The following is a 72,089-nucleotide window of genomic DNA, read 5'->3' on the forward strand; positions in this document are numbered from 1 at the left end:
CATATATCCATAGAATGATACAACAAGAACATTCACAGCACCTTTATTTACAATAACACCAAACAAGAAATACTAATACCCATTAACAAAAGAATAGATGTACAGTTTGCATTGTTTTTATGTAAAGAAATAATACCTGTTAATAAAAAGTAACAAACTAGTAAATTCCCAACAATAAGGATTAAACTTACAGGCAAACCAAACACAAAAGCCTACACTATGTATGATTGCATTAATGGGAAGACTAAACAGTTAGTACCTACACATTTCATTGTATTGAAAGTTTACTTCAAAAACCCTATATGTGCACAATAGTGTAGAATTACATTTCAATAACCAATACAAACACCTTGCTAAGAAAATATCAACATTACCCAATTCCAATTGTAACACTTGAATATGATAAGAAAAACAAAGACTTTAAAATTTTGTCAATTATTAATCCCCAAAAGGTGCCAAGCCCAAACTGATTCATAAGCAATTTCTATCCGTTGTTAAAAATATTTTGTTATCCCATATTGCATAGACTTTACTAGAACAGGGAAAATGATTAAAAAGTTCGCATACACATTTTACAAGACCTGTAAAACTTCGATGCCAAAACTGAAATGAAATAGAAGAAATATAAGCTAAAGTCACATACACTGAAATTCATAAATTTAAAAAAAAATCAGAGGCCTTCATGATCTGAGTCTAAATGAGGAAATGCTATTAATTTGCAATGCTTTTAAAACAAAATGGCCAACATTTTAGAGAAGATTGTAAAGAAAGGTTTATTTAGGTTTAAATTTGACAAAACACAATTAAACTTATGAACATAATTTAATGTCATAGTTAACAAAATTCAGTTTATGATTGCTCTGTTGCCATTGTTAAGCATATTAAACATTAGCACTCCAAGACATTCATTATTGCTGTTATTATTGTTGTTTTCCTGAAGCCATGACATGCCAGAATTCCACTGCTTTCTCTTTACTCAACATTTGCACGCTGCAAATTATCATGTGGGCAGAGCATTTTTACAAAACAGTTTTGAGAGTTTCATCACTTTCTTCAATAACCTTTTAATCTTTTCACATTTAAGTACACATCTTACCTTAGTTATTTTTTGTCTTCGATTTTCTTATCTGGTTGAAATATGAAACTGTTTTTTAAATTTTTTTGTGATATGCCTGAACATCCTGTCTAAATTCACTCCTCTTCCTACCTTCATGCTCTGTTCTCCTACTCTGCTTTGTATTTGGCCTTGTAGTTTCTTGTCATATTTGTCACTAACCGGCACTTTATTTTTGTATAATTTGTTTATCTGTGTCTTCTAATAGAACATAATATCTATAACATGTAGAGACTTTATTCATTTGGTTTCACAGTTATATCCCCAACAAAGAAAATCATTCCTGACACACAGTAGTTGATTCATTAATATTTATTGAATGAATTACTTGTACTTTCAACAGTGAATTTTACTAACTCCTAAATTTCTACATCTTCTGTGATATCTATGATTTTATTGTGCAATCTGTTTATATCATATTTGTCAAATAACTAGAATTTCTGACAATCAGAGATAGACTTAAGGTTTATAGCATGAGCTGTGATAGACACCCAGTGTTAAACAGGGAGGGACATTTGAGTGGAGATCAATATAATTTACCAGATAAATAAAATTGCATTTTGGTCCTTTCTAGGAAACTTGCAATGCCAACTCACATTATGAATACTTAGATACTGGGTATCCGTGCATTAATAATACAATCTAGCAATATATCAAAAATATTAAGCCCAAACTAAAAGACTTTAATTGTAAAAATTCAAAGATAATTCAATATTATAAAATGTATCAATGTGTTTTATCTTTTTAAATATTATAGAAGAAAAACAAAGTAAGCTTATCTAACGGGACATTCAAAAAAGTATGTCCAAGTAAATGAATAAATCTTCTTAGTTCAAGGACAACAAAAATCAATATTGTAAAGACCTACTTCCTCCCCAAGGGGTTGTATACATTCAAGGCAATGCTACTCAAATCCCTACAGGAGTTTTTATAGAGTTTGACCAAGTATTTCTAAAATTTGAGGAAGAGAAAATTAGTATTGAAAGGAAGATGATATTGATATAAATTACAAACTAGCCGTTAGAACAGAAGAGAGTCTATGTGCATTTGAAAATTTGGTTAATGATAAAGTTGACTTTTCAGAGGGAGACAATGGCTATACAGCCCTGAGCTGTGCAGTCCATATTAAGGTCCCTGTGAATAGTGACCCTTAGTGAGGTGGGCCATACATGACCTGCAAGGTCACGCAGGGAAGCTGGCTTTTATGTCCTTAGTAAAACAGTAAGCCAACCAATAAATAATTTGTGAACATTAAGCCATATCTTTGGAGAACAAATGAAATTGATTGAAACTTTATACGTTTGCCCAAATCAATAAAAGATGGATCAAAGCACTCAGTCTTAAATAAGGACTTCAAAAAATGTTTAAAAATACATAAGAATATGGTTATAATGTTACTGTAAGGAAGCTGTCTTCAAAAAGACACCAAAATCAAAATCAATAAAGAAAAGATTTGAAAAATTCAACTGAATCACCCTTACCTTCATTAATTGAGAAAATATTATAAACACATATTAGAAGACACACAAAATGCTGAGAAAAATATATGTTGGGATATATTAAATTGTCCAAAATATGTACAGAACGTCTTCAAATATGTTTGAAAAACATACAACTTTAAAAAGTCCCACAATTTAAACATGCTTTAAAGAAGGGAAAATATGACTTGTAAAGCAAAAAAAAAAAAAAAAAAAAAAAAAAGAAAAGAAAATTTAAAAAAGATACTTAACAAAACTACTAATCAAGAACCTTTAAATTATAAATTAATTTTTAAACATAAAATAGATTGGTATTTTTAAAAAAATTAATGATGTCAGTTCTGGACAAGTTGATAAAACATCTACATATCTATACTTGCTTATAAAATAATAGTGGATTTGAAATCTGATAAAGCATCATTTTATATTTTTACTAAAAGTGCAAGATTTAAATTAGCTCTCATGAATCCATATTGAAAACAAAAACAAAACTGTAGAATGTGAATTATAGCTCTGAGTGCTACCCAGAAAAAAATTCAAATCTTAATGTACTTCAAAGCAAATATTATACAATTAAAATGAAATACATTGATCCATAATTATTTTATGTATATTCATTCTTTAGTTTGGTAGGTGAAGGTATACAAGATATACAAGAGAGGAATTTATATCTATACCATTAAAGTGCTTTATATGAAAATGTATTCTCAAGCAACTTATGTAATTTAAAATAGACAGTCCTCTGCTTAACAATGGTTCTGCTTATGATGTTTTTGTATTTTCCGATGGTGCAAAAGTGATATGCATTCAATAGAAATGGTACTTTGAATACCCATACAGCTGTTGTTTTTCACTTTCAGTAAAGTATTCAATAAATTATTTAAAATATTCAACACTTTATTATAACATAGGCTTTCTGTTAGATGATTTTTCCCCAACTATAGGCTAATGTAAGTGTTCTGAACATGTTTATGGTACACTAGGCTAAGCTACGATGTTTGGTAGGTTAGATGTGTTACATGGATTTTCAAATTAGGATATTTTCAATTTTCAATGGTTTAATGGATCATAACCCCATCATAAGTCCAGGACCATCTACATATAAAACTGTAAAATTAAATTATGTAATTACTGTGTGGAATACCTTTTAAATCAATTTAATTTATTTAACTTAGAGTTTTATTTTATTTTTTGTTTTCTCCAATAAATTACCTTTTAAATACATTTAATTCTTCACTAATATTTTTTCTGCCTTTCAATAGGCAAAGTCTGTGCAGTCAGGCCACCAGCACTGCCTTGGAGCTGGTGTTTCCATTTAATCTGGAATGAAGAGGCCTGGGCTAGTCTCCTCTTCCTGCCAGTGTCCTAACAATGGTGCTCCTGCCCTCATGGCTTTGCACAGTGCACTGTGCCATCTAGTTCTAAGAAGAAGGCTTGTGAATTAACTATCTATTATAAGAACCGTACTTCGAATCATTTTGAAAAATTGCTTTTGTAAGATTGATTCGAGCGCTTCTAAATTGTGCATATTTTGTGTTTAAAAGAAACTGCACACTTGCCATTTTGCACTTTCTCACATGTTACCTTCGAGTACCTATGAAACTCATTTTAGAATCTGCCTTTTACATTGCCATGTGGTTCCTGACATGAAATAAAATATTAATGCCTTATATCTTATGCTGTAAATAATTGATGTTGTTGTCCCATGCGCTCTAAGTGATATAAGCCTTCAACTATGGCTGTTCTTTAATTCAAGCCATGTCTCTTCTCCTTGCATTTGAGAATACTTCAACGGACAGGAAAGCAAAAGAGAAAGTGTGATAAAAGCTATGTGTTTATCTGAATATTCATATTCTGCTGCAGATGTTGTGTACCTGGCTGCTGAGTTGCTTGAAACTTAACCATAGTTAGTGTACCCTGTCTAAAACTTGCCACAATTTAATATCAATTTTTTTTTCTCAAGTCTCTTGTCCTCAGTAGCATAACTTCAGACAAAATGTACCTATTTTCCAGAATGAGGATCCTGGCTAAACCAATTCTTTTCTCTCTGGTTAAATATACGATCTCTCAACAGTGCCTTATTTTGCTTGTTTTCATACATTTAATGTCTGGCCTGCAGTATGAGAAATAGAAGAAGAGAAAAGAGGCCAGAGCAGCAAAGACCAGAGAGGGGAGAGAGAGAAACCACAAAACATATTTTTGCAACAAAATTCTAAATAAATGTTAACTGTCAAGAAAACTTAACTGTGAAGATTTTAGCCATTTTTTAAAGAATTTCAAAAGATCAATGAAAAGTTAACACTATTGCATTGCTTGCTCCACAGCCATCTACTCACTGCATACATCCTCATGTCTCTACCCAGCACTGCACGCTCAGACACAGGTACCAGCTCCCACTGACACAACATTGCACACTTACATGCCACAAACACTCTCAGCACAGACACATTTGTCTTTACTCATCATCAACGCATATGTATGTATCTGCAGACTCACTGACCCTCATTTATATTCCTGCAAACACTCACATACACACACACCCCATACCGCCTATTGTTTTGAATCAACTGTGACTCCAATAGTCCTGCAGAATTTTATCAGGCAAAGGCCAAAGGAAAGACTGCAGTATGAACTTGACAAAGGATGACAGAATGAAGAGAATAAGTAGAAGCTTTTCTTGCTTTCAGTTTTTCTCATCTCCCGATCATTCCCCAGCCTGTTATCTAGATGTAATGGCAGTGCAGAGAGCGTTTCCATCAGGTTTAATTGTGTGGCCATCTATGTCTTCTCAACCCTTGTGAGAAAAGGAAGCATTCTTAGCTCTGAGCTGTTGCTGTTCACATTCTTGAGTCTGTAATGTCAGATGCCAATTAAGAAGCTACAGGCTCTGGAAGCCAAGTTGGCACTCTTAATCACAGCACTGCACTGTTTTTCAAGCAAAACTACTTCTACCACATACTTCTTTCTCAAAGCTTACCTTGACTCACAATTTAGTTTCCTGGGACTCAATAACATTTATTGTTTCTGTGGCAGTCCTAAAATTTACCACTGTTTTTTCCCCCCTTTTGCAGAGGAATCTTCAGCTTTGATTTGAATTACCAGATAAAATATAACACACATCTAAATTTGAATTCTAAATAAATAATAATATTTATGTAGTATAAGTATAGCTCCCAAAATAAGTGGAACAAGCTTATTCTAAACATAGTTATTTATTTTAAATTCAAATTTAATTGAGCAGAGTGCATTTTTATTTGCTAAGTCTCACAACCTTAACTCTGAATAAGAAATGAGATAATTTAATAATAAAATAATAATTAAAATTGACACTAATTTGAAAAGGCAAAAAGGAGTCAAAAACAAAAAGATTAATCTACAATTAGTATTAAAATGGGAAGCATATCTAGCTCCCAGATCTTGGTTTCTAATACCATTCTCCAATCAAAGGAAACAGAGCTCCTTGGAGAAATGACTTACTCTATGACAGGGGCATAAAAAAATACAAGATAAGCCAGTAACATCTTGTAGTACTCAAGAGTAAAAAGTGTTAAAACAAAAAACAAATAGAAAATAAAACCCACGATGAAGAGAAATTTCAAAAGGACACAAAATGCAATTAAAGAGCTCCCAGTGGTCAAATCCGGAACAATTTGAGCTACAAGGTAAATGAATTAGTTTTATATTATAATGTGAGGTATAAAATAAATAGCCATAAATACTGATATAAATATATGAATGAATGGATGAATGAATGAATACATAATAAAAGACAAATTGTACATGTAGAAGTCCAAATAATTTATATAGATGCTACACCCACAAAGGGATAGAAAATAACTCCACATGCCTTAAGCATAGGTGGCACATAGTGACTTCCTTCCAAATAATATAGTATTATTACAAGGTAGAAATAAACAGTAACTTTGCAGTGAAGGAGCCTGTAAACTTATTCAGCCAGGTGATCAAGGTCAACAATAGTGATAAACTATGTTCATAGCACGCACACTTGACATGATCTGAAGAGAATGGCATTATCTTAATAGAGGGTTATTCTACAAAATACTGACTGGTCCTCCTCAAAGCTCATAAGGTCATTTAAAACAAGAAAAATATGGGAAGCTGTAATAATAGCCCAGAGGAGCCTAAGGAGGTATGAAAACTAAATGTAATGTGACATTATGGTTGGGATCCTAAAACAGGAAAAGAACATTAGAGGGGAAAAATGCCAAGGAACTCTGAATATACTATGGACCTAATATAAAAATAAGATATCAATATTGGTGATTGTAACACTATCATTGATTATAGCTAGCATACCAAATATAGTAAATATGTCATACATAGAGGAAACTGGGTGTAGGGTTTATGGGTACTCTCTGTATAATCTTCATAATTTTTGTGTAAACTACTTTAAAAATTAAAGTTTACTAAAACGTTAAATTGCTACTAGGCAGTCAAGAAAGACCTAACAACAAATCTCTTCCACCCAAAAAAGGCTTTTTAGAATAACTGAAAAAGTCACCCTAACAACACTCAATCTGTTTGAGAGGGAGCTTTGCATGGGATTCTGTCAATGACAAGGAAGGAAGGAAATCGCTGATCTGCACTTACTAACACTAGGGCTTTGACCCGTCCAAATGGGAAGAGGAATGAGCGATATCCTCCATGCTCTGCCTCTGCCCTATGTCTTGAACAAATATGGTATGGATCATGGATGAGTTTCAGTAATTGTGATATAATTATGGCCAGGGAACAGGAAATGCCAAAACAATAGCCTCCTTTTAATGGAGTTTCAGTAAAGGTTAAACATAGAAAGACCAACAAAGAAGAATCAAAGTGCTTCTTTCTTGAAAGATGCACAAATCCTCAAATCATGATGTAGAGCTTTCATAAAGCCTGATTTGTGTGATACGTTGTATGCTTCTGATCTGACCACCCGTTTCTCCTATCAGTCTAAGGCATGTGAATTTTCTCATCCTCTTGGTCATCAGATGAAGAAAGGAAGTAGAGAAGGAAATGAACGCAAAATCATTATGCTTCAGAGACACTGAAGTCTTAGCTCAACCAGCTATGTGGCTGCTGAGAACTAGGAAGGTCCTGAGAAGTGGTGGAGACAGAGGCAGAGTGTCTACACTTGCTCTTTAAGACCCAGTAGCCCAACCTACCACTAAATACAATCCAGTGAGTGTTTCAGACTTAGACTAATCCAATCAGAAACTTCTCCCCTGGAAGTGACCTATGAAGAAGTGGGCAGAAGTTGGCCTAAGATGGAGAGAGCTTAGAAATTCTCTTCCTATCATTAATGCAGGGAAAAGACTGTACTCACAAAGAGTTTACACATTTCTCCGAGGCTAGATCATTTATTTTTAGTTGAAAGAACCCCTTGTTTCTATATTAGATAACTCTAGGGTCTCAGAAATAGAAAGAATTCTGAGTACCTCCACTGAGTGAGGCAATGAACTATATCTGGGTCATAGATTTTTGAAATGGGAAGAGTCACAAGTCAGTACATGGAGAGAGGTGGAATCAATCAAAACAGACATTGCACTTTCAATGACGTATCTGTTTCATAGTGCAAACGTATCTGATAGATTCAATCAAAACAAACATTTTGGCAATGCGTCCACTTATGAGAAGGCACAGAGTAAATAACAATAATGCTGTGTTACAACAAGTCTTATTATTTATGGAACATTGGGTGAATATGTTCTAACCTTGTTGTTCCCATATATCAGGCATACAATCATTTTACTCTTTTGATCCTTATTTACATAAGGAGCAGGCCATATTTGTTGACACCTTTTAGCTCTAAATAAAGTATTCCATGAGACACTTAAACTTGACAATTGTATGGATCAAAGTACCAAATGTTTTTTAGAGTGAGTATTAGATCCAATATAAATGGAAACAGAAAGGATTGCTGGATCACTTAATGTAACTCAAGTACAAAATAGAGTACACTGTGGAACATCACATAATACTCATTGAGGGATGGATATTAGTATACCAGCTCACCAGAGGTCCATAAGAATATAACCAGCCTGCCTCTGAGATCATGTTACTCAGTATGCTTCTGGCTGCAAGTAAGATAATAACTGAATAAATGTGGCTTAAGCAACACAGGTTAACATTATTATTTTTTTTGTCAGACAGAGAGATGTCCAGATACTTGGCTCACAACTCAAAAGTGTCACGAAGTTCCCAGTCATTCCAATTCTTTTTTTTTTTTTTTAATTACCTCCTTTGTCTCTCAGCAATGTCTCACCACATGATTGTAAGATGGCTGTGGCAGTTCCACAAATTAGGTCCTCATACAATAATGCCTGTAAGAGGAAGATAGGAACACACTCTCCTCTGGCACCTCTTTTAATTGGGAAGAAACATATTGCCCAGAAGCCCCCACCCTGTTCTAGGAGACTTCTCATGTGTCTCTAATTGGTCAGTAGCTAGTACCCAATAAACGAAGAGGGAATAACAAAATTAGACTATGACTACTTTGCAAAGGAATTAATGGACCTAGCTAACAATCATTAATATCTGTGTGAACATCACTGAAAGACAAGCAGTTAGATATCCTATACCTCCTGCCAGATGAAGGGGTCTTGCTAAAGAGATTACAATTGATCATGCGTCTAGATTTAATTACCAATTTTTATAGAATGCATAGAACAGTGAAACATGATAAACTACACAACAAGAATGCAATCAGTAAAATCTGTATTCTGGAAAAGCTCATCACAGAAATAATCAAATGTCTTTGGTAAAAAACATACAAAAATCAAAATTAAAGAGACAGGAGAAGAAATCTATAGACTAAAATATACCTATGTGATACAACAACAACAACAAAAATGTGTGAAATTTATTTGAATTCTGATTAAAACAATCAGCCCTTGAGATTTTTTTAAAAAGCATTTATGTCAATTTTAGACTTTCTTTTAGGGATCATTTCTGCAAGCAAGAAAAGTGGGGCAAGAATAAATGTTTGCCCGGAGTCTAATGATCCATCTTACTGAAATGGCCTAGAAAATGTCTATGTTGCCATACAATAAGAAAAGTTATTTCCAAACAGACATATTTTAAGGTTAAATGATATTTTCACAGACGCTGTTTATTTGCTTCCTGTGTTCCATTTCCCACTGGGATTCATTTCAGCAAAGACAACTGTTATAGAAGTATTTTTGGTCCAGAGCTATTCAAGGAAGTGTTCAGCATCTCTTGAGAGAGTTCGTTCTCAAGAGGCAGGCAGCACAAACTTTATGAGTCTCACAGGCACAAAATGGAATAATGCACCTTCATCTTTGGAATTTACTCAGACCCTTCTATGTTGGCTGAGTTGAGCTATTTCACTAATTAATAATGGATGATCTAGATAGTATTTCATATGTTATAAAGCCTTTTACAAGCTTTTTTTTTTTCCAATCTGAACTCCTCAAACACTATATAAAGGAGGTGATTGAGAAGACTAGAGCATTATAACCAACTGAACACTTTCTAGATTCTAGGCAATTTGTTAATATTTATTTTCTCAATTTGTAAACAACCCTTGCTAATAGCTTTCCCTTCATTTTACCAATTGGGAAAATTGAAATTCTAAGCGATAATGAGAATAGACCAAAGCCTTGCTGTAATTAAGTGCTCAGTCTCAAAAGATAAAATGTGATGCACAGATGCTGAGTTAGGTGCCTTATATATTATGTGAATATGAATCAAGTGATATAGGGCTCAGTACTGTATCAAGATAACAATACATGGAATTGTAGGAGTGAACTTCATTTATAGTGAAACAAAGGAGCAAAATAAAGTACATGATCTTTTTAATAATCAGAAGTGAATTCACCTTCCACTGCCAGGTAGCTGTGCACAGTGAGCAAGTCATCTTTGTTAAGACCTAATTTCCCTATTGTAAAATGTGCGTATTTATATCTTCCAAGTGTGGCTAGATATACACTCTGCCCTTTGGCCTCTATACTTTGTGCTGCCTAACATCTACCTTACTGACTTATTTCTTTTTGTAAACTGGGAGCTGCGTGAGGGCAAGCACTACATCATAACAAATATTGGATTTTTGTTCCTTGTGCAACTCAGACACATGCTTAACAACTGTCCAAAAATATTTAGGTAATGTAAGACATAATTTCTATCTAATTTTTCACAAATCAAAATCTCCCTTACCTTTAGATTTTTTGTATAGAGATAACAGTAATAAAATGTATACAAAAATATGTTAGCGACAAATAACAGCAATATTAGGTAATAATTACAAAATAATTTTTGTACGTAAAGCTAGTCCTTGAAAGTGCAACTAGAAGACTCCAATAGCAGCAGGCCTTTTCTAGAATATTCCCTTAGTATACCCATTACATCCACTAAATTATATTCAATTCAACCCTGACATACATGTTTAGTCTCTCAACATTATGCATGATGTTAGCTGTGTGTTTGCCGTAGGTACTCTTCTTCGGATTGAAGAAGAACTCTTTTATTTTTACTTTCAAGAGTTTTTACTGGGAATTGACATTAGATTGTATCCAATGTGTTTTCTACTTTCCTGAAATGATTACATGTTATTTTTTTTTCTTAGTTTGCTAAGTATCATATGTTCAATTATAATAATTAGATTTGGAATGTTTAATGTACCTAGCACACATGTTTGGGATCAAATGCACTTGGGGTTATGAGGCATTATATTGTCTATATATTGGTGAATTCTATTTCCTAAAATTTAGTTTTAAACTTTCATCAATATTCATGAAAAATATTTGCATATTCTCTTTTTATTCACAGTATCTTTTTCTGCTTTTGTTTTAGAATAATTCTGATTTCATAGAGTGAGTTTGGAAATATTCCCTTCTCTTCAATTTTCTGAAAGAGTTTGTGTAGAATTAGTATTTTTTTAATGTTTAGTAGGACACAACAATGATATCCTGTGAGCTAGGAATTTTTTCTGTGGGAAGGATTGTGACTTTAGGGTCAGTCATATTATCATTTGTTCTTCAATGAGTTTTTATAGTTTGTGTCTCTCAAAAATATGTCTATATCCTCTAATCATTTATTGACAGAAAATTGTTGGTAATATTACTATACCAGTCTTATGATATATGTGGACTGTGTAGTTACATTGCCTCTCTGGTCTCTAACATTGGTCATTTACGGTCTTCCTTTATTTTTTCCTGATCATTGCAGTTAAAGTTATATCATTTATATTTATTTACTTATATACAAAATTACCTTTTGACTTGCTTTTATTTATTCACTTTGTATTTTATGTTTTATTGATTTCTGATCTGCTATTTAGTATTCCTTCTCTTCTTTTAACTTTCATATTCATTTATGCTTATTTTATTAGTTTATGAGGAAGCTGAGAACATTAATTAGGTATTTCTTCCTTTCTAGCATAGCTATAATTCTTTCTCTATATACTCTTTCAGCCGCATCTCACAAATTTTATTTTTTTTAAATTTTTGATTCAATTAAAAATACTTTCTATTTTTTCTTTTAATTTTCCATTGACCCATGGATATTTTTAAAAATTAATTTAAATTTCAGATGTTTAGAATATTTACAGGAATATTTTCAGCTTATTGATTTCCAGTTTAGTTCTGTTGTGGCCAGAAAACATATTTCATTTAATTTGAATCATTTTACATTTATAAATATATTTTATAACTGATAAAACAGCATTTCTTGGTGTATATATATATACATAAACACATAGTTTTTTATGTTTATTTTAGGTTCAGGGGTACATATGCAGGTCTATTATATCAGTCAATTGCATGTCACAGGGGATTGGTGTACAGATTATTTCATCACCCAGGTAATAAGCCTAATATTTGATAGGCAGCTTTTTAATCCTCACCCTCCTCCCACCTCCCACCCTCCTCCCACCTCCCACCCTCAAGTAGGCCCTTATGTGTGTTCCCTTCTTTGTGTCCATATGTATTCAGTGTTTAGTTCCCATTTATAAATAAGAACATGTGGTATTTAGTTTTCTGTTCCTGAGTTAGTTGGCTTAGGATAATGGCCTCGAGCTCCATCCATGTTGCTGCAAATGACATGCTTTCATGATTTTTATGGCTGCATAGTATTCCATAGGTGTATATCACATTTTCTTTACCTAGTCTGCCTTTGATGGGCATTTAGGTTGATTCCATGTCTTTTCTTTTGTGAATAGTGCTGTGACAAACATAGATGTGCATGTGTCTTTGTGGTAGAATGATTTATATTCCTTTGGGTATATATCCAACGATGGTATTGCTGTGTCAAATGGTAGTTCTCTTTTAAGTTATTTGAGAAATCACCAAATTCCTTTCCACAAGACTGAAATAATTTACATTTCTACTAGCAGTGCACAAGCATTCCCTTTTCTCCACAATCTCACCAGCATCTATGTTTTTGTTTTTGTTTTTGTTTGACTTTTGAATCAGTCATTCTGACTGGTGTGAGATGGTATCTCATTGTGGTTTTGGTTTGCACTTCTCTAATGATTGGTGGCATTGAGCATTTTTTCATATGTTGGTTGGCCACATATATATCTTCTTTTGAAAAATATCTGTTCATGTCCTTTGCTTACTTTTTGATGGGGTTGTTTGTTTTTTGCTTTCAAACTTGTTTAAGCTCGTTATAGATTCTGGGTATTAGACCTTTGTCAGCTGAAGAGTTTGCAAGTATTTTCTCCCATTCTGTAGTTTGCCTGTTTACTCTGTTGATAGCTTCTTTTGCTGTTCAGAAGCTCTTTGGTTTAATTAGGTTCCATTTGTCAATTTTTGTTTTTATTGAAATCACTTTTTGCATCTTTGTCATAAAGTTTTTCCCATGTCTCATGTCCAGAATGATACTTCCTAGGTTACACTTCAGGGTTTTTATAGCTGTTGGTTTTAGATTTAAGTCATTAAACTATCTTGAATTGATTTTTATATATGGTGTAAGGAAGGGGTCCAGTTTTAGTCTTCTGCATATGGCTAGACAACTATCCCAACACCATTTATTAATAGGGAGTCCTTTCCCTATCACTTGTTGCTGTTGATTTTGTCAAAGATCAGATGGTTGTAGGTAGGCAACATTATCCCTGGGATCTATGTTCTGTTCCATTCTATCTGTGTCTGCTTTTATACCAATACCACTCTGTTTTGGTTACTGTAGACTTGCAGTATGATTTAAACTCAGGTAATGTGATGCCTCTAGGTTTGTTCTTTTTGCTTAGGAATACCTTGGTTATTCAGGCTTCCTTTGTGGGGGAGGGGTTCATATGAATTTTAAAATAGTTTTTCTTCTAATTCTGTGAAGAATGTCATTGGTAGTTTGATAGGAATAGCATGAAACCTGTAAATTTCTTTGGGCAGTACAACCATTTTGGCAATACTGATTCTTCCCAAACATGAACATGAAATGCTTGTCCATTTGTTTGTGTCGTCTCTGTTCTCATTGAGCAGCTTTTTGTAATTTTCATAGAGGTCTTTCACCCCTGTGATTAGCTGTATTGCTAGGTATTTTTTGGTGTTGCTATTGTGAATGAGATTGTGTTCTTGATTTGGTTCTCAGCTTGAATATTGTTGGTGTATATAAACGCTACTGAGTTTTGTAGATTGATTTTCTATCCTGAAACTTTGCTGAAGTGGTGTACAAGGAGCTTTTGGACAGAGACTATGTGGTTTTGTAGTTACAGAATTATATTATCTGTAAATAGACATAGTGTACTTTCTTCCTATTTGGATGCCTTTTATTTATTTATCTTGCCTGATTGCTGTGGCTAGGACCTCCAGTACTGTTTAATAGGAGTGTGAAAGAGGGCATCCTTATCTTGTTCTGGTTTTATACTTGCAAAGCATTTTTACTCTACTATCTTTCTTTGGAGTGTCTTATAAATTAAATCATATTGATATACATAGTATTGTTCTAGTGTTCTATATCATTAATGAGTTTCTCACACTTGCTATATCAATTATTGAGAAAGGACCATGAAAATTTCTAACTGTAATTGTGGCTTGGTTATATTTTCTTGCAGTTCTAACAGTTTTTGCTTTATGTATTTTGTTTTGAGTAATACAACCATTTAAATTTGTTGCAGTCACTGGATGTATTGACCCTTTTAATACCATAAAATTATTGCCTTTTTCTTTGGTAGGATTTACTTCTCTGCAAACTAGTTTTTATGATATTAATATCACCTCAACAATTTTCTTTTGATCGTCACTTGTTTTTTTTTTTTGTATTTTTATTTTTGTATTTTTAACATTTTTATATATTTACACTGAAAATGTGTTTCTCATAGGTGGTGAATGGCTTGGCCTTGCTTTTTAAAAATTCAATCTGACAATCTCTGCCTTTTCACTAAGTGTTTAGATAATTTACATTTTCTGTGATTATCGGTATGGACAAGTTTAAGTCAGTATTCTTGTTATTTATTTTCCATCTTGTCCCATATATCCTTTGTTAATCAAATGAAAAAACTGGGGTCTTTTAAAATATATTTTCTGCCCCTCAATTTCTTCAGGAAATCCAGTTTCATGTCTGTTAAGTTTTCTTGAAGTTTTACTATAACTCACTGCTCTTATTGTCATTTTTAAAATTGATTATTCCTTCTAGCCTGCCTTTTAGATAGTCTGAATTTCTGTGCCTTCAAGTTCACTAATCTTTTCTCCTACAATGTCTAGTCTGCTGTTAATCCTATGCAGTGTGTATTTCATCTCAGACATTGTAGTCACCTTATATAGAAGTTTGATAATTGATTTAAAAATTTTTAAAAAAAAGTTTGATTTGGATCATATATATGTGTACACACACAGACACGCACACACATACAGACACACACAACACTCCTTAATTCTACTTAACTGAACATAAGGAATATAGATCTAATTATTTTAATGTCTTTATCTGATAATTCTAACATTCGTGTCATGATTAAGTATGTTTTAACTGAGTTTATCTTCTTCTTATAGGTTGAACTTTCTAACTTGATTTTGAGGGAAGCCTGGTAATATTTTATTAGGTTCCAGATATTCTGGGCATTATCTTGACAGGTGATAGATACTTTTGTATGTCTACAGATATTCTTGATCTTGGATCTTGGACGTAGTCAGTTACCAGAAAGTAGTTTGATTCTGTTTGATCTTAATCACAATATTTCTTATACAATACTACAGCTGTGTTTACTCTAAAGTTAATATCCCACTTTGGTAAGACTCTACTGAGTATTCTGCCCAATATCCATAAATTATGAGATTTTCCTTTCTGTCCTACGGGATCAAGTACTATTCCCAGTCTGGAATTCCCATAGCACCACTCCCATGAATTCTTTCTGTGGTGTTTCCGACAGCATTAGGCTGTGGGATGTTCTGATCAGTGTTGAGCTGAATACATTGAGGAGGATGTTCTTCATATTTCTCAGCTATCCTTCCTTCCAGTACACCGTCCTGTAAATGTCAGTCACCTTGATCTCCAACACAAGTCATTGTACTTTCATAGCCCTGCTTGTTTGTAGGTGGCTAGAGACAGAGACAGGGGTCTGGCAAGTTCCAGTTTGTCTTCAAATGCTTCTACTCTAAGTCCAGGGTTCCTTCTCAAATACCAGGCCTACTGACTGAGAGGAAACAACCAAATGTGTTTTTCTAAGCTCAGAGAAGCAATAGCAATGTAAATTTCTACCTTAACCCATGGAAGTTCCACTCCAGAAACTGGATATGTGTAGCTTCCTGCAGCCTTCAATTTGTTCATCCATTCCTGGGCTGCTCAGTAATATTTGAAACTATTTTATGACCTTTAATTTCCCAAGTATTTCCAACAATTGTATATTTAATTTGTATATTAACAATTTGTTTTATGTAACTAAACAGTTTATTATTCAGCTGCTCTGAGTGGGCCCTAAATGATTGTTATTATTAATAGCTCAGAACTGTTTCCAGTGCAACATAATTTAAATATGAGAATCTGGAATTAGCTCTCCAATTTTATTATCTTTAGAGGCCCTGATGTCCATGTTGCCAGTGATAAAGGGACATTGATAGTTCATAGCATATAAAATTCAGTAGAGACTTTGGAATTATGGTCAGAATATTATGCTTCACTGTTTAGATATGTGAAGTATAAGAGAATGGTTACATAAATTATCTCCTCTGAAATGACCAAGTGCTTGTAGAAGGCAAGCTTTTGGTTGGCCAAGGATTTGCCACCATAGAATATTTTAGGCAGAATAAGTTGACAATAATGGAGTTATTAATGGCTTCTTGGTTGCAGAATACCTTGGAGTAAGTAAGTGTTTAGCTCAGCTATTTAAATTTCAACTTCAGCACCTGATTTAGAGACCAAAGAGTTTCTTGGGCTTCCCTGAAGGAAACTTTGTCTCTTATAACCACAGGAATCAGATTTTCTGAACCCAAAACCCAAAGTCCTATCTTTTGGATGAGTGGCAGCTGAATTACAACAGATTGAATTCACAACATCATATATCAAAGTGAGGGAATCGTTTGCAAAAAAAAAAGTACAAAACCCTGTAAGTCAACATGGACAGATTCTGAAGACATTTTAACCCTAAATTTTACTGAACCTCTTTACCAATGGAAATAAGCACTTTTTCTTGTTTTATGAGTTTAATCTCTTCTTGCCTAAAAAAACCTGTAATAGCTTCTTCCGAGATAGAATTCTGGCAGGGTATTGCTAATTCTCCACAGCACCTGCTCCTGTCACTCCTCACTTCTCATTTCTCAATTCTAGATCTACCCCAGAGGATGAGGTACAAAATCTGAGAGACACTCACACCAAAAGCAGTACATGATCTTATTAGTATATATTGAAAGACAAGAAGGATCATATAGGAGAATGAATTCTAAATGTGTTGTGTCAGGAGCAAGGAGTAGAATATTGATCTGGCTAATTGATTGATACAGGCGCACTGAGCAGGATTACTGGATCCCAGGTGTTCATTTGAGTACTGGGGGTGACTCTTAGAGTTGGCTTATTTCCTTTCTGGACTGAAACCTAAACCCTAAGTTGGTCCACACAAAATAAAATTCAAATGTCAGCACTTTCTTGATCGCTGTATAGAAAGGTATCTAAAGGTTTGGGAAATTAGAAGCAAGAATAGATTTATTATAATTGGGCTGTTTACCCCTACTTTGGCTATAAAGCCTAGAAGGACACAGCCAGCTTACTTCATTAGTATGCCTTTCAAACTCTTCACAAGGATTGTAGAAAGACATCATTATAAGATTTTAAAAATGTATCTCCATTAATTTATAAACAGGAAGTTTCTAAACCAGATTCAGTCCATTATTTAATTATGGAATGTTTACCTTGTGTTGGTTTTCCATGCCCAAGTTCTTTCTTGAGGTAATGCTAGGAAGGGGGATATCACATTGCATGTATAGATTGGTTCTATAGGAAAGAAACCTTGAAATTATGAAACTTGGAGTTTACATAGGAACTGCTGCACATCTACCCCACCTCACCTCCAGAGAGAGGAAGAAAGACCTTTGTTCTTTAATGTACTCAAGTCCTTTCTGGAGAGTAGAAGACGGTCCATACCTCAGAATGTAAGTGTTTAGCTCTGGAGATTATAAGAAAGTCTTTGTTACTTTTGAATGAGAGCATATGGCTATACCAAAAAGGAGACAGATGTCTTCATATCTATTACCCTTACAATCAGAAGAGCAAATGGTTCTGGGGAAATAAGGAAGAATTCTCTATCTTCATAGCATCCCAACTTTTTTTGTTCAGAAAAACATGACATGCAAAAATATAAAAATATTCGTATTGTTTTTGACACATTGATGAGGGAAGCACACATTTTTTAACAGCTTTGTAGTTATTCTCAGCAGGCTAGTTATAACAGCAGGGAATGTTTTCTTTAACCCAGGCACTCTAGATTCAATGGAAATGGTAAGATTCAACAAGGGTCAAATGGTGCTCTTAATAGCCAGAGAAGCGTGGACATGGTTACTGCAATAGGCAGAAGAGATGATATGATAAGGTAATTAGAACGGCTTGACTAGTAGAGCTCTTTAATATTGACTAAGTTGATCATTGCATCCTTAGGTAAAATTTAGTAGGCAGCCAATTAAAGTTTCCTTTAATTTGGGTAAGGGGAACAGCTCTAGGTCCAGTGAACAAGTTGCTCATTTTTGCCTCAGGAGAAATGGTTAGAGGTGTGGATCTACACTGATTTGTAATCAGTAGCTAATAGTTGGGCTGAATCTCATGGACTTAGAAAGAATATAATTGGAAAACTGATTATATGAAGCTATGAGAAAGAAATATTTATGTAAACTTTTCTGAATATGAACAAAATGTAAAGATATTTGTGTGCCAGTGAATGACCTCAGAATTTTAGTCATCAGTGGACAAGTTGACCCATCTGTGGATATCAGTCAACTTTTCTCCAGCTACACCTGTCCTTACACTTGTCTACAATGGGTTTATGGACAAAATGAAAATGGCAACAGGAGTGGAGGTTATGCATGAGCTCAGCAGCATAGTTTTCTACTCATCAAGGCTGATCTGGCTACAGCCACTAGTGAGTCGCCAACCTGCTAATGACATAGACCAATACTATTCCCCAAAGGGATCAGTCAGTGTGAGGGTAGGTTGTTTATATTCTACCATGTCCATCCTGGATGAAGCAGTAGATTATTCTCACTGGAATGGGCACTTACTCTGCTCAAAATGCTTTGCCCAAACCATGATCTTTTGACTTAGAGAATGTCCTATTTATTATCATGGTGTTCCACTTAGAATTCTTTATGGCCAAGAAATTCATTTTACAGAATATGAAGTGCAATGATGGACTTTTGCTCATAAAATTCACATGTTTTTTAATGTCACCCATCACATGAAAGCTGAGAGAAAAATTGAATGTTCTTTCTGGAGTTTCAATTGCAGTGCCAGCTGAGTGACCATGATTTAGGGGCAATGCAATATTCTATAGGATGCATATGTGCTCCAAACTAGCTAGAATAATATGGAATTATAGCTCCTCTAGCCAGAACCTATGGGTCTAAAATCAAGGAGAGAAATGGGAGTGACTTCTTTCACTATTAACTCTAATGATGAATTAGTAAAATTTTTGCCTCTTATCCCCACAACTTTGGTTTCTGGTTTGAAGATCTTTGTTTCTTGAAAGGAAAGTTCTTAGCAGGAAACATGTTAATAGTATGTTAAACTGGAAAGTAAAGGTGTCATTTGACCACTTTCTACTTCTCGGGTCCATGAATCAAACAGGAAAGAATGACATTATTACCTTGGCTGGGGTAATTGATTTTCAGTTTTGTTGTTATGCTCAAGAAGAATAAGGAAGATTATGTCTTGAATGCAGGAAATCTCCTTGGATGTATCTTAATATTTTCAAATCCAGAGATAAAAGTGAATGAAAACTCACAGCACAATACACATAGGACTGCTAATAGTCTAGACTCTTCAGAAACAAAGGTTTCAATAACCCCACTAGTTGAGAAACTAAAAACAACTAAGGTGTTTGCTAAGAGAAAAGGAAATATGTAATAGTGGAGGTAGAGAGAAGTTTTAACTATTAATACTGCAAACATATGACCAGATACAGAAAGAAACACTATATTGAGTATTTATTTTTAATTTTAATATGAATATAGTTGTTAATATTTTGAAAATTTTTCATTTTTCCATCTGCTAATTGTATATATATTCATAGGAATTAATGTTATATCTCAGTGCTTATGTTACTAGACATAAAATGGTGTGTGATCAAGTACAAAAAGCAATAAGTACATCACTGAAAGATGAATAAGATGACACATGAGACTTGATATTCTCTTTGGGGAAATGGTTAGCACAGTTTTGTTTACAGGAGGAATATTTGCATCTCGTTGGGTAGAAGCAAAATTTTATTAGTATTTTCATTTGAAAGTTACATCAGTTAACAGAGATATTTAAGGACGGAAAGTGGACAAGAGTGGGTTGTGGTGTTGTGTGTTGTGTTAACTTGTCTAAGTTATAATTAACTTCCTTAGGATTTCTCTGGCCAGAAGAAAAAAAAAAATCTGTGGGATTTGGGTGGCAGAAATGAAACGCTCAGCCTTTGAAATCTGGAGGTTGTCTTTATAGTTGTTGAAACCCGGAAGCAACAAAGATGCGCTTTCGTAGTTGAATGAATAAACAAACTATGGTACATCCACACAATGTGATATTATCCAGCAAGAAAAGAAAATGAGATATTATATCATAAAAAGATATGAAGGAAACTTAAGTTCATTCTGTTAAGTGAAAGAAACCAGTTTGGAAGACTTTGTAATTCCAACTACAAGACATTCTGGAAAAGGTAAATCTATAGAGATGGATGAAAATAAAAAAAGGCTAGTGGTTGCCAGGAAGTTGGGAGAGGGAGGGAAGAGTAGGTGGAACATGGAAGCGTTTGAGGGCAGTGAAGCTGTTCTGCATGACATTGTGATATTGGATACAGTGCATTATGCCTTCATCAAATCCACACAGCTCTACAGCATAAGGAGTGATTCCCATTGTAAACTAGGGAATTTAGTTAATAAAATAATCAATACTGGTTCATTAATTACAGCACTTCTGCCACACTAAGCAAGATGTTAGTAAAAACTGGGGGCAGGAAATGAATATATGGAAAATGTACTTTCTGCTCAATTTTTCTCTAAACCTAAAACTGTTGTAAAAATAATCTATTAATTAAAAATAAATCTGAAGGTTGTAGTTATTTAGAAAAGGTGAGGGGCAGAATGGTCTCCTTCCTTACTTTAGCTCTGCTGGTCAAAGCCTCTCCAGGACCGCCGCTGTGTGCTTTACTCTGCACTCACTGAGGTCAGAACCATGAAGACCAGGACCCGCACATCCACTTCTATACCTGCCCATCATGGTTACAATCCAGCAGCTGCATTCAGAAATGCATGACTTGCTCATCCATGCCAGGGCTGGCTGGGACTCTTTTCTGATCCTTTCTATAATTTTACCTCCCCAACTTCACCATCAATTGTATGAGATTTAATTCCTGATATAAAGTCTGTATCTCATAATACTTACACTGCCTCTGCTTCCCTAATTGAACCTTAACTGAATCACAAATTTTAGAATATCCTCTCTATTCTATTCTAAAGATTATTTAGTGAAAGCAGGGCTATCGTGTTTGTGATCATAAAGTGAAATTAAAAGACCATTAGGAAAAAAAAGGAGGACATTTCTATTGCTTCATTCTCTGGTCATAGGCCTTCAATATTTGTTTCTCATTTGTGGGTCTATGAATATAGACTTTATCTGAAATTGCAATGTATATTTAAAGTGACTTGCTATTAACTTCTTGCAGAATTGGTAACATGCTCCTCTACAAGCTACTTAATTTGTGTACCTTATCCAAGCACATGTTTTGCATAATAAATAAACAGTAACTCACTGTCCTGCTTGATAAGTGACTACACATTGTATATTTTAAGCAAGTAGACCACATCTAATTCAAACTGCTTTTAATGGCTTATATTTTTCTCCCAACAGCTGCTCCATGCAGTAGAGATAACTCTGAACTAAACCACAAGTGTTTATGTAAAAACTCTAGCACAGGGTATATTATCTGACATAATTACACCTTTGAAAGATGCAAATGTGCAACCTGAAACCCTGAACAATCCGTGAGATGTATTCTAATGTACTAATTCTCTGTGTTTCTTGGCCATTGTTACAGATACCATTTTATGCTTAATCAGCCTGTAGGAAGTGTGTGTGTGTGTGTGTGTGTGTGCGTGTGTTCACGTTGTGATGTTTTGGCTATGGCACTATTTCTGTTAGCTGCTCTTATGAGTATCTCCTAGGAGACAGGCAAAAATACAATTTTATGTCTTCCACTCTTCCTGTCCATTCCATTTGAATGAGAAGCTTGTAGTCACTCTAAGAAAAAACTAACAATAGAATTCTCAAGGGGATGTTTTTGTACTGTTTGACCTAATAGGATTCTCAGCATAACGCACAAGAATCCTCATTATTTAACTCCAGTCAGCCTCACTAGCATCATCTTTGTCTATTCTCTTTCTTTGTACCACAACCTCAGGGCATTCCACACTACTTTTGGTTCTCTGAAACTATCATGTTTTGCTCACCTTCTGGGCTTTGGTTTGTGCAGTTGTATATCTCTAAAATGATTTCTCAAATGCCTAATTTTTTTTATCCATTTAATTTCTATTTATTCCCAATGATGTGCACCCAGCTTCTTTTGGGGCTTTTCACATTGAGGTGGCACATGGTAAATATTGGTTACTGATGGACATCTTGGGGTTCCGTTTAGAGATATTTGAATTTTTAATTTGTGTTCTGTTAACACTTCTATTTTCATGTAGTACCATGCCTTGATTAGTGATCCTCCAGCAATGTGTGTGTGATTTTTCAAGCCTACTGAGGGCAGACTCTTCTGGCTTATTCTACTCTTATTTCCTGAACACAGTCTATTGTTATTCTGTGGTTATCAGTTGTTACCAGTTCTATCAGTGCATTCTGGTTCAGTGAAAATGACTGACCAGGCTTCTCTTTAAACCTTCCCAACTCATGGTTTGAGCCTTTGGGATAGAGAAGTCAGGCAACACCATCGGAAAAGAAATGGCCCAATGGGGCATCACAAGCATAAGTTAACTCACTGATGTCTTGTTACTCATCTGGGAGAGATACTATGTCCTTATTTAGAATATACATTTGATTAATGTACAAAGATGGTAGGAATTTGTATTTACTAATTAAATAGCAATATCAAGAACTTCTAGAATGTATTGAACACTTAAAGTAATGTTGACACAGTCTTAAGCACTTGATGTGTAGTAACTCATAATCCTCATTAAAAATCTAAGAATTAGTTACTATGACTAATCCCACTTCATGGGGTAGGAAATCAAGGCATAGAATCAGAGTGTGTTTTATTTTAGCAATCAAAAGCATAAAACTAAGGCTTTACTTAAGTAAAAATAAAAAAAAGTGATAGAATTGAATTTATATATTTTATGAGCTCCAAGATAAGACCTTTATGTGAGTGACCTCACAATGCAGTTCATTAAGTAAATAGCTAATTCTTACTGATCTTTCTACCAAGTGTAGTTTATATGAGACTACCTGAGAGATTCTTCTCTAGTCATTCTCCATTCTTTGTATATCATACCTTTTTATATATGCCTCTTATTTTTCTTGACAACACTTACCAAAATCTGTTCTAAGGTACTTACTTCCATGATTTATTCCATGATTTAGCCAGTAAACAGGAATGGAAGCTCTCTCTTTGGGCCATGGTTTCAGATTTTTCTAGTTGAAGGTGAGGTTTCACTGGGGACCTGCACCATCTGCCTCCTGCCTCTATCACTTGTATTCCCCATAACCTAACAGATCACCATGGATCAGATTGGAGAAATCAGTTGGTTTGCTAAGAGGAAGATGCAGAAATAATAAGAGAGATTGAGATGTTGGCAATATCAAATCCTGAGATTTCCATAAATTCTGTGAGACTTTTGTACTTTCACAAAGGAACTTCTCAGAGAAGAAATAGATGCAGACATTAAGGCTACAACTCAACAAGCAGATGTATCCTCATGATACATTCTACACAAGAAGAGACATAACTTCCTTAGAGAACATCATCCTTTTACAAAATCTCAAAAGATGATCTTCTGTGGCACAGAAGCAATCTCATAGAAAATACATATTCAGGACTTCTCATTTATTAAGCCATTTAAAGGCCTGAAAATTTCCCTCATTTTAACTCAAAATTCAACAATTCAGGCATTTTCTGTCAGAGCCCTCACTTAATCTGTTTACTTATTCTTCTATCCATCCATTATCTTTTGTTCATTTAAGATTATTTATTAAGTATTTTCTCTGTGTTAGACACTGGTTAAGGTACTGGGAATACAGAAGTGAATAAAACAGACAACAAACAAAATAAAATGAAAATACCTTGCTTCATGGAGCTTACATTCCAGTGGAAATACTTGAGTCCCAGAGTACTAATGACAGAGTTATCTGTAATATACAAGTGAGACATTTGTACCAAGCACCTCATTGACTTTTGAAAGGCTGAAACAGGAGCATCCAAATGAAAATATCTATATAAAATAGTATTTCCTATGCAGCTGAGCTATTAGCAGTAGTCTTATATAAAATTAAATCATGCCCTTTCACATTTCATGGGAATCTCCACTACCATTCCAATATCTAACTTTTTTGATTTATTGTAAAATGAAGGAATCTTTACTCCTGGATTTATTCAGCACTGATTTTCAGCTTCTACTGAATTCTGTCACACAGCTCACTTCAGGCGACTGCTCCTCTTTCTTGGTCACTGTGTGTTGACCTAAATGTGGAACATAACCCCTTTACCTTCAATTCTACAAAGCACTACTCATTACAACCCACTATGTATAGTGGATTTTTACAAAAATTCAGGGTAATGACCGGTGTTTATGGTGCACAAACCCAACAAAGCACAAGAAGGGGAAAATTTTACAATTAAATTTTAGCTAGACCGAATAGTTTTTGTTTGTTTTGTTTGGAGACAAGGTCCTGCTTTGTCCTCCAGCCTCCACAGGCTAGAGTGCAGAAGCATAATCACAGCTCACTGCACCTCAACTTCCCAGGCTCAAGTCATCCTCCCACCTCAGCCTCCTGAGTAGGTGGGACCACAGGTGCCCACCACCACACCCGTGGTTAGTTCTATTCTTAAAGCTTCCAATAACCTTGCTATCCTACCAGTATCTCCCCTAGAAATGAGTAGACCCACGCAGACACGTGCTAATACACTCCCTGAGGCATCTGCACACTCACTATTTTCTTCTTAAGTTCTAACTTGTTTCTATTTTGCTGAACGTTTTCTTTTATGTTGGACTTTTTTCTTTTCAACCTCACTTACTCTCAGTAGAATGTAAGCTCCAAATGTTCCAGGGGTTTTCAGTCTGATGCATTCTCTGTTAAAGCTCTAAGATTTAGATCAGAGGTCAGCAAAGTGCAGCCTACAGGTAGTATTTGGCCTGTTACCTGTTTTTGCATGAGCTTTCAGCTAAGAGGAGTTTTTATATTTCACATGGCTAAAAACTTATTTCAAAAGAATAACGTTGTAAGGCACGTGGAAAGTACATAAAGGTAAAAATGTTAACCTTCATGAGTACAGCATGTTTGTTCGTGTTACATTCCATTTGTATGGAATTCTGTGGCTGCTTTTGTGCTATAATGGCAGAATAATAGCAACAGAGAGCTTGTATTTACTGTTTATCCCTTTACAGAAAACATTGCCAACTCCCAAATTAGAGGGTTTCCTGTTATATAGGCATTAAAACAACATTTTTAACATTATATCCAAAAAGGACTTACCACTACTAAATTGAAGATTTCATCCTATGTCCATGAATAATCATTTAATACTCACTGAATGTCAGTATCACTGAATGTCAGCATCTTCAGCTAAAACCTAGAGGAAGAGTTCTATCTGTCTTGTCAAAATAAAAAAGCCGTGAGACTCAAATGAGATGTAAATAAAGTTCTTTGAAATCTGACAAACTTGTAAATTTACATGTTAACTGAGAGTGGCAGGAAAAGGGGTAAATTGAGATGTTAGACAACATCTGAAGTGTTACATAGTTGCAGATCCCTTTATAACTCATTGAAAATGGCAAGGAATGAATCCCCACAAGTCAACTCCTCTCTGACCTCCAACTTTACAAGCATCATATGATTATATCGATATAATAATATAAATAGGCCGGACATGGTGGCTCATGCCTGTAATCCCAGCACTTTGGGAGGCCGAGGCAGGCAGATCATGAGGTCAGGAGATCGAGACCATCCTGGCTAACAGGGTGAAACTCCGTCTCTACTAAATAATACAAAAAATTAGCTGGGCATGGTGGTGGGCTCCTGTAGTCCCAGCCACCTGGGAGGCTAAGGCAGGAAAATAGTGTGAACCCGGGGGTTCACGCCAATGGTGGAACTTGCAGTGAGCCGAGATTGCGGCACTGCACTCCAGCCTGGGCAACAGAGCGAGACTCCATCTCAAAAATAAATAATATAATATAATATAATATAATATAATTAATATAAATAAAAGCAAAGAACAAAGCCCAAGTTTTTATGGAAAAGTGATCCCTAGTCATCCAACGGACTGTCTAAGTATCAAGACAGTGAAGAAGAAAGAAAGAAGACTCATGTGCAATGCACTTGAGCTCACCAATAAATCTTAAACCTCAGTTTTCTCATCTGCTAAATGATACATTTTTTCTTTCCCTCATCATATTGTTTTGAAACTTTGGAGAGAGATTGCAAGCAGTCACATTCTACATATTTTCCCCATTAACCAGCACACAGTAGGTGTATGCTGATTAAATAAAGTTTTATGGTTCTGAAAGGAGTTTTGGAATGGAAACTTTTATCTGCCAAAATATGTATGCCAAAGACATGTGTTGTTTGAAGCCAGTCCCAAATGTCCTAGACTCTTCTAAAAGGTAAAGTTCAAAAAGAATATTATTAAATTCTACAAAAACAATTAAAAACCCCCAAAACAGATGAAAGTGTCATTGTGATTAACCAACAGTACACATTTTAATGCTTTTATAATAAACCAGGGTGAGTACCTTGCATTCCCATCAGCAGAGTGAGTGGTCGGGAATATTGCTCATTAATGTGAGTTACAGTGTCTGGGAGTCGTTCTTTCCAAAGACGTATTAACAATTCTCACTCCATCTCCAGGGAGATTGCCATGGAACTCTTTCAGGGTGTTTATTTCAGAAACCTGAAGCCTAGATCAGGTCCATATGATTAAAGTAAAGTGGACGAGGAAGGCAAGATTTCAAATCATAAACCCAGCCACCTCCTAAAATGTCGCAAAGATGATCTAAGTTAGTCATGTCCTCTCAGACTTTGGAATGTTTCCGAACAAGCTGGGAGAAGTTGTCAACAATAAGGATGAATACAGCTCATTGGGGACACAGACTATCTACTGCTGCCTTTCCAAAAATCTTCCTACCTCTCTGATTCTCTTTGCATTTTTCTTTGACTTCATTTGTTAATTCATTCATTTATTTATGCAAAAACGTCATTTTCTATGACTTATATTCGATTCTGAATATTTATGTATAAACAAAATAAACATGGTCATTGTCTTCGAGTTGTACATAGCACATAGGGCCCTACCTCTTTGATTTTGAGTTTCTACTAATGACTACCCTTTATTCTGATGTCCACTCTTAGCTTTCTGAGGCCTATGTCCGCAAGAGGCCAGATGAATTCAAAGAAGGATTCATAGTTCCCTTGGGACTTTTTGAACATTTTTCCATTTGTTTCACTGCAAATTATTTTATTTTTTACTGGTTTAGTCCAGAACTATTCATGACAAACTCTTCTGTGTACTTGCACCATTTTAGGTACTGAAGATAACATATCCTGAAAGAATTACAAAAATGATGAGGGAGACTGAAAATAAATAATACTGATATATAATACAGTCTAAAATGATTCACACAAAATACAATTATCTAGATGTAATTAAATGTTTATTTTATGAGTAGGGTGATTCATCGACTGTCATGTACTGAAGATGAAGTCACAGAAAATCTCTTTAAAAAAGAGAAATAATAGAAATACTACATCTTCTTCCACATAGAAAAAGAGGGTCATTGCTGCACTGGGTTCCTTCAAAATTCATATATTAATCTTTTTTTCAATTTTTGTTTAATTGTTATTAAAAGTAAGTATTTCTTTTCTGTTTGAAAAGGGGCTTTTTGCATATTTATTTATTTATTTATTTAATCTTTTATTTCCATAGGTTTTTGGGGAACGGGTGGTGTTTGGTTACATGATTAAGTTGTTTAGTGGTGATTTGTGAGATTTTGGTGCACCCATCACCAGAGTAATATATACTGTACCCAATCTGTAGTCTTTTATCCCTCACCTCCCTCCAGCTATGAAGATGCAAAGCCATATATTAAATTTTTAACCTCTAGCACCTCAAAATGCAACTGTATTTGGAAATATGTTCCTTAAAGATGTACTTATGTTAACAAGAAGTCACTATGAGGTGGATTAGATAGGATGGGCATAACCTCCCTTAAAGGGGAACAAACTTGCCAAATAGATGCAGAGGAAAAACTGCCCAACAGTGCACAAACCACATCGTGGGCTTATGGTTAGAGTATCCTGCAGCAAGGAGGTAGAAGAAGAGAAGGGGAAATCTCCAAATTCATGAAAGTACAGAAACCCATGATTAATGTCCTTGGGTTGACCTGTTGCTCATTATAATAGTAAAACACACACCCCTGGATGGAGACTTAAGATGCCAATGTGACATGCGATGTATGTACTGGCATGTACATCAATAGCACATGTGCATCCGGAGGACCACCCAGAACATGCTTAATAGCAACAACCCTTCCCACCCACTTTATAAATAATCTCGTAAGCGTCCCATAAAGGGACACTCCCCAGTGTCAGTCAGTGCCATCTTACCTTTCAGCAGCCCGCTCTGACCAGCTCTCAGAGTACACTTTCCCTTTGCAGTAAATTCTCTTGTTTACTTTTATTTTGGATTCACTCTCAAATTCTTTTGTGCAGTGAAGTCAAGAACCTGAACCAGCCCACTGGCTACAACTAGGGTTGTCCCTAATCCAATATGCCTCAGAAGAAGAGAAAATTTAAACTGATACACAGGAAAGCAATCCCACGTGGAGCCACAGGCAGCAGACAGCCAGCTGTAAGCCAAGGAGAGAGGCCTCGGAAGAAACTGAATCCCAAAAATTTGAGACAGGTCTCAGTTAATTTAGAAAGTTTATTTTGCTGAGATTGAGGACATGTGCTCGTGACACAGCCTCAGGAGGTACTGATGATATGTGACCAAGGTGGCCAGAGCACAGCTTGGTTTTATACATTTTAGGGAGACATGAGACATCAATCAAGACATGTAAAATGAACATCGGTTTGGTCAAAAAATGTGGGACCACCCAAAGCAAAAGCGGGATAACTGAAGCAGGAGGAGGCTTCCAGATCACAGGTAGGTGAGAGACACATGGTTGTATTCTTATTTATTTATTTATTTATTTATTATTATACTTTAAGTTCTAGGGTACATGTGCACAACTTGCAGGTTTCTTACATACGTATACATGTGCCATGTTGGTGTGCTGCACCCATTAACTCGTCCTTTACATTAGGTATATCTCCTAATGCTATCCCTCCTCACTCCTCCCAACCCATGACAGGTCCTGGTATGTGATGTTCCCCTTCCTGTGTCCAAGTGTTCTCATTGTTCAATTCCCACCTATGAGTAAGAACATGCGATGTTTGGTTGTCTACTCTTGGCAATAGTTTGCTGAGAATGATGGTTTCCAGCTGCATCCATGTCCCTACAAATGACATGAACTCATCCTTTTTTATGGCTGCTTAGTATTCCATGGTGTATATGTGCCACATTTTCTTAATCCAATCTGTCATTGATGGACATTTGAGTTGGTTCCAAGTCTTTGTTATTGTGAATAGTGCCGCAGTAAACATACGTGTGCATGTGTCTTTATAGCAGCATGATTTATAATCCTTTGGGTATATACCTAGTAATGAGACAGCTGGGTCAAATTGTATTTCTAGTTCTAGATCCTTGAGGAATCGCCACACTGTCTTCCACAATGGTTGAACTAGTTTACAATGCCACCAACAGTGTAAAAGTATTCCTATTTCTCCACATTCTCTCCAGCACCTGTTGTTTCTTGACTTTTTAATGATCACCATTGTAACTGGTGTGAGATGGTATCTCATTGTGGTTTTGATTTGCATTTCTTTGATGACTAGTGATGATGAGCATTTTTTCACGTGTCTGTTGGCTGCATAAATGTCTTCTTTTGAGAAGTGTCTGTTCATATCTTTTGCCAAAGTTTTGATGGGGTTGTTTGTTTTTTTCTTGTAAATTTGTTTGAGCTCTTTGTAGGTTCTGGTTGTATTCTTTTGAGTTTCTGATTAACCTTTCCAAAGAAGGCAATAAGATGCATTTATCTCAGTGTGCAGAGGGATATCTTTGAATAGAATGGGAGGCAGGTTTGCCCTAAACAGTTCCCAACTTGAATTTTCCTGTTAGCTCAGTGATTTTCAGAGCCCAAGATATTTTCCTTTCACAAAACCAACCCTCATGACAGCTTGATCTTGGACGCCTAAACTTCGGAATTGTGAGACAATAAACTTATATTGTGAAAGCCACCCAGTCTGTGATAATTTGTTACAGTGACTCTAGCAAAATACAGAGAAGAATGGAACAGGGTCTCATCCCCTCCTCTGTGAAGCCTTGTCCTGTGAGGCCCATCTTCATTGCTTTTGCTGTAAGACTCCTGAGCTGCTGCTGTTTCTCCCTTATTTTTATTCTATTAGTGCTGACACTTTTTTTTCCTGCCATATAAGCCTTACGTTTACCATGTTGACACTGAACTCTATTCTGAAATTATTTGTGGAGCAGGGAAAAGAAACAGTGTCTCAAGACCCCCCAGAATTCTGATTTTGCCACTTACTCAGTGACAGTAATTGAATCTCTTCACAATTTTGAGCTTCCCTGGCTGTACTAGCCCACAGAGATACTGCCCAACTTACTAGATGGTTGTCAGGAATAAATACAAGACTACAAGCCCAAGTGTCCAATAGAGTAAGCACTTAACATATTTATACTCTCGAATATGTTGATTCTAAATATCCTGGGGCAGCTTGTTCCAATTTAATGAAACTGAGTTGTGGAAAAAATATCTATATTGAGTCCCAAGATTACACAGGTACCTTTTACTCTTGAATGTAAGTTCTGCTGAACGAGCCAAGGCACAATATTTCTCTGTGGAGTCAGAAAGTAAATTAAGTAACTGTTTTCTCCTTGGTGCTTTGTTTTCATGTTTTTCTTCCAGTTGTTGAGTGTGATGCTCCACTGATTTTAGAGCGACCAAGGCAATTTAGGGGATCAACACTGAGAAATATGGGAGAGCAGAGACAGCCTAGATTGTTCACAGGGTCGATGCTGAGTCTATGTTTTTGAAAATCTGGAAGGATCTGGGTAGAAAATCCAAGGCCTTGTACAGAACCAGACGAAAAGTGGAAGGTCAGACAGAGGAAGGTGAGAGATGGCCAGTGAGACCACAGTGAAGCAAAACCAGACACAGTTCTAGAGATGTTTGTATATTAGTCTGTTTTCACGCTGCTGATAAAGACATATCCAAGACTGGGTAATTTATAAAGAAAAGGAGGTTTAATGAACTCACAGTTCCACCTGGCTGGGAGGCTTCACAATCATGATGGAAGGCAAAAGTCACATCTTACATGGGGCAGGCAAAAAGGAAAATGAGAGTCAAACAAAAGGGGTTTTCCCTTGTGTAACCATCAGATCTCCTGAGACTTATTCACTAGCATGAGAACAGTATGGGGGAAACCACCTCCATGATTCAATTATCTCCTACTGGGTTTCTCCCACAACCTATAGAAACTATGGGAGCTACAGTTCAAGATGAGATTTGGGTGGGGACATAGAGTCAAACCATATCAGTTTGTCAACATTAACACTGGCTTTTTCTTCACATCCTCTAATAAAAAAGCATAACTTTTCATATTCTCAAGGTAATATTTACCCATTTAAAATATTAGATTCAATTAAATAGAATAAATTTTAAAATACCTATAATTTCATCATAGAGAAAGTAGCACTATCAGCTCTTTGCAGTCTCTTTAGCCTATATATATAAATTATTGGTTTAATTCCTGAAATGTTATCATGTTGTGTACAGTCATTTGTAGCATACTATTTGGTACTTGAAAATTGAAAAAAATATTAAACATCTCCACATGTCCATACATACTTAACCTTATGTGGGAAACTGAAATTTATTTATATTTTTGGTTGCTCTGCAAATTGGTAGAATCTTTGTACCAGGTTACTTGTTAATGCAGGAAAAGCTTAAAGTGACTTGGCCCTTTGACACAGTATGGTCTTACTGATGCTTTAATTTGGACTTCTTTGATAAGAATTTAAAAGGATATATTTTATATATTTCATGGCTATTTCCATTTATTATTAATCAAGTGAAATATTAATATACATTTTCTCATTTTTTCTATTATGTATTTAAAATTCCTCACTGATTTTTTTTACATATTAAAAATATTGATCCATTATCTGTAATATATTTTGACAATTTATTCTTTACCTTTTTATATTGTAATGTTGGATGATAACACATTCAAGTCCTTTCATAGATTGATGAAAGAATCTAGACCCTTCTTATTAGGAAAAAAATGTGGGTTTGCAGGATATTGAAAATTAAACAAGAGGGAAAAATTGAAAGAAAAAAATAAAGGAAGGAACGAAATACAAGAAGGAATAAATCCCAGTATAGATCAGGACCAACCTTATTTTATGCTAATTTTTCTTGAAGTTTGGACATAAATGTAGACAGTATTTATCAAAAGACAAGAAAAAGATAAATTTCAAGTCAATTTCTTCTTGAAGCTCAATATGCATTTAAATGGTTTGACTAACCTTTGAATTCACTAAATGAGTTAATTGAATTATGTGGTTTCAACCAATGGAGCTTCTAGTCATTTGTCTCCAGAAGAGTTTGAAAGTATTGAGCCCTTTTACCAGAGGTCAAATGGTGATAGCCTCTGGGATCAATTAGTAGGCCAGCTAATTAGGTGTGATTAATCAGCTCTGAACCATGAATTGTTCTTGTGTAAGTGTTGTCTCTTTAGCATATGAGCTTTGCTGACTAGCTGGGCTACTTCTGATGGACTGGATACAAAGATAGGCTTTGCCCATATATAGAAATTATGTCCCATGAAGGAGATGGAAGAAAATAGCTAGTCTGGAAGCAGCATGTCATATCTGTCATTTTCACTTTTTTTGCAACATGCCTAACTCCTAGAAATATATTTGGGCCGTCTTGTGTTGAGCATGATAATAATGTTAGTGCTAAAAATAGGAACTTAGTCTATGATTCTGTTTTCACTTAAGAGAAAGTAAGTGTAGATGAAAGATAATGAGCATGGAATCTGAACAGTCTCGGTCCAACTCCTGACTCTATCATTTACCCTGACTCTTAGCTAATAATTTTTATAATACTTTTTCTGAGGCTTATCACTTGTACACAAGTTCTAGATATTCCACTAAGCCTTCTTCTAACTCCATTTCCCTAAATAGGGCTAATTTTCAGGTAGTCAAAAATAACCAACTAAAAAATAATTGCCATGGTTTAGGAGTGACTTTGTTTCCCCTGGGGCTTACTAAGGTATTTTTGCCCTCGGTGATTTAAAATGATGTCGAGGAGACACCACTCAGTCTCAGGAAGAACAATAGAAAATCACCAATCACTGACACTTGATCTTTGAGATGTCAGTTCAAAGTCATCTCCAGTAAGTTCCATCTATTTATCTTTGTTTTGTTGCATTTGTTTTGGGTTTTTTGTCATGAACTCTTTACCTATGCCAATGCCTAGAAGAGTGATTTTTTGATATTATCTTCTAAATTTGTTATGGTTTCAGGTCTTAAATTTAAGGCTTTGATAAATCTTGAGTTGATTTTTATATAAGATGAGAGATGGGGATCCAGTTTCATTCTTCTACATGTGGAGTGTCAATTATCCTATGCATCCAACAAAGGACTAATATTCAGAATCTATGAGAAACTCAAACAAATCAGCAAGACACAAACAAATAATCCCATCAAAAAGTAGGCTAAGGACATGAATAGACAATTCTCAAGATACGCAACAACAAACGTTTAAAAATAACATCACTAATTATCAGGGAAATGCAAATCGAAAGGACAGTGCAATACCACCTTACTCCTGCAAGAATGGCCATACTTTAAAAATACAACAATAATATGTGTTGGCATAGATGTGGTGAAAAGGGGAACACTTTTACACTGCTGGTGGGAATGTAAACTAGTAAAACTACTATGGAAAACACTGTGGAGATTCCTTAAAGAACTAAAAGTAGAACTACCATTTGATCCAGAAATCCCACTACTGAGCATCTACCCAGAGGAAAAAAGGTCATTATATTAAAAAGACACTTGCATGCACATGTTTATAGCAGCACAATTTGCAATTACAAAAATATGGACCCAGGCTAAATTCTCATCAACCAAAAAGTGGACAACAAAAATGTGGTAGGTCCAGGTCCGGTGGCTCATGCCTGTAATCCCAGCACTTTGGGAGGCCAAGGCAGGTGGATCACCTGAGGCCAGGAGTTTGAGACCAGTCTGGACAACATGGCAAAACCTTTTCTTTACTAAAAACACAAAAATTAGCCAGGCGTGGTGGTGCATGCCTGTAGTCCCTGCTACTCAGGGGGCTGAGGCAGGAGAATTGTTTGAACTTGGGAGATGGAAGTTGCAGTGTGCCAAGATCATGCCACTGTACTCCAGCCTGGGAGCTTGGGTGACAGAGTGAGACTCCACCTCAAAAAGAAAAAAAAATAAAAATCATGTGGTACATATATACCATGGAATACTACTCAGCCATAAAAAGAAATAAGGATGAAGTTGGGGACAACTATTCTAACTGAAGTAACTCAGGTATTAAAAAGCAAACATTGTATGCTCTCATTTACCAGTGAGACCTAAGCTATGAAGACACAAAGGCATAAGAATGATACAATGGACTTTGGGGATTCAGGAGGGAGGGCAGGAGGGGGTTAAGGGATAAAGGACTACACGTTGGGTGCAGTATACACTGCTCGGGTTATGTGGGTGGACCAAAATCTCAGAAATCACTACTAAAGAACTTATCCATGTGACCAAATACCACCTGTTCCCCAAAAGCTATTGAAATAAAAATAAAAAATAAATGAAAAACAAACTCATCACCAATGCAGGAGCTTTTCTGATGATCCCCATTACCTTGCTTCTTCCAAGCAGTAAATTTACAGACCTGCCTTTATCTGGTATTTGTCCCTGGCTGTGATACTCTTTCATCACGCCCTATATGCACAATCAGTTGCCAAGTTCTGTTGACTCAACCTTCTAAAATCTCTGGAATCCACTTGTCTCATGTTTCTCAGGACCCCACCACCACCACCCCTGTACCTTACAGGTAATATTACACTCATTATACTCACTTACATTATTGCAACAGCCTGTTTTCTCTGCCCCGATATTTGTGCCCTCACATCTATTTTCACCATTTCCCAACTAGGGAGATTTCTACTAAAATAAATACCAGATGATGTCACTTTTTCCTAAAATCTTTTAGAAGTTACCCATTACACAAAGAGTAGAATCCCATCACCCCAGCAAATCTTCAGTCCTGTAGTGTGATTCAACCAACTTACATTTTCTGCAAATTGACCTTCATAATACATCATATGTGAAATCACGTGTCTTGCAGTTCTCCAGTCCATCAGTTCTATGTCCTTATAAAGAATGGCTGCCAGCTTGTGTACTGGTCTTTTAGGACCTTCTTCTATGAAGTTTCCACCAGTCACATTAGGTGTTATTTCTCCCAGCTCCAATGACGTTCAATCATACCTCTATTTTTAGGGCTTATGCTGGAATGTGGTTGTCAAATGATTTAAAAAAAATCTTCAGAAAAGGGATCACGTTTTTATTCCTGTGTCTCCAACTGAGCACACTGTCTGCTTATATTAAGTTTTCAGAACAGGTGTATTGAACATGTGAATCAATCCACGAATGAATTTTTTTTTCCTCCTTTGATTCTCAATTGCCTTTGACTTACTCTTGTCTCACCATGGGATGTTGCTTAGGATGCTGATCTCTACATATGCCTATCTCTCTGGTAGCATGGCAAAAGTCTAAGGACTTTTGTTTCAATTATTTTTGTATTCTTTATAATATATTCACAATATATGACACATAGTAGGAACTCTAAAAATTTGTTGAGTAATCCATAGATCCATTGATTTATTTATTTACTTGTTTACTAATGGAATATTTTGAATACCCATGGCCCACTGTATTAACCCATGTTTCCTAGAAATGGAGCCCATGGCAAAAACTTGCATGTTCACTCTGTATTTGTGAATACAACCCCAGGAAAGTGAGCGAGTCAGGGAGGAATGGAGAATAAATAAAATCATGTACATTTCTGAGATGCTCACAGATTCCACACAAGCACAACTGATGGCAAAGCCTCACAGAACATCTTCAGAGATTATTATATATGTATGTATATAATGTTTGTATTATATATTTGTGTATGTGTGTTTGTGTGTGTGTATTTACCCCAATGTAAATGTAGAAATTAGGTGTGAGTATAGATTACAAGTGTGTCACACCAAAGAGAATGGGGCACAATATTAGTCCGGGACACATCCATTGATATGGAGTCACTTAGTAGAGATTCTGGATTTCATATGTTAATTTATGTGGCAGTAAGTGGCTTGAAAATTCACTTGTTCAAAGAAGCAAAAGCTTCCTTGGCATGATGTGAAAGAAGGAATCTGTTATCTGCAAAAGATAAAAATGTTCTAGTTGATTTACCATATGCAATCTGAACCCTCACCTCTTCACTATATTCTTCCAGACAACCCAGGAGACATTCTTTTTACTGAGACGTAGAAAAACACATTAGAGTGTAGAGCACCTTCATTTTTGAAATGTTCTGCTATGATTTGAATGTTTTTGTCTCCTCCAAAATTCATGTTGAAACTTAATCCTCAATCGAACAATCCTCCGGTATTGGGAGGTGCGGACTTTGGAATGTGATTGAGCCACGAGCGCTCCACCCTCATGAATGGTATTAGGTGTCCTTACAGGTGAGCTTGACAGAGGGAATTCATCTTTTTTTTTTCTCTCTGCCCATTCAGCCTCTTTTGAGGTGTAAGAACACAACATTCTTCCCTTCTGACATGCCATCTTGGACACAGACCCAGCTCTCACCCAATACCAAACCTGCTTGTGCCTTGATCTTGGACTTACAACCTCCAGAACTGTGAGAAATACATTTCTGTTTGCCCCGTCTTAGGCATTCTGTTATTGCTCCACAAATGGACTAAGGTGCTTCCCTTTATTGGGTCACATTTACCAGACAAGATGGTTCCATTAAGATAGATTCATCTAATTTCAATGGGGATGATGGGATACCAGGCTGGGAAAGATGAGGTGGCAGCACTAAACCCCTAAAACCAAGGTAGGCACAGTTAATGTAAAACCAGCAGGAAAACACTGGTGACTCACTGTGTCTTTGATCAGTTTCCCTATAAATGAAATAGGTAGCCTACTGGAGTATCAATTTATAGTTATAGCACAAGGCTTTCTAGGTCTGGAAGCCAAAAACCTGACTCAAAGTTGCAACAGTGTAGACTCATAGTCCTTTGGGAGTTTTTAATCTAAGCTGGTTCAAAGACTTGATCATATTAAGAAAATATCCCCTAGCAGTTTCACAGTGTGTAATGTTAACTAATCTTGCAAGCCTTTCCTGCAGGGACCTGAAGCCATTTTCTAGAGTGGCTACAATGGGGAAACAACCAAACATGGGTTGAAAATTGACCCTAATTCCTGGAAACCCAAATGCTAATTTAACTGATCAAAGAGGATACTTATTGCAATCATATGATAAATGAAATATTAGCTTAAGTTAAAATTGCAGGATGTTAGTGACTTTATTATATCAATATATGGTTATATTCCTAATTCCTAAATTAATAATTGGCACAGAAATACCTGGAAATCTGTAGAATCCCCATTTTGGCTTTCTCACCTATTGGGTAGTGGCCATTACTGTAGGAAGGGGTAAGAAAAAGATTCTGTAGCTTTCTCTTTATAGTAATGTTAATTATGGTAATGCATGTTAATCTAGGAGCAATATTTTATTTTCATGGAAATTGCAGAGGATCAAATACTTGAAATATGCAAGGTTATAAAAACATATGATATTCACACTTAATTTGCATCTTTTGCCTGTGCAAAAGTTGAATGTGTCTTGAAAGAGACTTAGCACCAATATACCCAAGTTATGAATCCAATCGCTGCTGATATTACATATGTATTATAATTGGGAAGCAAATCAAAACAGTCTCTTTCAAAATGCAGCTGTTGGCCGAATGGTTTTTCTCCCTTTGCAATTTTCAAGGAGCATCAGAAGCAGTCTCATAGTATATACCAGATCTAACAGTATACATTTTAGAATCTTGTTACAGGACTGGACCAACTCTTCTTTTCTCTGCCTAACATAGTCTGCGGAGTTATTGATCATTCTGACATTCCAAGATCATCATACCCATCCTCCACATCTATGCTACTATGGATCCAATGAGCAGAATTATACTAAATGCCTAGGAAGTACTTACAAGAACCAGAGAAACAGAGAATTTGAACAAAATTTCAAGGGTCCACTACTTCAGTGAAATTCCTAGAAGTCGAATAGTCAAGAGCATGTAAAGATAGCTCTTCAAAGGTAATAGGCAAGTTGCTGCCTTTTGTACCATCTACCTCAAAAATGAAAACCAAAAGGATGCACAAGTCTTATTACGCCTTTTTTTCTGGATTTTAGAGGCAGCACATAACATATTTAAGTATGTTTCTGTGGCCAATCTTTAGAGTCACCCATAAACTTACCAGACATCAGTTATAAACAGAATAAGAGAAGGCTCTGTACCAAGTCCAAGCTTCAATGCAAGCTTTTCTCCTAACTGGTCCTTAAGATCCAGCAAAGCGAATGTGTTTATGGTTTGGTAGAGGTGGTATGTTTAATCTCTCAAAAGAACCAATAGGAAAATCACACAGCAAGCCTCCCTCTAATAAATCCATGCCATCTTCTATGGATAACTATTTACATTTTATACATAGCCCTTGGCTTGCTACTGGGTCATAGTAGAGGCTGAATACTTAATATGGGACATCAGATAGCCATATAAGCAGAGTTTCCTATCATGCTCTGGTTGTTATTTGACTCACCAAACCATAAAGTTGAGTGTATGAAAAAAAAAACTGTCAAGGGGAAAATAGTGCACAGGAAATTAGACTTGAGCTGGTCTAAAGGGTACAAGAAAATTATTTGCACAGATAAAGTCAGCTCCTTCAAAACAGATTACCACAACATTACGTGTTCTCATTTAATTTATGCTTATGTGACCTGGTGTGGACAAACTCAGGCTTGTTTTACTGATGGTTCAGCCCAATATTCTAGCACAAACATGAATAACTGCAGACCAACAACCCTACTTCAGAGTTTCCCAGTTTTGACAACCTCCCCAGGAGACAGAATTTCAAGTGATACATTAGATTATCTATTTTGTCTAGACAGAGATATAACCATAAATATAAATTTGCATGGATTCTTAAGCAGTCGATAACTTGAAATTGCTTGAACACATTGGATCCTATTCATTACAGAGGAACAGAGACAAATCCTATTTCCTACAGAAGTCTGGGTAAGCTATGTTACTCAGGCCTAGTATTGATGGGAATAATTAGAATCCTAGTTGTTATCTCAGAGCTGTGCCTTTGTATCGGCTGGGATAAGTCACGTTTACATTGGGTTGCCTCAATGTTGACTAATCTAGTCCCTGCAGAATTGGTCACCATGGTAGTGGTGGGGGCTTAACAAGAGTCCAAAGAGGACCTTGGGCAGGAGAAGCCAAGGAGATAAACTCTGATTTGGATGAAGGGAATAAAGTTATGTGATATAGTGTATCTGAAACTTTCAGGAAAAAGTGAAAATATTAATAGGTTTTTCTTCTTATGGTTAACTCTCTCTTGCAAACTTTGATCAGCTATCCCTGTTGGTATGCTTTTTCTCTTTCTTCCTTCCTTCCATTGTAGCTAGTACTGTGATACCAGATTTTTTTTTCTTTTCTTTTTTTTTTCCTAGTGAGGTAATCTCAATCTGCTTGAAAGACTATCTAAAATTAGGATGGGAAACCAACATATACAAACTTAGAAGTAGTATCCATAGACCAGATTTGTTCTAAGATTTAACATTTTGTCTTCTTTTATTTACTAGCACCCTAAGAAAATAAAATTCTGAACTTGTCTGTTCAAGATTGAGATGTGAGTCTCAATCTTGAGAATATGTAGAATAACCCCAACAATCAGGCAGCCTGACTTGGTTCTCATCAGGGCCAAGGTGGCTTCTGTTTCATCCAACTCTCCAGGATTACAGATCAAATAAAAATGTAGGGGTGAATCCAGAGGTAATAAAAATTACGAAAAAAGAGAATCATGTGTATGTCTCTTCTGAGTTTAACAACCAAGGAATTGGATATTAAAACTCCTAACAAGATAGCTTTAAAAAATAGATGTAACAAAGACATACTTACGTGTCATGCACAGTGATAGGGACACCAACATGATGAGATATAGTTCATTTTCTTTGTGCTCAAGAAAGTGATAAACACTGTATACATGAGAATAAAATACATGATTACAAAAGCATAAAAAGGGGTATAATATCATTTTGTGGAAATGCAGATGGAGAATATATCATCTGTTGTAGACAATTGCTATTTTTTTGCCTACCCAGTCTCTGTTTTCTTTTCTGGTGATATCACTCCGATTTCCTTTTAAAAACACATACTCCCTCCATTCTCAATCCACATGTGTTCATTGCCCTTATCCAAGCTCCTGGGTGGTTATGTGATCCAAATTGAGCCCATGAGAGTTCATAATAAGATTTGTCTGAGCTTCAGAAAAGAGAAACACTCTCTCTTTCTCCTCTTTCTTTTTTTTTTTTTTTTTTTAATTTTTCTTCTTATAGTGAAGAAAGTTCTAAGGACTATTGAAACTGCTGCCAACCAGTTTTTTCACCATATAGAAAGATCTTACCTATACAATATGGCTTCTACACTGGCAAGGCAAGGACCTAGTTGGAGAAAGAGAAACAGAGACCATGTCTTTGCAGCCCTTAGATCTAGCCATGACTGAAGTTATATTTAACTTGGAAATTTTCAGTTGTGTGAGCTAACAATAACACTGTTTTGTTTATTCCACTTTCTGTTTGGTGTATTTGTAACATTTCAAAAAACTAATCAATACATAATTCAAACAATAAAACCATTATCTTTAATTCTACCTGTGTATCAGAGTTAACTGGAAAAGAAAATAGTAATGATAATTATTATAATGAAATACACAAATCTGGATCTTATTCGTGCAGACTGACTCTGCAGTTCCAATGTGCAACACACTTTCTCTCAGTCTCATGCCTAAGCTTCAACAGGCCTTGTGTATTTCTTTTATCTCTGTTGTTCTTCTGCCTTCAGTATAATAACAGGTACATGATACCCTTTGGGAGAGGTTAGACATCTGGAACAGAGCTGAGTCAGCCTGGTTATCTCAGTTGAGACTTTAGACATTTGAGAAAGACCAACCAAAATAAGAAAAGCTGCCTGCTTAACCTGCAGCTAACCAAAGATGGATGAGTAAATTCTGCCAACCCCAACTTAGATCTATCAAACCACCATGCTAACCCATATATTTTTAAGAAAAAATAAGTAACATTATTTTAAGTCACTAGGTTCTGAGGTATTTTGTTATGCAGCAATAGCTAACTGATACACTCAGACACATTTCCACAACTTGCATAAGTTATATATCTCAGACTCATGCCTTAGTTCTATGGTACCAGAGCCCATGGGCTTTTCCAACTTACTATTACCTTGGTTCTTCTCTGCTGAGCCTTTTATTCATGAATTTTTAAGGACATAATCTTTCTGTGAAGTATATAACCCTGAGGTTTATTTTCCTTTTCAATGGAGATTATCTAATTTCCTTTCAAAGTCTTTCCTTAACCTCATCAGCACTTGTCATCTGTGCTTACCATATCAAGTGGTTCTGTGTTACTTGTGCAATTCCACTATGCAGGCCAGAGATGAGCATCCCTGAAATAAATATGCTGCCAAGAGAGTTTATCTGTCAAGAGAGGTTTGCTCCAAGTTTCTGAAATACAAGGAGACATCCCGATTTAAAAACAACAGATATGCTATGTGGGTATGCTCAGGAAACTCTTGGTTGACTCAGAGAGCTATTTATGCAGTATACTATTTTTTGTAACTATTTATAATTTAGTGGGAAAAATGGGAGGAAGGGAAAGGATTTAAAAGTTTTTGAGCTCTTCTATTGTACCAAAAATATGTACATGTACTATTTTATTGTCACAAAAACCTTATGAAGTATTTATTATTCACATGTCCTAAAGTTAAAAAAATTTAGTTTAGTAAAAGGTAAATATTGTATTAGAGTTCTCCAGACAAGCATGACCAACAGGAGATAGACAGATCAATAGATCGATAGATTGATAGATCAATAGATAAGCAGATAGATAGATAGATAGATAGATAGATAGATAGATAGATAGATAGATAGATAGAGATAATTTATAATGACTCACAAAATTATGTAGGCTGGGAAGTTCCACAGTGTGCCTCCTATAAGGTGGAGATCCAGGGAAGCCAGTAGCATGGCTTAGTCTAAGTCTGAAGGCCTGAGAACCAGGTAATGTAACTCTCAGTCAGAAGCTAAAGGCCTGCAAACCTGGAGGGCCATTGGTGCACATCACAGAGTCCAAAGGCTGGAGAACTTGGAGTACACCTGCTGTCTAAGGGCAGGAGAAGATAGATTTCCCAGCTTCAGAAAAGAGAGCAAATTTGCCTTCCTGCCCTTTTGTTCTACCCGGGCCTCCTGTGGATTGGTTTATGCCTGCCCACATTAGATACGGGTGGATCTCCCTTAGTCCACTGATTCAAATACCAGTCTTTTCCAGCAACTTCTTTTCAGATAAACCCTGAAATAATGTTTGCCCAGCTGTCTGAGTATCTCTTAGTCTAGTCAAATTGACAACTATAATTAATCATTGCAAATATCATATAAAATATTCAGCTTGTACATAAATAAAGCTGGGGTTTGAAGCCTAGTTCTTTACATTGCATGGCAGTATAAAATCCAAATTTTGGTATGATTAAGACTAACAGAACAAGTAAGTCACACTTCTAACTAGTTTTATGACCTTGGAACAACCTGATGTTGTCATTTTTTTATTTTTATTTTTTATTTTACTTTAAGTTCTGGGATACATGTGCTGAACATGCAGGTTTGTTACATAGGATATAACCATTTTTCTCATCTGTTAAGTGAAGAAGGAAGTGGCCCAATTTATTTTAGGCTTAAAACTGCTTTATCCAATAATATCACCAATAACATTGAAAGAGATACATTCACAGTCCCCAGGGACGCAAATTCATATTTCAAATAATTTATTTTCTTTTTTAAAAACTATAAAATTTAATCTTCTTTACTTTTTCCTATGGTATTTCAACACCCACCATTGTTTGCAACAAAATGGAATAGTTGTTTAGCATTTCCAGAACAAATATAATCAGAAGGAAAAAGGCGAGCACTGAGGCACAACATCTCTCTTCAAACACATTTTTTATCTGGAATGTGATCTATGTGTACCTGAAGTGCAGGGAATACCTGATATCTACTAAAAGGCAAGCAACTAATCTTAAAGGTGATTTTCAAAAATCTTTGTTCTGGTATAGTGAAATATTTTCTCAGGCTTCATCATTACTGAATATTGCAAAATACCATGTGTGAGAAGAAATTACAAAATCCCTTATATTCATTCTTGGCTAGATGCCCATAGATTATTTTTCATTATTTAATCAGTGACTTTCCTGCTGGACTTTATATATGCTTTGCATTGCATTTGGAGAATGGAATTCAACATTTAGATTTAGAGCCAAGTCTCACCTTACCCAAGGCTGTGACCTTGGGCAAATTATTTCCTATCCAGTGGTATAGTGCTAGTAGTAAGACCTACTGAAAGGTGTTGCAGCCACAGAGGTAAATAAATATAAAAGGGTTGGCATAGAGCAGATCGTACATGCTCAACTGAGTCTGCTTAGTTTCTCATCTTTGGGAGAGAGAGTCAAGTGGAAGTGAGTTTAAATCCAAGTTATATCTTCTACTTACTATGGCAAACTCAGCAGCTCATTTCTCTGTTTTGATATAATGTCTTCATTTGCAAGATGGGTTGTTAAATTCTCTACAGTTATGCTGAGAATTAGAAACCATACATATACATACTGAGTTTTAGAACTTGAATGGCCCAAAGGATGTGATGGAATAGTAATAATAAAAAGGTACCTCTTATAATTAGATCCTCCAGTGTAGCAATTCCTTCATTTCTGAGTCTTGAGGCTACAAACCTAGAAGATTTTCCTACAGAGAAACTTCGCTGGAATCAGTGCAGCACTCATTTTTAAACATTACAACAAAGCAGCACATAGGGCTGACTTCATTGCACTAGCCTTCAAAACAATTAGGCATAATGCTAAATCAGGGTAAACTACATTTCTGAATTTATCTACAGAGTAATGAATAACATCTGCATCTGCAGGGGAACAATTTACACTGTTCTGTAAAACACAACACGGTAGTGATTAGATTCTCTTCCATCCCTTATATAATATTTCTTTATTATTTGGTAAATCTTTCTTTTCAAGAGTCATGCTGGCACTAGTAGGAGCCTTTGCTGTTCTACCAAGTACTTCATTTCATAAAGAAAGACTCTGAGGAGTAGAGCATTATGTTACCGCACCAAGGTTTCCCAGGTAGAATGGAGCAAAATTGAGCCCAGAATGTGGGAAGTATGGCTGATTAACATCCCTGTCATTGTATCACACACTTCGGTGAAAACTGGACTCTCAAGTTTGGAGGGGATCTAAAAACATATCTCATGCTTTCTTATTTTCAGTTCATGAATCTCCTCTGGATTACCGACAAAAGTGGCCATGAAGCTTTTTCTTTTCTTTTTTTTTTATTGTTATACTTTAAGTTCTAGGGTACATGTGCACAGCGTGCAAGTTTGTTACATATGTATGTATCTGCCATGTTGGTGTCCTGCACCCATTAACTCGTCATTTACCTTAGGTATATCTCCTAATGCTATCCCTCCCTTCTCCCCCCATTCCACGACAGGCCCTGGTGTGTGATGTTCCCCATTCTGTGTCCAAGTGTTCTCATTGTTCAATTCCCACCTATGAGTGAGAATATGCGGTGTTTGGTTTTCTGTTCTTGCGATAGTTTGCTGAGAATGATGGTTTCCAGCTTCGTCCATGTCCTTACAAAGGACATGAACTCATCCTTTTCTTATGGCTGCATAGTATTCCATGGTGTATATGTGCCACATTTTCTTAATCCAGTCTATCATTGATGGACATTTGGGTTGGTTCCAAGTCTTTGCTATTGTGAATAGTGCCACCATAAACATATGCATGCATGTGTCTTTATAGCAGCATGATTTATAATCCTTTGGGTATATACCCAGTAACACATGAAAAAATGCTCATCATCACTGGCCATCAGAGAAATGCAAATCAAAACCACAATGAGATACCATCTCACACCAGTTACAATGGAGATCATTAAAAAGTCAGGAAACAACAGGTGCTGGAGGGGATGTGGAGTCTTTTCTTAACTGTCTTCAGGGAGCCAAAATGTACTACCTCTGGAGCTAGACTTCCAGCATTAACAGAAAACGAACGTGTGTTAGTAACAGAACTTCACCAGAAGCAGAAACAAATAAAACTGGGCTCCTCCGAATCCTAGAATCCACTTCAGATGTTCAGACTCCTAACTGTTGTTATATAAAGGTTTGATAAGGAAGCCGAAAGACAAATAGACTTAGTAAAGCAACACTTCTACATTAGTGAAAGCCATGAAAAGTTTTATTAAAAAATTGAAAATCCAAACACTTAAATGTATATTAAATTTAAACTAAATATTTTTTTTATTTTAGTTTAAGTATATTAAAATGCCTTTGGTAGAGTTTAGTTTACTATTTGAATTATTAGGTTCATCATATTTCAATTAGGATAATTTAGAATCTAAAATATACCTGGCACTCTGCTATGGGCTTTATAAATGGCATCTCATTTACAATATTTATCTCATCCAAACCTGGAAAAGAAAAGTCACTTTTTAATTGTCCTCATATCTGGGATGATGTAATAAATGTACCAGTAGTCTTAAGCTTGAGCATGCGTCAGAATCACTTGGAGAGTTGCTAAAACAGATTGCTGGGCACCATTCCCAGAGTTTCTGATTCAGTGGGATGTGGGTGGGGTCAGGGAATTTGCATTTCTAGTAAGTTCCTAGGCGATACTGATGCTTTTGGTCCAGAGTCCAGGGTTTCAAAACTGCCACTGTAAGTCATAAGCTTTCAATACAAAAAAGAGGAATAAAAGTTCATCTAATTCAGTTTACCAGCTAGGTAATGTTGAGCAAATTAATTTTGCAGAAGCTCACTTTTATTATTTGCAAAATAAAAATAATATTTCAGTTTGAATTTGTTTTAGATGATTGCCATAGAGAAATGTCACTTTCAAGACAATTATTATTATTATTTTTTGCTTTCCTTCTCCTCTTCTGAAATCAGAAATTACATATGTATGCCATTGAACACAGATAATGCAAAGTCTTTGTTGTTAATATTTTAGTAGTGTAAAGTACAGGGAAAAACAGGTGCTTAGAATCAGATTTAGGTTCAAATGCTGTTTCTACCTTCATTACCTTGGCTGCATTAAATACCGTCTATTAGCTGCAATAATCCTCATCCCCCACCCACAACTTAGGGATAATGTGGCACTTCTGCTAGCTTCAGCCAAAAGAGCCTTTCCACCTGAATGCCTGAGAGGCATCTCAAGCTCAGTGGAAACTAACCTCATTACCTTTCTCCTAAAGTCTTGATTTTAGTAGGTTACAACAAAATTTCTGATATATAATCTAGAAATTTTGAGGTGACAATTGGTTCTTCTGCCTCAGCCATATTTATCCAGTTGAACTTTTGAAATTTCCTTCTAAATCTTTCTCAAACAACTGACATACTTTTCAAGTCTTTGTTCAAATATTCACAGGTCTCTCACTGAATCCATTGCAAGAGCCACTGAAGTTGAGAGTTGTCATTGTTTGAGACAATCCAACATGTAAATCCCTCTTATGCGTTTAGAGAATCCTCCTATTCTTAACCAGTAAGCTCCAGGTAAACTCTTTCCCATCTTGCCTTACTGATGGGTCCCAGGATCTACTAATTAGGTGCTCCCAACTTGATCAGAAACTAGGAACACCAAGAAGCAAAAGCCCTGCCAGACTAATTCTAGTAATGAAAGTAGTAGCAGTGGCCTCAACTACTTCCTAGAGGAATGGTTATCTGTGGTTGTAGTGGAAGATTCTATGCTCAGTATCTAAGATGGTACAGAACCCAGTTCTGCCATGATAGTGACCAAATCTCTGTGTTTTCCTGGAATTGATGGGGCTGCAAGGACATGGGATTCTCAGTTTTAAATCTAGAGACAGTCATGGCAAACTAGGATGAGAGTCTGGAGGTATATGGGTATCCTTTGTTCTTGACTGCTGACACTCAAGCCTAAGTCTCTGAATCTTCCAGAAATGTGTTAGATACTTTAGGATCCTTTAATAAGTACATTTTCTGCTTACATTTACCAAATATTTTGTTGTTTGCAATTAAGAATGTGGACCAGTGTCACTTCCTACTTTGCCCCCGATTCAGATAAGTTCTTTCTGTATGCTTCTGTCAGAACAGTCTCTGTAGCACCCACACTTGTCCAGGTGGACCCTAAATCCAAGAGATAACCACCCCTCACTTACTGACTCGCACCCACATTTCACAGTGTTGCCAGGTGGAGATGTGCAGATGCAGCTTGCCCTTCCAGCCTCATCTCTCATGAGCAGGGACTATCCTTCCATTGTGTGAGTCTTGTCTTGTTGATTGAGTCTTTGTAGATTTTCTATTAAAGGGTGGAAGTTGTTGTAAGCAGATGTTTTTTGCATGAGTTGATTTATAGATTTTTTTCCTTGAATTGTACTAGTTATGCTTGGATGCGTATTAAATTTTGAAAAATTCACAGCACAGCAAATTTAAAAGCAGGATTTCTTGTGTTTACACCTGGACTCCCACTTCTTGTAGCATAGCAAGCATTTGCAGTATCATGGCAACAAATAAATAAATAATTATCTAAAACAATGCCCGTTCATATTTAGGATTTTTAAAAGTAGGTTCATTTAGCAGCTCATTCCTTAGGGGTATATTCCTCTACTGAAGACACACAATGGAAGGGAAAAAAAAGGAAAGAATAAAGCCTATTTGAAAATAGGACAACATGAGATTTTTAAATAAGTAAAGACAAAGGAAGCATGCTCCCTGGGTTCCAAATGACTCTTCAATTATAAAACATGCCACTGGCTTTGAAAACCACAGCTAAGGGATATTGTGCCACAGTTGCACCTCAGGGTTTTGAGTAGTTTGATATCATTATCATTTGAAACATGGTGACTTTGTATTCACACGTACGGTGCATAAATTTCTAAGTTCAGGCTACACAAATTAACAAATAGAAACATTTTTGGAAACAACAGGTTTTCCTTTGTGATTTGATCCACAAGTTAATGGGTTTGCTTTGTGGTTTCTTGGTTATCAATTGGCTAATCAATACATTACTTGTTAACTAGATGATCAGGTTATATCTCTGTTGTACGTGCTTAGAGGGTTTGTGACAAGTTGGAAAATCATTGATCAGAATCACTTTTCTTTAGAGAAGCCTATGGTTATTCTTATATAAAGTGCAGTATTATGGAAGAAAACTATATTTTAAAGTCAAATAGACCCTGATTCAATTGTAGATTAGTGACCCAGAGGGTATATGTCTTTAGATAACTTCTTTAGTTTCTACGAGTTTATTTTTTCCATCTGTAACTTATTGATTATGAAGAAGATTCATAAAGCTATCCATTTTAGGTTAAGTTTGCACAGTGGTATAGAACCTAGTATATGTGTAATAACTATTTTTTTCACACCCTAAGAAATAAGGAATAAGTCAATGATTAAGAGATTTTATTGAACAGCTACTATTTCATCTGATTTCTTTGTTCATCTCTTTATTCAATCATCTGATGTAATCAATTGGTTACAGAGTCCAAAGATGAGTAAATGTCAAAAGGAGAACACAGTCCAATGGACGAATCAGACAATTACAATGTTTTGGGATAAGGTGTGTTATGTGCTAGTAGAGCATGATATGAGACTGCTTAGGCCCCTCAGGAAGCCAAATAACTCAATGGTTAAGGGCCAGTTAAATGTGGTTTTTGAAAAAGAAGAGAGAAGAGAAGTAAGAGAATGGAAGTTTGTGAAAGAAGAGAACCTTGTACCCAGCCAGGACAAGTGGCATGAATGTGTAAGGAGGCCAAAAGAAAGAGTAAATGAGAGAGAATTGAGAAGAAACAAGATGAAAGAGATAGTTTAGAGAAGTTTAATATACATTAAATATATAACGTATATTATAATGTGAGACTCTTATAACTATGCTTTCTGGTTTTGGCCCAGGACCTTTATTTTCTTTCAGGAACAATTATCCATTTCTGTAGAAAATATTTTCTCATAGATGTTCCATATGTGGTCTAAATGAGAGCTGATATTTTGTTAATAATATTACAGTTACTATACTTGTGATTGGTTTAGGTTGCAAGATTGCATGTTTCCTAAATCTGGCAAATTAATACCCTTAAGAAATAGTATAGTGAGGTGGTTAGGAACAAGTAATGTGGTTAGTAATACAAGTGCCCAGTTGTCAGAAATGCAAGCAAATTGTTTAACCTTATGTCTTGATTTCTTTATTGGTCAAATGGGGAAAATAGTATCTATCTTCTAAATTTATAGTAAACATTAAATTAATAAACATAGACAAGGACTGACCCTAACAGTGCCTATCACTGCCACCACCATCACTCACCCTCCAGAAGCCTGAGGACCAGACCATCTGTTGTTCCATTCCTAGTAAAGCCCCCCCCAGCAATCCCACCAACATAAGCCACTGAAGAACTCTGAAAATGATTAAAGCTGAAGAAATAATACAAAGACTAAACTACTGCATCACCCCAAAGCCAAAGACAAAGCACTCAACTCAACTGACATTATAAATGCATCTATATGGGAACACATAGACACATAGAGGGAAACAACAGACATTAAGACATACTGTAGGGTGGAGTATGGAAGGAGGGAGAGGACTAGGAAAACTAACTAATAAGTACTAGGCTTAATAACTGGGAGATGAAATAATCTGTATAATAAACCCCTATGACACAAATTTACCTGTATAAACCTACACAGGTATCCCTGAACTGAAATTAAAGTTAAATAAAAATAAATAGACATACTCAAGGAAAGAAGCACATGCCCATAGAAATAAGTCTTTCCCTATGAAAGCTACCCCATAAAATTGGAAGAAGTGACTGTTACACAAGATCACAGATATCAACATGGGGACACAAGAAATGTGAAAAAGCAAGAAAACATGATACTGCCAAAAGAACACAATAATTCTCTAGCAATAGACCTTGGAGAAGACAAAATCTATAAAATGCCAGAAAACAAATTCAAAATAATGATTTTAAGGAAACTCAATGAGATAGTAGAGAACATAGATTTACAGTATTTAAAAGTTCAGAAAAATAAATCGTAATCTGAATGAAAAATTTAAGAAAGAGATAGATACTATAAAAAAAGAACAAAAGAGATATCTTACAACTGAATAATTCAATAAAAGAAATACACAATATACTTGTGATCGTTAATATTAGGTGTCAACTTGATTGGATTAGAAGATGCCTAAGTAGCTGGTAAAGTATCGGTTCTGGGTGTGTCTGTGAGGGTGTTGCCAGAGGGATTGACATTTGAGTCAGTGAATTAGTAGAGAAAAACCCACCCTCAATGTGGGTGGGCACCATCCAATAGGCTGCCAGCATGGCTAGAAGCAAGCAGAAAGGTGGTGGCATAAGCTGGCTTGCTGAGTCTTTCGGCTTTCGTGTTTCTCCCATGCTGGATGCTTCCTTCCATTCCTCCTGTCCATTCTTCCTACATCAGACTCCAGGTTCTTTGGCCTTTGGACTCTTAAACTTAAACCAGTGGTTTGCTGGGAGGCTCTCAGGCCTCCAGCCACAAATTGAAGGCTACACTGTTGGCATCCCTGGCTTTGAGGCTTTTGGACTTGGACTGAGCCACTACTGCCTTCTTTCTTCTTCAGTTTGTAGACAGCTTATTGCGGGACTTTGTCTTGTAATCGTATGGGCTAAATCTCTCTTTTAAACTCTCTTTCATATATACATATATTCTATAAAGTCTGTCCCTCTAGAGAAGCCTGACTAATGCAATGATCATCAAGAACTTCAACAACAGACTACATGAAACAGAAGAAAGAATTTCTGAACTTTAAACTAGGCCTTTAAAAATAACCCAGTCAGGGGGGGAAAAAAAAAGGAAACAAAGTGTTTATGATCTACGGGATATCCTTAAGCAAATAATATTTACATTCGAGTCTTCCAGAAGAAAAATAAATAGAAAGGGGTACAGAAAGAGTATTTAATAAAATGATAGCTGAAAACGTCCCAAGTCCTGGGAGAGATATAAACATTCTGATACAGGAAGCTAAAAACAAGCCTCAAATAGATTCAATCTAAAAAGATCTCTCTCCAAGGGACAATATAATTAATCTGTCCAAAGTCAAATACAAAAAGAGAATTCTAAAAACAGCAAGAAAAAAGTGTCAAGTAACATATAAGGGATTTCCCATCATAATAACAGCAAATTTCTCAGCGTAAACCTTACAGGCTAGGAGGGACTAGAATAATATATTTGAAATGCTATAAAAAAATAAAAAGCTACAATCCATGAATACAGTATTCAGCAAAGCTATCCTTCATAAATGAAGGAGAGATATTTTTCCAGAGAATCAAACACTAAGAGAATTCATTACCACTGGATTAGCCCCACAAGAAATGCTTAAGGAAGTCTTATATCTGGAAGCAAGGGATGACATTCACAATCATAAAAACATACAAAAACATAAAACTCATTGGTAGAACAGATACACAAGAAAGAATGAAAAAGAAACAAAAGGTTACCTCCATAGGAAAACACCAATCTGCAAACATAAACAATAAAGAGAAGAAAGGAACAAAGGATATACAAAACAATCAGAAAAGGATTAGCAAAAGAACAAGAGTAACTCTTTACCTATCAATAACAATCTTGAGTTTAAATAGTCTAAATTCTCCAATTAAAAGATGTAGACTGGCTGAATGGATTTTAAAGAAAGAAAACAAGACCTAGCTATGTGCTGCCTATAGAAACTCATGTCACCTGTAAAGATAACATAGACCGAAAATGAATAGATATAAAAAGATATTCCACACAAATGGAAATGAAAAGCATGCAGGAGGAGCTATATAAGACAAAATAAACTTTAAGTGAAAAAATAAAAAATAGACCAAAAAGGTCATTATATAATTATAAAGGAATAAATTCAGCAGGGGTATATAACAATTGTAATTATAGATAGGTAGATAGATAAGTAGGTAGATGGATAGATAGATAGATTGGTTTAACACTGGAACACCCAGATTTATAAAGCAAATATTGTTTGAACTAAAGTGAAAAAACAGACCCCAATAAAACAACAGTTTGGGGCTTAAGTACCCCACTCACAGCACTGGACAAAACATCTAGAAAGAAAAATCAACAAAAAAACATTGGGCTTAAACTGTTCTGTTGGCAAAATGGACCTAACTTATATTTACAGAATATTTCATCCAAAATGCATATACATATTCTGCAAAATACACATTCTTCTCATCAGCACATGGAACATTATCTAGGACAGACTATATGTTAGGCCACAAAACAAGTCTCAACAAATTTAAAAATCTCAAAATCATATCAAGTGTCTTCTCAGACCACAAGAGAATAAAATTAAAAATCAATAACATGAGGAATTTTGAAACCTGTACTAATACATCAAAATTAAACAATGTGTTCCAGAATAACCAATAGGTCTATAAATAAATTCAGAAGAAAATTTAAAAAAAACTAGAAAAAATTAAAAATAGAAACACAACATACCAAAACTTATGAGATACAGCAAAAGCAGTAATGAAAGTTTTAACAATACATGCCTATATCCAAAAAGGAGAAAGATTTCAAATAAACAACCTAACATTGTACCTAAAGGAATTAAGAAAGCAGTAACAAACCAAAATTAAGATAATAGAAGGAAAGAATAATAAAGATCAGAACAAAACTAAACCAGAAAGAGACAAAATCAGCAATATATAAAGATCAACAAAACAAAAAGTTATTTTTTGAAAAGATAAACAAAATCAACAAACTTTTAGCTAGACTAAGAAAAAAAATAAAGTCCTAAATAAATAAAACAAAAAAGTACACATTAGAACTTATAATACAGAAATACAAAGGATCATTAGAGAATATTGTGAATGTTGGTGTATTAATTATACAGGAACAAATTGGAAAACCCAGAAGAAATAGATAAATTCCTGGGCACATAGAACCTACCAAGACTGAGCCAGCAAGAAATAGAAAAGCTAAATAGACCAATGATGTATAACAAGATTGAATCAATAATAAAGTCCTCCATCAAAGAAAAGCTCAGAATCCGATGGCTTTACTGGTGGATTCTATCAAACTTTTATAGAGGAACTAATGCCAATTTTTCTCAAATGATAATAAAAAATTGAAGACAAAGAAATTCTTTCTTTGAGGCCATTCAATGAACACATTCTGTGAGGCCAGCATTACTATGAAACCAAAACCAGACAAGGACGCAACAAGAAGTAAAACTACAGGCCAACGTCTCTAATAAGCTTAGATGCAAAATTGTTAAAATACCAGCAAAGCAAATCCACCAATACATAAAAATATAATGAACCAGGATCAAGTGAGATTTATTCCAGGGATGTGAGAATGGCTCAACATATGCAAGTCAATAAATGCAATATACCACATGAACAGAATGAAAGACTATATATATAGTCATCTCAATAGACACAGAAAAAGCATTTAGTAAAATTCAACATCCCTTCATGATAAAATCTCTCAACAAATTAATACTAGAAAGAATATATGTAAACAATAAATGCAATATATGACAAATCCACAGTTCACATATTGAATGAGGAAAAGCAGAAAGATTTTTCTCTAAGATCTGAAACAAGACAAGAATGTCCATTTCACCACTTTTATTCAACATAGTAATGGCAGTCCTAGCCAGAGCAAGGAGGGAAGAGAAAGAAAAAAGGGGAAACAAATTGGGAAACCAAAAAAAAAAAAAAGTCAAATTGTTTTTCTTTGTAGATGACATGATCTTATGAAAAGAAAAATCTAAAAATCTCCAAAAAATGTCTTAGAACTGGTAAGCAAATTTAGTCAAGTTACAGGATATAAAATCAACATACAAAAATCAGTAGCATTTCTGTATGCAAATAATAAACTAGTTGAAAAAGAAATTTTAAATATATTATAAGCCCATTTATGCCAGCTACAAAAATATATCTAGGAAAAAATTTAAACAAGGAGATGAAATATCTCTATAATAGAAATACAAAATGCTGATGAAATAAATCGAAAAGAATACACACAACAAAAATAGAAAGCCATCCCATGAATTGGAAGAATTTCTATTGTGAAAACTTGCCATATTACCCAAAGCAATGTACAGATTTATTTCTATCTTTAACAAATTACCAATGCCATTCTTCACAGAAATAGACAAAAAAATCTCAAAATGCATACATAACTAAAAGACCTGAATAGTTAACGTAATCCAGAGCAGAAAGATAAAAGCTGAAGGCATCATACCATCTGACTTCAAAAGATACTACCAAGATATAGTAACCAAAGCAGCATGATATTGGGGTACAAACAGAAACATAGAGCAATGGAGCAAAACAGAGAACACAGAAATAAACCTGTGTATGCACAGTCTACCGATTTTTCACAAACGAGCCAGTAAATACATACTGGGGAAAGGATAACCTCTTCAATGGTCCTGGGATTAGTGGATATCCATATGCAGAAAAATGAAACTACATCCCTTTTCTTGCCATATACAGAAACCAACTTATGACGACTTAAAGACTTAAATGAAAGACCTAAAATTACAAAACTACTGAAAGAAAAATCCAAAAAATCCTTCAAAATGTTGGTCTAGACAAATATATTATTGGGTAAGATTTAAAAGCACAGGCAACAAAAATAGAAATAGACAAGTGGAAGTGTATCAAACTAAAATGATTCTGTATAGCAAAAGAAACAATAAATAGAGTGAAGAGACAACCTGGAGAATGGAAGAGAATATCTGAAATTATTCATTCAACAGGGAACTAATATCCGTAATATACAATGAACTCAAACAACTCAACAGTAACAAAACAAATAATTCAATTAAAAAATAGTCTGGGTGTGGTGGCTCACGCCTGTAATCCCAGCACTTTGGAATGCCGAGTTGGGCAGATCACTTGAGGTCAGGAATTTGAGACCAGCTTGTCCAGCATGATGAAATCCTGTCTATACTAAAAATATAAAAATTAGCCGGGTGTGGTGGCAGACACTTGTAATCCCAGCTTCTCAGGAGGCTGAGACAGGAGAATCGCTTGAACTCAGTGGGTAGAGGTTGCAGTGAGCTGAGATTGCACCACTGCACTCCAGCCTGGGAGACAGAGCAAGACTCCGTCTAAAAAAATAAAAAATTAAAAAAATTAAAAAAATAAAACAAACGATTTCAATAGACATTTCTTCAAAGTAAAGATACAAATGTCCAACAGGTATATGAACAAATACTCGTTATGTCTAATCGTCAGGAAAACGAAAATCAAAACCACAGTGAGATGTTATCTCACAGCTGAGTGAGGTGGTTCACACCTATAATCCGAGGAATTTGGGAGGCTGAGGCAGAAGGATTGCTTAAGGCCAGGATTTGAGATCAACTTTGGTAACATAGTGAGACCTTTATCTCTGCAAAATAAAACATTAAATAATTAGCCAGTTGTAGTGATGCTCACTTGTAGTCCCAGCTACTCAGGAGGCTGGAGTGAAAGGATGGTTGAGCCCAAGAGTTTGAAGTTACAGTAAACTATGGTCATACCATTGCACTCCATCTTGGGAAACAGAGCAAGACCTTGTCGCAAAAAAATAAAAATAAAAAGACAGAAAGAAAATTAAAAGATATCTCACTCCAGTTAGAATGGCTACTATCATAAAACAGAAAAGAACAAATTCTGCAGAGGATGCAGAGATAAAAAATTTCATACATTGATACACTGATAGTGGGATTATACATTAGTACAGCATTTATGGAAAACACTTTAAAGCTTTCTCAAAAATTAAAAATAGAACTACCATATAATCCAGCAATCCCACAATCCCACTACCGGGTCTTTATCCAAAGGAAACAAAATAGTATATTCAACAGATATATGTACCCCCATGTTTATTGCACCACTATTCACAAGAGTAAAGACATGAAATCAACCTAAATGTCCATCAACAGGTGAATGGATAAAGAAATGTGATATGTACACACACTGAATACTATTCAGCCATTAAAAAAATGAAACACTGTTATTCATGGCAACATGGATAAACCTAGAGGACACTGCGTTAAGTGAAATAAGTCAGGCACAGAAAGATAAACAGCACATGTTTTCACTTATATGTGGAAGTCAAAAATAGCTGAGATCATAGAAGTATAGAGCAGAATTGTGGTCATTAGAGGGGAGGAGAGGGAGACGTTGGTTAATGAACAATTACAGATAGATAGAAGAAATAATTTCTGGTGTTCAATAGCACTGTAGCATGGATATCGTTAACAATGATTTATTGTACATTTAAAAAATATTAGAATAGAAGATTTTGAATGTTCCCAATACAAATACAAGATAAACATTTGAGGTAATGGATATGCTATTTACCCTGATTTGATCATTACACATTGAACACATGCATCAGAACTTCACTCTGAATCCCATAAATATGTGCAAGTATTATGTATCAGCTAAAAAGAAAAAGAAAAAATAAGTAAACATAGGTTAAAAAATGTAAAACAGTGCCAAGCACTTCCATAATGCTATATAAGCTTGATATTATTTCCTGGAATGTTTGTTATTATAAAAAAGGGAACAAGGTAAACAAATACTTCTCTCTCTTCCTGGAGATACAGTCCAGGTGTTGCTAGAGATCTGGTCTGCTTTTCATGAGAAGGAAGCAAGTCTTTACTAAGACAGACCACAGTAGAGTCAAAAGTTATCTAGCCTCCTTTTCTCGCCCCTAAGATTCCTGGACCACACTATTTTCCATTATTTGATGTCTAATTATTCAAAAATTATTTTTGTTTTGTGAGCTACTCAATAGTCTTTACAATAAACACCCTTAATTTTTTTGACTAAGGGAGATTTACTTAAAGAAATAAAATGTGATACCCAATGTGGTGCTAATACAGATGGTGTTACACAGATAATGAAGAGGAGATGGAGTTACATCACTGATCATAGGCCATCATCACAATCATGAGTTAGAAAATTTACTCTGGAAGCAGGGAGGGAGAAAGGCAAGACAAAAAGCTACTGCAGGTGTCAGTGAGATGTGGGGCGAGGGTCTGACCTGCAATCATGAGAGGAGACCAGAAAGGCAGAAACATGTTGGAGGTAGAGCTGACGAAATGTGACAAATATTTGGAAGATGTTTGGGAGAATTTAGTAGAAATCCATCATTTATGAATGTTCTAAATTGTATGAACCCCTTTCCATGTTTTGGTAGGACGCTATGTTAATGGAAACTCATGCATATCCAAGCTACGTTCTTGATTTTCAGGTTTTCTTGCAGTGATCAGGGAACTGTGAAACACAAAGACAGAGTTCTAATATGTACAAGTTTCAGGTAATACAATGTTATGGAAAGTAAGAACTGCCTGTGTGCATGTGCATACTCTGCATTCCTACATTTCATGCTACTAGTGTGCAGGTTTGAGATGTTGGTTGTTCCAGCTTGATCTTCTCTAGGAGTCTTTGATTTGGAAATGAACTTTTTGAAAATATAGATTAAGCATAGGGCATTGATTCCTTCAACATAGTAGCATATCTAATATACTGCAGAAGGTCTCTAGAATTAGAGGTAATGCATAGCATTGCTCAGTTTTCTACTAGAGCAGAGGAATTCTCTATTGGGGGTTTAGCAAAAATAATACCCTTAACAATACCAGACGGTGGGGGGGGGGCATTGTTTCCCAAAGCCCTGGATATATGTATATGTGTGTGTGTTTATATATGTGTGTGTGTGTGTGTGTGTGTGTGTGTGTGTGTATTCATAAGTCCACCCCAAATATTCTGTGAACTACCAAATATCACTTAACAGCAGAATATCATAGGTGCAGGGACAGGAAGAACAGTCTTCCCCAGATTCAGGAAATAAGCAGGTACAATATTTGCAGAGAATTTAAAATCAATAATGAAATTAACCAAAAGTTAGTCTGCTTTTTATTATCATCACATATCCGCAATTCCAAACAATCTCAGTGTTAAAATACTCCTCCTCCCTGGAAAAGGTATTCCCTACAGACATCCCCCGACCCTGTTATGTCAGTGTCCCTTCATAAGTTTCTTCCACATAAAATTGCTAAAGTGCATTCTGTTACCTGTAGCTTAGAACTTTGGCCAATGGAGAGGAAGAGGTGTTAACAAGTCTTAGTTGTCAAGTCTAAGCAGCAGGAAAAGAGATTATGACATTAGCTAGTTGGGTGAAACTAGTTTGGAAGAATGATTATGAGTAGTTTTAGTTAACTACATTTGAGGTAATTGTGACCTATGCAGAGAAATATTCACATGGAAATTAGGAAAAAGAATAATGCTGAACCATTGCTATGAAAATGCAATAGCGAGACTCCGTCTCAAAAAAAAAAAAAAAAAAAAAAAAAAAAGAAAATGCAATAGTAGATTAATCATTTTAGCAGTGTTACAGTTGTAATGCAAATGTGCTTAATACATGCTGGACATTGTAGTTGGTATCTTTATACTTTTACATATTTATATTAAGCATATTTAATTAAATATCAATATTTATTACATGATATAGGTGCATTTTTAGTTCTCTGTTTTAATGTTTTCTTGTGTTTCTCACTTTTTCTCTATTTAGGAAAACCGAAGGAATAGAAAGAGATTGAGAATCCTTGTAAAAGGCTACTTAGCAAGAACAGGCTAATGCCAGATTTTCAGCAAGGTATGACTAACTCTAAAACCTATACCTGTAGGGAGACAGACTGTGGACAAGATTTCCAAGCAAAGGTTGGGTTTTGAAATAAGGTGGGAAAATGGGAAATATAATAGCAAACTAGGCTATAAGAATTGACTTGAGAAGATATAGATGAAGAAGGTAAGTTTGGAAGAGTGAAGGTCACCCTTCTTCGAAGTAAGATTCATTCCTTTATTCAACATTTACTGAAAAATACGCCAGTCTGGTGCCAGTCCCTGGAGTTGTGGAGGTGACAAACTATAGTTCTGCTCTTGGGAAGACTATGGTCTATGGGTGGACACAGACTCTCAGAGAGAACCCATTACAATGCTTTAGTGAGTGTTATGAAAGTACAAGTTCCCAAGGGCTACAAGAACCCCAGAGGAGGGCTAGCTCCAGGCTTTCTGCAGGATACTCTCAAGGAGTCTTAATGGCCAGGAAGAATTAACCCTCCCAGAAGCTTGAGAAGCACTGATGCTCAAGGATCATGACCAAAGGCATGAAAAAAGGAGGCAGCAGAGGGTGTACAATGGGAACAGAAAGCTTCTTGGTGTCCCCGGACCATTAAACGTAAAACCACAGATACCCATGAAAATTAATGCTTGAAACCAAGGAAACTTTGGTTCTATTCTATACTGGCTATTTTGGAGCTAAGTGATGAGAACACATGGACACAGAAGGGAACACCACACATTGGGGTTTATTGGAGGGTGGAGGGTGAGAAGAAGGAGAGGATCAGGAAAAATAACTAATGGGTACTAGGTAGCATACCTTGGTGTTGAAATAGACTGTACAACAAACCCCCATGACACAAGTTTACCTGTATAACAAACCTGCCCATGTACCCCCGAACTTAAATAAAAGTTAAAAAAAAAAGAGCAAGAAAGGGAAACTACTATTTATGGAACACCTATTGTATATCTGCCAGAGACAACTTCCCCAATCTGATTTAAGTAATAAGAATAGTTAACACTTTCTGAGCACTTACTATTTGCAATTTTGTATTGAGACTTTCCTGTGTTGCATTAGCTTTTATATCAGTGTATTGTTTTAACCTGGAATATTTCTGAGGTATAATCTGCAGTGGCTGAATTTTATTCCATTGAATGGATGTTTGCTAGTATGACAACTATTTATTAAGTGCTTATCACATGCCACGTACCATTCTAAGTAATTCATGTAAATTTGTTTCTTTAATATTCATAAAAATGCATATGAGGTAGGCTTGCTATCATTCTCCTTTTACAGATGAGGAGGCTTTGACACAGAAGTTAAGTCACTTGCCCGTGTCACTCGGCTAAAAAGTGTCTGAGCCATCTTTCAGGGCTAGGAATGTGGCTGAGCGTCTGATTTCTTTACCTCAGCTCTCAGACTTAAGTGACCTCCTTCTACTCCCCTGGAACAAGTGGCCTGCACCTACCTGTATCCATGACTTCCATGGTATCTTAGGCTGATTTAGTGCTGCTAGAAAGATGTGCCTGGGACTGACTAATTATAAAGAAGAGAGGTTTATTTTGCTCACGGTGCTGCAGGTTGTACAAGAAGCATGGCACGATCATCTGCTTCTGGTGAGGGCCTCAGGTTTCTTCTACTTATTGCCAGAGAGCAAATAGGAGCAGCTGTGTGAACAGATTATATGGCAAGGGAGAGGAAGCGAGAGAGGAGGAGGAGTTACCTTTTGAACAACCAGTTATCACAAGAACTAAGAGTGCAAACTCACTCCTGTGAGAATAGCACCAAGCCATTCTTGAGGGATCCACTCCCATAATCCAAACACCTCCCACCAGGCCCTACCTCCAACACTGGGGGGCAAGGGGCCGATTTCAACATGATCAAATTTGATAGGGCCAAACAAACCATATTCAAACGACAGCACACACCGTGAGCTCATGAGTGCAGGGGCTCCACTGTTTCTATGGAACTCCTGGTACCCAGCTCTAGGCCTAACACAAAGTAGGTGTTCGATAGGTGTTTGCATAAAGACTGCCATGATAAAAAGTCAACATACCAAAAATGTGTATCTGAAAGTGACTCCACGAGATGCTGAGCCCCACATTATGCTGAAAGAGTCCTTCCTGCACCCTTTGGTAAAGCATGCCTGCACTTTTGTGGCTCAGAATAATGGAAAGTCCCATGGGAAACTTCATGAACTTAACTCGTATAATCATTCTCAATTTGGAATTCACTCCCTTCTATGCTTCTATATTTAGTTCTCTGCTTTTGGCTGCAGAGACTTGATAAAACTCATTTCTCGAGTGACCCTCAAACCCTGGATTGAAAAATAAATCAATTCGGCTTTGTTTTTAGCTCTTTATTCTCCTTTTTAACAATGTAAAAGCGAATGTTTTCTCTTTTAATCCTAACCGCAACCATTTGGGACTATTTTTATACTTGAGGATACTGAAGCACAAAATGTATAATTAATTTGTTCAAAGCCTCACAGCTACTGGTATGTGGTAATGAAAAGTATAGAATTCCACTCATAAGATCAGCATTTGTCCAGAATTAAAACATGTATTAATGACCTCAGAAACACCTAGGCGTTTGTTGAAATGCACCGGTCCCGGGTCCACTCCAGATGTGCTAACTTTGGGTTTCAGTATCTTTGGGTTTGAGGTCTGGGAATTACATTTTTAGCAAGCTCTTTCAATGGTTCTCATGTGTCCTAAAATTGGTAAGGATTTATTTCATCAAGTCGCTGAAATGAATTCTAGGAACTCTGACTCTTACTGATTGGCCATAGCATGTAATCTTCCTCCTTGTATTCCTTAGATCAAATTATGTGCCTCTCAAATCCTAAAGTGCAAAATAATGTGTCTGGATATCTGTTAAACTACAGATCCTGATGCAGGAGTTCTCCAGTGGGATACGAGCTCCCAGGTGATGGTGAGGCCAGTGGTTCACTCTGGCAGACACAGGTGCTACTCAGATCCCCCTTCAAGAAAATACTCATTACCCCTTGCTGAAGAATGTGGCCAGCTGGTAGCCACCAGCATTAGCTTCATCAAAGTCCAACTCAACTGTCCAAATGAAGCTGTAGCACTCCCAGTCAATGAGGGAGCACGGTATTGGGACAACGGTCTGGCTATTTCTAATCACAGTAAGACTCCAGGCTGCAGAGTCCTTCTTCCATGGACTCCCACTGGGTTGGCAGAGACTTTGCTGTATGTACTGTGAAGGTCTCGCTGACCTTCTCAGCCCCTCTCTTTTCCTTGCATAGGTATTACTCTTTTTTTCACTCTGAAATTTATGTTTGCACTTGCCTTCTGGAGAACCTAGAAGGCACATCTATCGCCCAAACTTTAAGTAACAAGGAGCTTACATCTTGGTTTCCAAACTTTGAAGCAGCCAAAGGCAGTTGTTCCATCCCTATTGGACGGATCTTATCTCTGAAATCAGGGAACAGACTAAGATGAGCTTAAAACAGAGAAAAACTGTAATCCCAGCACTTTGGGAGGCCGAGACGGGCGGATCATGAGGTCAGGAGATTGAGACCATCCTGGCTAACCTGGTGGAACCCCGTCTCTACTAAAAAAATACAAAAAAAACTAGCCGGGCGAGGTGGCGGGCACCTGTAGTCCCAGCTACTCGGGAGGCTGAGGCAGGAGAATGGCGGGAACCCGGGAGGCGGAGCTTGCAGTGAGCTGAGATCCGGCCACTGCACTCCAGCCTGGGTGTTAGAGCAAGACTCCGTCTCAAAACAAAACAAAACAAAACAACAACGACAAAAAAAAAAAAAAAAAAAAAAAAAAAAAACAGAGAAAAGGAGGAGACCTGATTCATCACTCTTCTTAACTGTCAAGGTTTATTTGGACCCAGCGCTGACTTAGGTTTCTTCCTGATTCCTGAAAGCCAACCTCCTCTTTCATGCCCTTTGCAGGGGATTCATATAAGCAATGACAGTTTTTTACAAAGAAAATCTCATGACAAAATAAATAAACATAATAGATTTATATAAAGCAGTTTGGGCTAAAGTTGGGGATGGGCACAGATCCCAGCCTGCTATCCACCTCCAATCGTGAAGTTTGTCTTCAGGGCCTTAGGCTCAGTGTGTACCATTTGAAAAACAATTCTTTTCCCATGTTAGCTCTCAGTATAACAGGCTGGAATAATTTTTCACAGCTTCCTAATAGATACCTCGCTTGAAACTGCTATTTAAGTCAAAACCTCCAGTTTTCTCTCAGTGAATTAAAAGGTAATGCAGTTTTAATTTTAAGTCCAATTATATCTTGAGAGATGAATGGTACAGGGCTAATCCTTGCTTAGGGCCAAAAGGGAGTGGTAAATCATTTGCTCACATGATCAGATTGCTTCCATGCTCCTCTGGGCCACTAAGAAAACAGAAATGAGTCGTTAACACCAGCCTCTTCGGTGAAAAATGAAATGGAAGGGAAAGTCACAGTAGATGTTTCCTGTATCAGTCAGGATATTTAAGTTACACTGTGGTTAAATAAAATGTCAGTAGCTTATCCCAACACCAGCATTATTCTTATTCATGCCTCATGTCAATCCAGCTCATTGAGGGATCCTGCCTCCTGCAGTTGTGCAAGTACCCACTGATACTCCAATTTGATACACACTTGGAGATTATGGCCATGAAGAGAGGTAGATGTGGTGAATATGGTGGAAAGCTTCCATTGATAATTTATCTATCAGTCACATGGATAATTTATCTATCAGTCACATGGATAAGACAAACTTTCAGAGGTAGGGAAGAGCAATCTAATACTGTCTTCCCAGAAAGAGAACTGGAAAAATACATCAAATAAAAATCACCAGTGGTTCCAATGGCTATTGCACTGTCTTTCAGTCTCTGAACATGGTTTTCAAGTAAGGATGAGGCTGAGAGCAGAAGTAACATGTATTACTAAGCATCAAGTTTGGGTAGGCACTTTGAGATATAAAACGCTCAACAACGTTTTGGGATAGGTAAAATTTCCTATTTTACATTTTCTATGGCCCAGAGAAGTCCAAGGCTTTTCCTGAGATGAAAGAGCTAGTGCATGAAATCAGGATACTCATCCAGAAATGTCTGACCCTGAAGCCCACATTTGTTTCACTACTCAGTGCCGCATACTACATATGGAGATGTTCACCCTTTGAATAAATCACAGTCCTTGAGGCTGGAGTGCCATGAAATTGAACCTAGAGAGAAAGGGAAAAAGGGGATAATCAGGCAGAATGAATTTAGAAATTTTTCCAAAGAATAGATCAATCTAAAGTAGCTTAAGTGTGCATATCTGCAACAATAATGAACAATTACTGCATTTGTTCTAAGTGTCTAAGCTAACAAAATGTATTTTGTAGCTACCCCAAGAAATAGTACATGAAAAACACATTTTGTTGGTTTAGACACATAGTAATTACCTTTTGGGAACAAAGAGGTAATTATCTCTGTAACCCCATGAGATAAATTCAAATTTTAGTTCTGCTGCCTACTAGTGCTATGATCTGGACATATTCATTAAAGTCTTTGAACTTTAATTTCCCTAGTTATTCAATGGACATATTCATACTTTCTACATATTTACTTGGAAATGAAAATGTAAATGGGACGTTATAGCCATTAAATGGCATTAAACATACTAGATGCCAAGTAAAGATAGGCAGGGATCATGTGAGCAAGTAAACAACACAGGCTTTGGAGTAAGACACGACTTACATTCAAATCTCAGCCCTTTGTATTTGGCTGCATGGGTAAATGGCTTAACTCCTGTGGCTTTCCTGAGTTAGTGAAATCTGTTGAAAAATGGGGCTAGTAATTTCAGTCTGAAGGGATGCTGTGGGGAATGCATAAGATACCGTAAGTGAAATTTTCTAGGGAATAATGATACTCAGCAAATGGTGCTGACCTGTAATTCCCTTGATGATCACAGACTCATAATGTGAATGTGTCCACCAAAGTTCATGTATTGGAAACTTAATCCACAATTGAACAGTGTCAGGAGGTAGGGACCCTGATGAAATGTTTATTTAAGTCATGAGAGCGTCACCCTCCCAGATGCATTAGTGCCGCTATTAAAAGGGCTTATGGGGATTGGGTTCTCTCCCTTCTGCCAAGTGGGAACATGGCTTTTTGTTTCTGTCTTGCCCTTCCACCTCCCCTACACACCTTCCAGTATGTGAGGACACAGTAAGAAGGCACTCGTCAGAAGACAGCACCTTGATCTTGGACTTCTCATTCTTCAGAACTATAATAAATAAATTTCTCTTTATAAATTACCCAGTGTGTGGTGTTCTGTTACAGCAGCACAAGACTGACTAAGACATAATGATTTTGAGAGAATATTCTCCCAAGTCCTCTGGAAGTCTTTTTTTTCTTTTCTTTTCTTTTTCCTTCCTGAAGGGGTGGCCTGCCCCTCCACACCTGTGGGCGTTTCTCGTTAGGTAGAACCAGAGACTTGAGAAAAGAAATGAGACACAGAGACAAAGTATAGAGAAAGAAAAAGTGGGCCCAGGGGACCGGCGCTCAGCACACAGAGGACCCATGCAGGCACCGGTCTCTGAGTTCCCTAGTATTTATTGATAATTATCTTTACCATCTTAAAGATAAGGGAGTGGCAGGATAATAGGATCATTGTAGGGAGAAAATCAGCAGTAAGACATGTGAACAAAGATCTCTGTGACATGAATAAGTTTAAAGGAAAATGCTGTGCCTTGATATGCATATGCAAACCTCTCCATAAACATTTTAGCAGCATTGCGCCAGCATGTCCCACCTTTTGCCGTAAGGCGGTTTTCTCCTATCTCAGTAAACAGAGCATACAATCAGGTTTTACACCGAGATGTTCCATTGCACAGGGACGGGCAGGAGACAGATGCTTTTCTCTATCTCAACTGCCAACAACCGCCAAAAGGCCTTCTTTCCTCTTGTACTAGTCCCCTCAGCACAGACCCTTCATGGGTGTCAGGCTGGGGAACGATCAGGTCTTTCCCTTCCCACAAGGCCATATTTCAGACTATCACATGGGGAGAAACCTTGGACAATACCTAGCTTTCCTAGGCAGAGGTCCCTGTGACCTTTGGCAGTGTACTTGTCCCTGGGTACTTGAGATTAAGAGACTGGTGATGACTTTTAACCAGCAAGCTGCCTTCAGGCACTTGTTTAACAAAGGCACATCCTGCACAGCCCCAAATCCATTAAACCTTGAGTCACCACAGCGTATGTCTCTTGCAAGGACAAGGTTGGGGATAGGGTCACAGATTAACAGCATCTCAAATACAGAACAAAATGGAGTCTCTTATGTCTACTTCTTTCTATACAGACACAGTAACAGTCTGATCTTTCTTTCTTTTCCCCACACCTACCTACCTTCCTTCCTTCCTTCCTTCCTTCCTTCCCTAATGCCTCTCTCTCTCTCTCTCTCTCTCTCTCTCTCTCTCTCTTTCTTGACCAAATTTTGCTCTTGTCAACCAGGCTGGAGTGCAATGATGCAATCTCCACTCAGTGCGAACTCCGCCTCCCGGGTAGCGATTCTCCTGCCTCAGCTTCCCGAATACCTGGAATTGCAGGCACCCACAACTATGCCAGGCTAATTTTTGTATGTTTAGTAGAGATGGGGATTCACCATGCTGGTCAGGCTTGTCTCAAATGCCTGACCTCAGGTGATCCACCCGCCTCAGCCTCCCAAAGTGCTGGGATTACAAGCGTGAGACACCATGCCCAGCCCTCTGAAATTTTTTATGAGTATTCTTGCCTTACAATGGAAAATTCCTTTGTGTTGACCAAGTTGCTTATGGCCTTCATGCTCAACTTCTTCTTGCCTGGGTAAAGACTAATCCTGCTTGGCAAAGTGTATTTCTCTAAATTTTGTTTTCTAAGTCCCACAACCACTTACTTGAGAAAATCCACTCCTGAGGTGCTTCAGTATTTTGGCTCATCTCTTTTTATTGTGAGACATTCCACTAAATCACTTCTGGGTGCTGGGGGAGAGACTCCTAGTAGTTGTTTATCATCCCATCCTCTTTGTGGGGAGAACAATGAGGGACAGAGTGCACCTCTACTTCAGGGTCCTTTGAAACTTCAGCTTTCTAAAAACAGGCTTCCCTGATGAGTAGAAAGATGAAGAGGAGCAGGAAAAGCCACAGTCCAGGGCAGTGGAGGAAGTGGAGGAGAGCAGTGGGAAAGTTCTTGGTCAATTCCAGTGCCCACGATGCAAGCTGATTGCTCCAGAAGAGATAGCAAAAGTGTAGGTAGGCATCAGGGAACACCACAGTAAAGGGAGAAACTGGCAGGAAGTGGAAGTAGGGCTATGAGGACCAGAGGAGAGACTCATTCTAATTAAAATAACTTCTAGAGATCAAAGGGATCATGAAGTGTGAGTGACTATTGTCTTGAAAAAATTTACCACGGAAAAACATGCTCCTATACTACCCAAGGCAGTGACGCCAATAGAACAGAATATTCAGAAAAGAAGGGAGAACATAACTTCCAGGGGCCGTTCCAGTTTGGGAGGTCAATGCTTACTTGATTTCTATTATGATTTACTTGACCTTACCCACAACAGCAGCTTTTCTTTCTGGTGGATCAATGGTGGTATCTGTGCTTTGTGCCAGTTCAGTATTCAGACACTGATAAACATCTGCACCGATACACTGACCTTCTTGTTTTGATGGACAGTTTTGGTGGAAATAACAAATCCATATGTCAATATGTGACCTCACTCAGGTTAGATTTCTACTATACCCCACAAATAATAATTTATCATGTTTTTGAACTTAAGACCTTTGAAAGTTTTTACCATATTCGCCTTACCTATGACTTCTATATAACATGCACATGCTGAATTTATGTATGTCAATACTTTTTCCTACGTGCATTTTTCATTGAAATATAAATACATAAGGGCATGAACCCTGTCCATTTTATTCACCGTCACGTCCCGGCACCTACATTCCACTGGCACATGGTTGATGCTCCATTGTTTTGTTGTGGTCATTAACTGATTAAATAAATGAATAACTATTGAATGAATGAGCAAAGTAGCATAAGAAGACGATAGGCTTGGGAGATAAACACACTAGCATTTTTTTAATTTGTAAAACTTTGAAGACTAGCAGCCCATTGTGTATCATCAAAGCCCTTCAAGATAAAATCTGGTTTAGGGCATGATACTAGGGAGTGATATCCAGGGCGGCCTTCAACTCTCAGCTTCTGAAATCCATAGTGGCACCTCCTTTGAGTCACTGTGTTTGACGCCCTCACTCACAACGATAATGCTCCATCACCCCAGCTCTGTGATTGCCCAGCTCCTCTTTCCTGAGGGTGTGAAGATCACCCACACGGAAGGCCAAGGCAGCCTCTGAGTACTGTCAGCAGCAGGATCAAGATGGTGTTTAAGTAGGAGGATGAGTCATTAGCACTTAAGTAATTGAGGCTCTGTGGTAATAAAATTGCCAGTAATTTTTTTTTCTTTTCCTCCAGATTCTGTTTTTGTTTTTCTCCCATGAAATGAAACAAGACAATTGCCATGCATCCCCGGGTGATTTGAAAGGCCAGGATAGCGGTGCCTTTTCAGCGTGATACACAATTCTATATCAAATTACCAGGAGCTGCAGAGAATTGCAGCTAAGTCAGAATCTAATGGCCACGGGGTAGGATTTATGTAGAGATGGAGTAATAGACAGGGATTTTAAAATCTGATGGAGAGCTGAAGAAATTCAATAAAAACTGGGTCTACGGAGGCATCTTTTACTGTGTGTGAATGTTTTCATAAACACCTCTGAAGAGATAATACTATACAGGTGAGCTTAATAAAAAAGGACTTTCCTTTTCATTCCTGCCAATCTGGCCCTTTCACAAACTCTCCAATGAGAGAGAAATATGGGCTTGTTGGGACTTTTCTTCCTTAGTTATCTAGTTTCCTTTTTCAGCCTTCTAATCTTGCTCCTCGCCTTTCAGCTTTTATTGAATTTTTGCAACAGGAAAGAATTTTGCTAGAAAGGATTTTACTAGAAAGAGCAAGTTAACCTGAATTGCTGACAAATGCAAGGCACTCAAATGCCTAACGAGTCACCTGCAGCTAAAGGTGCAGCATCCTAATGAACCCAGGTATCACTGGGGAGACAAGAAAAAGAGGTAGAGGGAAAAAAATGCATATATTAGAAAAGACAATTACACTGGAAAAAGTCTTACATATGGGTTCTTGGAAAATGTACTGGCACTGGAGCCTAGAGTTCCTGGTTTTAAATCCTGACTCAGCTTCTTACAATCTCCATGACCTCTAACATATTGCTTAATTCCTATGAGTTTTAATTTCTTCCTTTTGAAACAGGAGATGATTTTTCTCCCCAGGATAAATGGACAAATAAATATGATGTATGCGGACTACTATATCCACAGCCTTGGCACCATAGTTCTTCATAAACTCAAATTCCCACTCTGCCTTCTAGCGCCATAAAGAAGGCAAGGAGGAAGTGGGAGAGGCAGATTTTTTGCTATGGGACGAGAAGTAAACCATTAATGTGTAAGCGAACTGAACACCTACCGGAATTACACATTCAAACGACTCCCTTTTCATCCATGCGTCTTTTAGTCCAGAAAGCAAAACACAGGAGAAGGGTTCTGATTATCTTCGCTTTGGCATCACCCTGAGGCTATGCTGGGGAATGAGAGGAAGCCCTAGGTCGGGGAAAAGAAAGAGGAAAAGCTCAGGATGCCTGGAGGTTCCACGTGAGAAGCTGCACCGATGGTGAGACGCCTTTAAATGACTGCAGACCCAAGGGGAGGAGGAGAGTTTGCTGGAAAGATGATGGGCCTCAGGTTAATCTGCTTGAACACCCACACTGCTCAATTTACCTTGTTGGTGCGTCAACTTTATCTGGTATATTTTCTCCACCGTCAAAGCGAATCCTTACTGCAGCAAAAGAACAGAGGTACCTTGTTAATAAAAGCAGTTTCTCAGCTGGCATGTGGTTGGCCCATGCTTCAATATCAATCTGTGTGTCCCTCTATCGTTTTTTTGAGAGGGAGTCCCCCTCCGTCTCCAGGCTGGAGTGCAGTGGCATGATCTCGGCTCACTGTAAGCTCCGCCTCCTGGGTTTAAGCGATTCTCCTGCCTCAGCCTCCCGAGTAGCTGGGACTACAGGCGCCCGCCACCATGCCCGGCTAATTCTTGCGTTTTTAGTAGAGACGGGATTTCACCATGTTGGCCAGGATGGTTTCGATCTCCTGACCTCGTGACCCGCCCACCTTGGCCTCCCAAAGTGCTGGGATTACAGGCGTGAGCCACCGTGCCCGGCCTGCGTGTCCCTCATTCACATTCTCTTATTCATTCGGTTGATCATCTATTTGTCCTCCAAGTTGGAACGGGAAGATCATCTGTCTCACTCGAGTTTACTTCCTTTATTTCCCTCCAGAATTAGTCTCTTGCCGTTTGGTGTGAACCAGTGGAACGGTACCAGAGGAAGTGAGGAAGGAGGCCGGTCTGTGTGATTAGGCTATCTGTGTTTGCTAACTGGCACTCATTAAAGTTAGGCTCCTGCCCTCCTGCAGATACTAGAAGACAGGATGTGCTCTCTCCTCGCACAATTACATTTCAAAGAAATGACTTCCACTCCTTAAGAAAGATGTTACTGGAGTGTCCAACTGGTTGGAAGATTTACATCCCAAAAGGAGTGGATAACAAATTTATAATTGAAAATTTTCTGAAGTAAATGCTTTAAGAAAGAGGAGATCAGGAGCCTAAGGCCAGGAAAAAATTAATTAATTAATTAAAGGCTGTCTAAAATATAGTCAAGTTGTGTTGAACTTCAAGTCCATCTTAATTACTCCCTCACCAACTGAGGACTGCACGCAGGTTATACGTGGGAGTCCTGCATCTTCCCCTCTCACTGACTCAGAACACGGGTCTGGAGCACTAATGAATAGAAATGAAAATTCAAGTACACATGCCTAAATCAAATGGCTAAAATTACTCTATTTTTCCCTTAGTGGAATATTATCACTCCTGAAGACATATAATGTTTTGTCATCTTTTCTGTTCACTTAGATATCTGTTAGTTCCTAACCCAACCTCCCCCTGCTTCACTCAATAAAGGCTTCTGATTTCCACTTTCAGGTATAGCCTGGGCTCCACTTGAAGAATACAACAAGGAAATATCCTCCGTGTTGTATTCTAGTAGTGGAACCCAGGCTATACCTGAAAGTGGGAATCAGAAGGATAAATCAGTGAGAATAAAAGGATACACACAGACACAGATGTCCTTTTATTTGGGAGACTAATTTAGAAGATAGCATTCTACCATGATTAAGAATGCAGAGAGTAAGTGAAGCAAGTTTTAAGTGGAAAATTTAGAAGGAGGTTCAATTTTAATAAAATGGAATTGCAGTTTATATAGTAAATTTTTGCTTCGTCTCTCCGCCCAGAATCACCTATATCCATAATTTAATATAGGTAATAAAATCTAGGTAAGGTCCTGTTCCTTCCACCATGCTCT

At 36.7% G+C, this 72,089-nt stretch overlaps 1 long non-coding RNA gene across 1 annotated transcript; it reads left to right on the forward strand.

Annotated features, from left to right (window-relative positions):
• Positions 1-29,462: 29,462 nt before the first annotated feature.
• On the forward strand, positions 29,463-60,396 carry LOC141407527 (uncharacterized). Its single transcript, XR_012416960.1, has 4 exons — positions 29,463-29,578; positions 37,369-37,493; positions 38,737-38,957; positions 59,556-60,396. It is a non-coding gene; the product is annotated as an uncharacterized lncRNA (long non-coding RNA).
• Positions 60,397-72,089: the final 11,693 nt, after the last annotated feature.

Source organism: Macaca fascicularis, chromosome 8 (genome assembly GCF_037993035.2).
Source record: "Macaca fascicularis isolate 582-1 chromosome 8, T2T-MFA8v1.1".
NCBI classification, from domain to species: Eukaryota; Metazoa; Chordata; class Mammalia; order Primates; family Cercopithecidae; genus Macaca; species Macaca fascicularis.